The following is a 72089-nucleotide window of genomic DNA, read 5'->3' on the forward strand; positions in this document are numbered from 1 at the left end:
GAAGTCATTTTTTACAGCACTGGATAGTCCTATGACACTAACCGTAAACTGGCCATCCCATCGTGGAAGGAACTAACTTGTACTTCTTCTTCCAAAGCAAGATCTTTTTCAAGAGACAGTTCTGGGGGGTACATACATTATGTCATTTCCGTATGCACATGCTTAACCACCTCCAGCCTTTCCTTACATGCAACACAACGTGAAAGTGTTAAGTGATGACCAAAATAGATTTTTTGCAATCTGTGTTTGGCCCTCCCTGAATACCTGCTTCACATCATTCGACTCACCTGAAAGGAGCTAAACACAGAGGATGTGGGTACAAACCACATTTCTGGCAGCCCGATGTAGAGCCCATGCTATATTTAAAAAACTCTGCCATAACACATTATTCCCTTCTAAAACGAAGCCTTTGGGACATGATCAGAGAGGGTGGTCAGATCACCTACTACTCGTACAGGCCTACCATAGCCCCCTTCACAAAGAAACAGCTCATCACTATGTCCAGATCCAAGAAAACCACAATGGGTGCAAAAAGAATTGCCTGCCATCACTGGAGATTGGAAAAAGCTTTTGTACTGATTAGAACCCAACAGAAGCACAAGAGTTACAGACAAGAACCAACATCTCACCTACTCACCCGAGCCTACATTATGGGATACAAATTATTTCCAAGAAAGAATCTGTGAGCTTTGCTCATTACCACACCATGACAACCCCCTTTCATGCCCACCTCCTTGACTCCAATGATAGAGCAACGATGGGTGCTGTGAACATTTGCTCCAAGCACTCATTCATGTGCCAGGCCTTGTCTTCACAGAATCATGTGCATATGTGAAATGTTCACTGCGCTTTGAAGCATCATATCCCTCGTGTTTTGTAGCGCTTAACAAACCTTAAGAAAATAAACTAAAATGAAACAAACATAAGATCAGTCAGCACTCACCAATATCTGTCTTATTACAGGTATACAAAATATAATCAATCAAAAGTATTATTTAGCCACACCTCACAAACACATATTGGTGTAATTATGACTTTGTAAGGTAACAGCACAGGTCAACAAAGCAGAGCAAAATATTCATTTGTGTTCAAATTTGGGTGCAAAATTACACAATGAGCCCTCTCAACATTCTGCATGTTTACATTCTTTTAATGTATTTTTTACAACCTACAAAGTTGTTTTAAATAAAAAGCCGATATTAAAACAATTCATCCTCACATCATGTAATTGGTTTACAGACAACTCTGGGCCTAAAACCACTTACATCATACATAAAAATCTAAGATCATGAAACTATAAAAATGAAAAGGTACTACCACTTTTTCATTAAAGTTCCAAATAATTCACATTTGTTGATAGTAATAAAAAGACACTGGGTCAAAACAATCCAAATTAGCAACCACGGACAGTTACAGATTATTCAGAATATGCTCTATAACTCAAATGGAATACCCCATGTTAAGCTCTCTCTCTAGGGGCATCATACACTCCTCTCGGAGCTTTCATTCCCTTCCTGGAGGGCGGACACGACAGGGCATGAAAGCCATTCGCATCCCAGGGTTCATCCGTGATGCAAATGGCTTTCACAATTTTGCATCGGGAGATGCGCGCTGCTTGCACAGCCGATCTCCCGTTGTAAAATGAAAAAAAAAAAATGGCCGGCTGACAGACAGGAGGAGTTTGGGACAGGAGCACAACACTCCAGTCCAGCAGGTAAGTGGAGGGGGATGGGAGGGGAAGCAGAACATTTTGGGATGGGGGCAACAGGCAGGGGCTCCCTGTTGCCTCCCCCAATGAAAAGAAAAAAAGAAAAACACCAACCAGGAAAGGGCCTTGGGTGGCTGGCTCAGCGGGCAGTGATTGTGTAATCTCGCCAACTGTTCCAGCTGAGCGCCCTTCATTACTGCTGTTTCACCCATCTCTTTTTGAAGTCCCTCTCAATCGCTCTATAGCCATTTTATATTTTCAATATATGTTCTTTTGAGTTTCGTTTTTCTACTGTGCAGAGGGTATCCCTTAAAATGATGGTGTTAATAGAATCATGATTATTGCTACGGATAATACCCCCCTCCATTCAGTCTATAAGGATCATTATGCCATAAATTGCAGAGGACCTCCATGTTTGGCTACTTGAATGTTGCATCTAGCCTATACCTGCCTGCCACTTTGAATGTTGCATCTAGCCTATACCTGCCTGCCACTTTGAATGCCACGAATGTTGCTCTAGCCTATACCTCTCTCATATAACACCACTCCACTGTCTATCATGTTTTTGCGGACCCTTCTACACCATAACCATTGCATGACATCACTTGTAACCATCATTGCTCTGTTGTTCTCCTATGCTCTACCAGCACATCTTACATGCTCTCACTCACCCGCGTCGCCCTACTAACTGATGACACAGCCTACCAATAGTGTTACTACATATTTCTCCCACTATCAGGCACTGCTCCCACCTTGCTGCATTATGGGATGCCTTTTGCCAACTGTTATTGAGCACAATAACAACACTGCTGATGCCAATCAGTACCTTAATGATCCTGCGCTCTGGTTGGAACACTTTGCTAGGAAACCCACACCTAATCAACCTTGCTCCCTCGTTATCAGAAACAAGAGACTAGGGTCGAGATTCTGTCATCTAAACAATCGCACTAACCATCTTAATCGTACCATTCCTAAACCTCCTCCCCTCAATCTTAGCATGACCACTCCTAACACTAATCTCATAACTTCTGCCCCAGTAGCCAAAACTTCACAGGTCAAGGGCGCCCTCATTAACGCCAGATCTCTTACCGCGCACGCACTAGACATCGCTGACCTTATCATGACCCAAGAGCATGACTTTATTGCAATATCTGAGAGATGGCTACATGCAGCCTCTGGACCTGCACTGTCCTTGGCCATACCTCCAGATTACTGCATAACTCGATGTGATCGCAACACCACTCAAGCTAGAGGGGGCGCAGTTGCCTTCATTCATAAAAATTCACTTGGCTTAAGAGTGGTACCTAATACCAACTTTGTGTCTGCAGAATTACTCTCGGTCAAATTGCCGATAACGCCTAACCAAACTGCCACCCTTCACCTCATTTACAGACCTCCCGGCCCAGCACCCTACTTTGCAGATGAGATTTCCACCATACTTCTTGATAAATCTAAAACTAACTCACAAATCATTCTCCTAGGAGACCTCAATCTGGGACATGGTGACCCTAATGACCCCACCGCCATTGACCTTGCTAATACCTTAACCGACTTCGGTTTCACCCATTACATCCAAGAACCTACCCACACCAAAGGGAGGACACTTAATTGGCTAGCTGGCACTAACTGCAACATTAACGCACTCTCTTGCGTATTGTTTGACCACCATATTATCACCTTTAATATTGAAGCAGCCCCAAGCTCTTTTCCAACAATGGCGCCAGCCCTCCCTAAGAGAAATAAAAGAGACATAACTAGAGAGAAACTACTCCCTCTGTTACTCCCCTCCCTCAACAAAGTTATCCGCTCATGTTCGGATCCTACAATCCTAGTGGACACATACAACCATGCTATGCTCTCAGCCCTATCTTCAATCGCTCCTATCAAACTCAGGAAGCCCAAACCACATGCACATCTTAACTCTTGGTTTACTCCTCAGTTAAGAGTGCTTCGCAAAGCTAAACGCTGCGCGGAAAATCACTGGAAAAGTCATCCGTCGGATGCTCACATTGATGGTTTCATCCTAGCCTCCCTCAACTATAAAGATGCCATCTTCAAGCAAAAAAGGAGTCTTTCAACAATCGCATCATGCAAGCAGACTCAAATGCTAACGCACTATTCAAGATCCTAAAGGAACTTGAATCTCCCGCCACCCCTCTTGACACCTGTATTAAAGACAGTAAATGGTGTGCAAACATCCAGTGAGCACTACTGAACAAAACTTCATCCCTTCAATCCAAAATTAAAGACAAGCAAAATTGCTTGAAGTCCGACAATCGTCCCACCACCTTAGTAATGGCTGCCCCCTTGACCACACCTAACCTCAAGCCTTTTGCCTTCTCGCCTCTTGCCATCTCCGAGGTGGAAGACATCATCAATAAGATCAAACCATCTAACTGTCAAGGCGATCCCTGCCCTGCTCATATTATCAAGGATTCCGCTCACGACTTAGCCCCGTTCATCACAGCCTTTATTAACTCTTCCTTTAAAACAGGCATTGTTCCAGACAATCTTAAGGATGCATGGGTGATCCCACTGCTTAAAAAACTATCCTTAGACCCAAGCATACCTACTAGCTATAGACCTATCACAACAGTTCCTTTCATGCTTAAAATACTAGACTGTGCTGCATACCTGCAGATTCAAGACTGTTTGGAATCTAACAATCTCCTAGGTCTAAGACAATCTGGCTTCTGTCCTAGGCATGGGACGGAAACGGCTCTGACAGATCTGAAAACACAAATCAAAGTCCTAAAAGACAACAGGTAATTAGCCTTGCTATTACTCCTTGATCTCTCTGTGGCCTTTGACTTGGTCAATCACCAAATCTTGTGCCAGCACCTCCGATCTGCTGCCCACTTCTCTGATTCAGCCACTGCTTGGATCAACTCCTTTCTGAACAATAGATCCATGAGGGTCTTCTCCCCTCTGCAGTCGCTGACCCTGCTCCAATTCATTGTGGTGTCCCACAAGGCTCTTGCGTGTCACCTACACTCTACAATGTGTTTACTAAGCCGCTCTTTGATGTGCTTGATTATCTGGGTGTCTCTTACACAAATTATGCTGACGACACCCAGCTACGCATCCCCATCACAGGCGACTACACAGTTGACACTAAGGCTTTGAACGATGTGTATCTGGTCATCCAGGCCTGGATGGCCCAACACGAACTTTGCCTCAATGATGACAAGACGGAGCTTGTTATCTTGGGATCCACTCAACGTCTTAATAAATTAGAGCACTCCTATCAGTCTTTCATCATTGATGGCAATGTTATCAAGGTCTCTAAGGACACCAAAACGTTAGGTATTTATCTAGACGCCTCCCTGTTCCTGTCTCGACAAACCAACGCAGTTAGATCAGCTTCGGCCTATAGCTGCAAACTTATTGCAGCCTGCAGACCTTTTCTGACTACACCTAATAGTATCACCTTAGCTAGAACTCTCATCATGTCTAAAATTGACTATTGCAGTGCCCTCTATCTGGGGACCAGTCAGGCAAACTTGAATAAATTGTAAATCACACAGAATAATGCCATCAGAGCGGCATTAAACATTCCCAGAAACCAACACATCTCTGAGTTCAGAACCAGTCTTCATTGGCTCCCAGTCAAGCAGAGAATTTCTCTGAAAACTCTTGCCCTCACCCACAAATGCTTGACCAACAAGGCACCCCATTACCTTTCTCACCGTCTTTCCCTCCACACATCCACCCGACCACAAAGAATTGCTCAGACATACAGTCTATCGATACCTCGATTTAAACTTCAGAAAGCGGGAGGCGCAAACTTCCCTGTCTTGGCATCCAAGTTGTGGAACTCTCTCCCCACTACCATCAGATCTGAGTCCTCATTTAATTCCTTCAAACAGAAAATGAAATCTTGGCTCATTGCCCATATTTGACCTTGTCCTTGAATTCAGTAAGCGCCCCATAGTCACTTGTCTCCTGTATAGCTCTTTGGTCCCACTAACCTATTGTAATTTATGTAAAAGGTTTTGCTTAATTTATGTTGCCGCCATGATAACTTTCTCTTGCTCACTTTGACTCTGTAACACTTTGATCCTAACAGACACATCATTGTATGAACTTGTAACTGTGAGTGTGACCCAAGCTCATGTCTTCTGAAAACTATGTACCTGCTGTTAAGTCTTTGCACCCTGATGCCTGTGGGCCCGGCGCGCGCTACAAATAAATACAATACAAATACAAATACTATTCCTTGAGGTTGGAAGAAAACAAACACAATATCACCTCATAAGTGAAGTGTCAAAAGTGCTGACAGAATCACTGTGTAAAACCAGCTGGATGGTGTTTAATCTGTGTGAGTCTTGTCAATGTATTAGATTTGAAATGGTAGCACACTTGATAGTGATCCTGTACTGTAAGTAGTGACTTCAGGAAGTGCCTCAAAGTGTATAAACATATTCTGTGCACCAAAGTAAAATGTTCTAGGAGCGAAAAATGTGGTATCACAACCTAGTGATTAGGAAATGTAAAGAGTGAGCACTCACCCTGGTCTCCAAACCATTATATAGTTATGTTTTCAGCATGTTTGTTATTACTTCAATAGACTTTTTTTTCCAACTGTGGAAATCTTATCAAGAGCTGCTTAATAGCAAACTTTCCATCTGGTTATTTATAAAATCCATGCATCATGGATGCTACTTCTAATTTTGAGTTTACTCATTAGTAAACGTTCTAGTTATCCTCATAAAAATGCCACCTCTAACATAACGGTATCCTCTTTTTATGTTATTGTATGTCCCATAGCCTCATGTGGTGTTATTCTTTTAAACAAAATGAATGTTACGCGCCCGGTAAAGGTAGATTGTGACTGGTCAATCCGCCTTTCCTGGGTGCAAATTTACTATAAATGTCTTATAAAATCTACTTAATCTGTCAGAAATGTGCTGCTTGTATTAAAAAAGAAAACAAATTAAGTTCTAAGAAATGTAAGTGCTAAGAATATTGGCAAATGGGTAAGAGCTAAAAACTATTATCTTCCTAATCTTCAAATTGGGAAATTCAGTATCTATATTTTGGAGAGAGGGGCAGTATTTCCACAATCTAGACTATAAAATAGAAATTTTATTTTCGTTTTTTGTAGCATTTTTCATTCATATTAAGTCACACGGGGCAACAAACACAAGAGGGCTTTTATTGGAATATTGAAATTCACGTAAAATATTTGGATTGTATCAAAGTCGTTTCAATATAAAAGGTAGGTTTTCAGATGCAGTTTACAAATAACAGATTAAAAGGCTACTTTGACGTTTGTTTACAAATGAGATTGTGAAAGGGATTCTTCAATCCTAAAGGTTTAAGTGAAATAATATGGTGAAAAGAAAACAAGGAACACATTTGTTACTCTTCCAAGCATTAATGACTAAATGTTGTGAGTGGAATCAGAACAGACCACGTAGACTTTACTGATTAGTAGTCAATATACAACACTAGATTTAGTCAACAAGTAAAATTGAATGTTAGCATTTGCATTTAGGAAATGTGTTCTAAAATGTTGTATATATTTAATCTGTTTTTTCTTCTTGTTTTCTTTTTCTTTTATTAATGTTTATATAATTCTGTTAATTATTTCCCAACTTTGTAAATAACAGTTGTGTAGCTTGATTAAACACAGAAGTTGACAAAGTTGACTTACCTGTGCATTCCGACCCTGGAGGGACCGGTAAGTCCCCATGGAACCAAAACACGTGGTGGCTCAAATGCAAGTAGGTTTTAATGTCCTAAGAATTATTCCCCAAAAATAGTAACATTGTCATGAAGTATTTTCTTTTTTTTTCTTTTTTAATTAGTTTTACAGTTCAATTCAGAACTGTTACCTAAACTTACAGAGATTTCAATTACATCTTAAAAACAATCAACTCACAAGTCATACAGAAGATATAGAAATACAATAGAAAACATTGTTTTAAAAATTGCAATACATCAAGGTAAGATTCATAGAAACAGGAAGTAAAGGTATATCACATGCTAACCAAGGTTTAAAGTTTAAAAGAAGAACATAATTCACAGCTGCAATTGTTAATTAAACATATTGTCCACTTAGTAAAATATCAAACCATTTCTCACTGGGTAATAATAAATACTGAGATTCAAAAATATCGAAAAACGCCACCCTTTGGATTTTGAGTGCAGTGCAATCATCAAACAAAAGCCTCAATCTTTTCGGGTCAATTTGACAGAATATACAATTACGTTGAGACGAAGGATTTTGTGATCGACTCCCCAATAGGTCTCAGGCGGGAAGCACATTGAATCTGATTCCTAGGAAGGTATTCCTAACCTTCACACACAGGAATTTCACATTAAATGCTTTAGTTTCCTTTGGGAGATTCTTAAAAATGTTAAACTTTTTACAATCAACCTGAGTAAAAAGCCAATCAGATATGCATAATTTAGACTTCGCTTCATCAGGATTATTTATTTTATTTATTTATTGTTCACTTGTTAGGCACTTATACAGCAAGCAAATTCTGTTTCCAAGTGCCCACCGGGCAAAGGGAGGGAACATGGAAATGAAACACTTCAAAATACACAAAAATACTAAATAGAGTACAGGGAAAAAAGGACAAACCTACTATGCCTTCTGAGTATTCAAAACGTGCAAGTGCATCAAGGAAGGTGGCAGCGGGGGTATGTGCTGGGGTGTACATGCTCGTGGGTGAGCCACAGGTGAAGTGCAAGGTATGGTAAGTGTTACACTGCAGGGAACAGCGTTAGGCGAAAGTGCGAGCCTCTAGGGCGGTGGGTGTGCCGAGGCAAGTGCTGAAGGTAGACAGGAGCTGGGGTGAATGTCTGTGGGAGGTCAGAGGACCAGAGGATGCAAGATAGCCCAGGACACCAATCACAGCAACAGTGAGATTAGCAGAGGAAGGAAGAAGAGAAGGAGGAGATAAAGAGGAAAGCCTTGTGGAGCTTCCGGAATTTAGGAAATTCCTGCTCAAGACGCAGAGGGAGGGGGAGGAGGTTGTTCCATAGGAGGGAGCCAACTGAGGAAAGTGATTGACTTCCTGCCCACTGTTTAGCAAAAGGCTTTACACACAAAGAGTTGGTGCCAGAGGAACATAGAGGTCTAGATGTAGAGTATTTAGTAAGAGAGATTTGAAGATAGAGTTGTCCCTGGCACCAGACATCCTTGGGGTTGAGGCAGAGGGATTTGAATTTAATCTGTGCAGCAACCCGGAGCAAGTGAAGACTTTTTAGGGCAAGGGAGAGGTGGTTCCAGGGCTTAAGGCCAAGGATACGTCTCACTGTCCTGTTCTGGATTAGCTGGAGGGGTCGCAGAGATGAAGAAGGTAGATTCGGGAGGAGGGTATTGCAATAGTCAAGTCTAGAGAGAACCAGGGCTCGGGTAACATTGAGTTTCTGGGGGAAAGTGAGAAAAGGGAGAATTCCTTTGAGAAGGAAGTGCTGAAAATGGGACTTCTTGGCAATGTCCCAAGTGTGAGGGAAGAAGGAGAGAGAAAGAGAGGAGTTGACAATGACTCCAAGGTTTCTGGCTTCAGAAGAAGGAGCAGGTTGTGAGCCCATGGAGGAAGGCCAGAGTAAAGGGAGGAAGGAGGGGCCAGGGGTCCCAATAGGAAGGATACTGGCATTGAGGCAGAGATTGTTGGAATTGCACCAGAACTGGATGGCAGATAGGTAGTCCGGGATGATGGAAAGTGCAAGAGGGTCAGCAGGAAGTTTGAAAAAGTGTTGTGAATCTTCTGCATAACACTGGAAGTTGGCATAGAAGGAGGAGGTGAGGAGTGGCGGCTGAGCAAGGTAGATGTTAAAAAGCCAACGGGAGAGGATAGAACCCTGTGGAACACCACAGGTGGAGAAGAAACTAGGAGATGAGAAGGTGCCCAAGAGGACTTGGGATGAGCGGTCAGTTAGGAAGGAGGTCAGCCAGTTCAGTGCCCCTTCCGAGATACCAAGGGTATTGTGAAGCCTTTGTATGAGGATGGAATGGTTGACTCTGTCAAAGGCAGAGGAGAGACTGAGTAAGATGAGGACCGCTGGAGAGTTGGAGTCCAGAAATGTGAGTAGTTCTTTATGAGTGTTCAGAAGAATAGTTTCTGTGCCTCTGGTTGCTCGGAATCCATATTGATGGTCGTGGAGACCACTCACAAGTTCAATGTGCGAGCTGAGTTGGAGCAACCCCAGCTTCTCCAGCAGTTCCCCAGGAAGGATGTGATGGAAATAGGGAGGTAAATGGTTGTACGGGAAGGGCCTGCTGAAGGTTTTTTCAGGGGGGGCACACAATTGAATGCTTGAGGGAGGAGGGGAAGAGTCTGTGGGAAAAGAGTGATTGCAGGAATCAATGAGTGTGGGGGCAAGAGAGCCAATGTTGTCCTTGATGGTTCTGGATGAGCAAGAGGAGACCTATTTAGAAGAGACATTCATGGACTGGACAACTCTGGTAACTTCATCAGGTGTGACAGGGGAGAAGCCAGAGAGGGAGGAAGGAGGTGGGTGATATAACGCTCACCTGGTTCCCTCGGAGGCGCTGGTCTTGGGCTGGGCGCTGCAAACGTCTTCAACGTTAGGCGTAGGGTTCGTTTGGCTCCCGGATTTGGCCCCTTCCTCACCGAAAGCTTGACCTGCAGAGTGAGGTGTCTGCAAGTGGAAAATCAAGGTATTAGTGGCTGGAAGGATGGGAGAAGTTCCTAGCCCCTCTCTCCCTTTCTCCCCGTAGTACTCAGATGATTGTTGTGCTCACCTTAAGTAAGTGAATGCTGAGCTCTCCATCCTGCGTCTTGTGCAGGGGCGCTGGGTCCAGTTACTTCACTGGATGTGAGTTCCGCCTCTTGATTGCAGAGGATAGGTGAGAGCGATGCCGCCGTTTGCTGCACGAGCGTGACTTGTAAGTATTAAAGTTCTCTTTAGATTGCTCTCTTTAAATGTCTTTTTCCTTATGTATATGTTTTTTGCCTTTAGGATGCTGTCGATGCCAAAGATGATGCTCTCCCAGATTCGTGGCAGAGAGCGTAACAAGAAGATGGTGAATTCGAAGGCACGTAAGTAGGAAGACTGCTTTAGGGCCGTAGAATGCACCTTAGTGTCCCCTTTTGTTTTTACAGGTGCCGGAATGCAGCGCGAACAAAGTTGGAGCAAGCGCAACACAGGTAAGCAGTATTGTAACTGAGCGTTACTAACCAATGTTCTTTGTCTTTGCAGGCCCGATGCCGGATGCGGAATGCAGAAAAGAAAACGACGTGGATGCTGCCGATGGATCGGGTGAGTTGAAGCGCTAACTTTGCCTTTGTCTAACCTGTGCCTTTTGTTTTGCAGGAGCTGCTGAAGATTGAAGATTGGTTCCCAGCAGGTAATTTTCGTGACTACAGGATCCGGAGCTGAAGATTCGCTGGAGCTGACACGGTGAGCGTCCTGCTGCAGATGCAGAATAACGCGAAGCATGTGGTACCAATCGGGTGTGGTTTAAATAGCCCATAGGAGTACTTAGGTGTCTTCTTCCACAGCAGCCGCGCCCAGGTAAAAGAGTTCCTGCTTCCAGAAGAGTTCCAGCCTCAGTGATCCAGGGAGTGGTGCCTGCCCCACCCAGAAATAAAAGTAGTTCCTGTTAGAAGAGAGTAAAGCATCATCTGGCTGGTAAGTAAGCAGCATGGTCTGCTTCAGGTAGGTTCACCCAAGCACGTTTACACTTGATATGAGCCCGGCGCTTCCTGTGCCGGGACGGGTCCTTACTATGAGCCTGGCACCACCGGTGCCAGGACAAGGTCCAAAAGGTCCCTATTGGGACTTGCTGGTGCCGATAAGGCATGTTATGAGCCTGTTTCCAAGGATGTTGGGTAGGTCCTGACTCCTTGAAAGCAGTGGTCATGACAGCACCCCCCCTCAAGGCCCCTCCCAAATTTGTTCTCTCCGGGGGTTTTGGTTTATCAGGAAAAGTTCGATGAAACTTCTTAACCAGACGGGGTGCATGAACATGTTCCGACGGTTCCCAAGATCGTTCCTGGGGGCCATAACCTTTCCAGTCAATCAGATAGTATAATTTAGATTTGGAAATCTTGGAGTCTAATATGTCTTGTATTTCGAATTCTAGTTCTCCGTCCACAAGAATAGGGTCTGGAGATTTTGTCAAACGGGTTCCAGGTTGCATGGGTTTCAGTAGTGAAACGTGGAAAACTGGATGTATTTTCATATGAGCAGGTAGGCCCAATTTAACCGCCACTGGATTGATTATGGCAGTGATTGGGTAAGGCCCCAGATATCGTGGATTGAAAGTACGCGGTCCTTTTAGGGGTAAATGTTTGGTGGATAGCCAGACCTGATCTCCCACAAGATATTGAGGAGCTTCCTTTCGATGTAGATCCGCACACTTTTTATATTGCTCCTTGGCCTGCTTAAGGTGAGATGTGGCCTCTTTAAAGGCTTGAGTGATTGTCGAATGCAGATGATCTACAGCGGGTGTTCCAAGAGTCTGAGGTGGGTCAAGATTTGAGGTGCGAGGGTGGATTCCATATGAAAGAAAAAACAGAGTTTTTCCTGTTCCGGTTTGGACTGAATTATTATAAGCGTACTCCGCAATCCAGAGAATGTCTTTCCAAGTGCCCTCTGATTGTTGTAACATGCAGCGTAGATACTGTTCCAAGGTTTGATTGGTCCTCTCGGTCTGCCCGTCAGTCTGGGGATGGTGGCTGGTCGAAAGCCTTATGTCAATTTGGGCTAGACGACAACAACTCCGCCAGAAGTGGGAAATAAATTGACTCCCTCTATCTGAGATTAAAATTGAAGGAAAGCCGTGCAACCGAACGATGTTTTCGAGGAATTCTCGGGCCAAAATTGGAGCTGTAGGTAACCCTTTCAATGGGATGAAATGAGCCATTTTCGAGAATAGGTCCACAATCACTAAGATTGTATTAAATCCGGAGCATGGTGGTAAATCCGTGATGAAGTCCATGGAGAGAGTATGCCATGGATGTGGAGGAATGTCTATTGGATGTAGGAGGCCTGCTGGTTTCTCCTTCTGGCTTTTGCTTTGAGCGCATACGCCACAAGAATTAATGAAGTCCTTAATGTCCTTTCTCCAAGATGGCCACCAAAAATGTCTCTTTATCTTTTCCAACGTTTTGGTAATGCCGGGATGTCCTTCCATTAAGGAGTCATGGTAACAAGAGATCACCTGTCTTTGTAAATCGGTACATGGTAGATATAATCTTCCTCGAAAGTATAATAGGTTCTTATCCATTGTGAAATCATTTCCCTTGAGTTGCCAGTCTTGCACTTCTGCTGGAGTCAGAAGATCTTTAACTTTAGTTTCAATGTCTTCAATGGATTGTGCATCTATTAAACCCAGGATTCTCTGTTCCGGAATTATAGGTACGGGTTCAGGATAGGTCGTGAGTTCATCTACTCCAATTCGGGAGAGAGCGTCTGCTTTACCATTCTTGTTGCCTGGTCGGTAAGTTATCACAAAGTCGAATTCGGCGAAAAACAATGCCCAGCGAAGTTGTCTAGAGGATTGAGCTTTGGCTGATTTAAGGTACTGTAAATTACGATGATCCGTGATGACGGTGACTGTGTGTCGGGCTCCCAAGAGATAATGCCGCCAAGCTTTAAAGGGGGACTTAATCGCCAAAAGTTCCTTATCTGTAATGGTATAGTTGATTTCAGGAGCTGAAAATTTGCGGGACCAAAATGCCACTGGGTGTAACTGATTTGTTTCCGGGTCTCTTTGCGAAAGCACTGCTCCCATTGCGAGACTGGAAGCATCAGTCTCTACGATATAGGGAAGTTCCGGGCGAGGATGTTTTAGAACTGGAGCCAAGGTGAATTTTGTTGTAAGTTCCTGAAAAGCTTGTTCAGCCTCTGTAGACCACTCGAAACGTTTATTCTTTCTGAGGAGGGCTGTAATGGGTTGGACAACTCGAGAAAAATCTGGGATAAATCTTCGATAAAAGTTAGCGAAGCCCAACATGCTTTGAACTCCTTTCACTGACGTTGGTGAGGGCCACTTAATGATAGCGTCCACTTTTCTTGAGTCCATGTGGACTCCATTTGGTGACAAAATGAATCCCGAAAATTCGACCTCCGTGACGTGAAAAACGCATTTTTCCAATTTCGCAAAGAGTTTGTGTTTTCGGAGCCGCTCCAGTACTGCGGTGACATGTTTTCGATGTTCCGCCTCAGAGGACGAGTAGACCAGAATGTCATCAATATAGACAACTACACATACATCAATGAGCTCTCTGAGGACGTCATTCATAAAATACTGAAAGGCTGCCGGAGCGTTGCAAAGCCCAAAGGGCATTACTTGATACTCGAACAGTCCATATTTAGTACGAAAGGCCGTCTTCCATTCATCGCCCTCTTTTATTCGTACTAAATGGTAAGCTCCTCTGAGGTCCAGCTTTGTGTACATACAGGCACTTTTAACCTGGTCAAGAAGTTCAGGGATCAATGGTAACGGATATCTGTTCTTAATCGTAATCTGGTTCAGGGCACGGTAATCTATGCATGTTCTTAGGTCTCCCTCTTTTTTTGGCACGAAGAACAAAGCTGAAGAGGCTGGGGACTTCGAGGGACGGATAAATCCATTAGCCAGGTACTGATCCAAATACTGCCTTAGGTGAAGATTTTCAGGTTCTGTGAGGGCATAAATTCGACTGCATGGAGGAGTGGATCCTGGAACCAAGTCTATTTGGCAGTCGTATGATCTGTGAGGAGGCAGTGAATTAGCTTGATCTTTCCGAAAGACATCCTGAAATTCCCGGTATTCAGGAGGCAGGTGAGGACTCTCAGAAGCAGTTGCAGCTAGCTTCGTGGGGGGCTGCGGGAAGCAGGTAGGTGCGCATTCTGGAAACCGGATTGTCTTTGCTCGCCAATCAATTTGAGGATTGTGTTTTTCCAGCCAAGGGATTCCCAGGATAACTTGAAACTGTGGAGCCTTGATCACGTCAAACACGATTTTCTCTTGATGTCCGTCTTGGCTTACCAACGTCACTTCCATGGTGGTGTGAGTAACTGGTCCGGAAGCTATTTCCGTACCATCCACGGTGGTGATGACGTCTTTCACCGACTTAGGACAAAGAGACAGATTCATCCTGGCGGCCAATTCACAGTCCACGTAATTGCCGATTGCGCCACTATCAATGTATGCTTTAATGGCATGCATACGATTGGGTTGTTCCGGACTCACGAGGACCATGGGCATGGTAAAATGCGAGGTCAAAGAACTGGTTTTTACGCTCGGCAAGCGGACCTCTACACTTGTCGGGCGAGGTCGTTTTCCGACTCAGAACCTTTGGCACCCTTATCGGAAGCTCCTACTGTCTTCTTCTTTGGTTTCACTGGGCAATCTTGGAGGAAGTGCCCTGAATTCCCGCAATAGAGGCACAATTGTAGTTGTCTTCTCCTTTCTCTTTCCTTTTGGGTTAGAGGTCCTTTCACCACCCCAATCTGCATGGGTTCCACGGTATCATTTCCTTTAACGGAGCTCTGTGGTCTTGAAAAAACTCGATTTTCAAACCTGGAACGATCGGCTTTTCGATTTTGTATTCTATGATCTAATTGCACCACCAGATCAATGTATTCGGAACAGTCTTGTGGTGGATTCACCACCTGGGCCAGAACGTCTTTAAGTTCTCCACGAAGGCCTCTATAGAAAAGGGTGATTCTCTTATCCTCAGGCCATCCGGTTTCAACCACTAGTCTGTTAAATGATGCAAAGTAGGCCAGAAGATCTTGATTGCCCTGTCGTAGTGAAAGAAGTTCATTGTCCAGAGCCTGTCCCTGAGAATGCCTTGCGAACAATCTTTCCATACTAGCTTGGAAGTCCTGGAAATTATAAAGGATAGGGTTATCCTGAGTCACTAAAGGAATAGACCAATCTGCGGCGCTGCCACTAAGATATGAGAGCACAAAGGCTACCTTAGCCTGGTCTGTTGGAAAAGCGACAGGTCTACACAGAAAGTGCAAACGACACTGATTGATGAACACAGCAAACCTTTTCGGATCACCTGAAAAGCGTTCGGGCGGAGCCAAAGGTACATTTCCTGGTAGATTAATTTGCACCGGATTAGAGGAAGCCGTTGGGGCATGGCTTCCACCAGGGGTAGGCAGAGGAGTCTGTCCCGCTTGGGCTTGTAACAATTGTCTAGCCAAGTCGTCTGTTCGCTCCTTAGAAACCACTAGCTCTCTCCTTAGGGCATTTGTTTCCTGGCGTGCTGCGTGTACTTCTGCTCTCAACTCCCCGAGCAACTGGGCCAATTGGTCTGTGTCTGAAGTCTCCATTGCGCCTGGGCGGGAAATGTTTGGGAGGCTTCGCGTTCTGTAACGCTCACCTGGTTCCCTCGGAGGCGCTGGTCTTGGGCTGGGCGCTGCAAACGTCTTCAACGTTAGGCGTAGGGTTCGTTTGGCTCCCGGATTTGGCCCCTTCCTCACCGAAAGCTTGACCTGCAGAGTGAGGTGTCTGCAAGTGGAAAATCAAGGTATTAGTGGCTGGAAGGATGGGAGAAGTTCCTAGCCCCTCTCTCCCTTTCTCCCCGTAGTACTCAGATGATTGTTGTGCTCACCTTAAGTAAGTGAATGCTGAGCTCTCCATCCTGCGTCTTGTGCAGGGGCGCTGGGTCCAGTTACTTCACTGGATGTGAGTTCCGCCTCTTGATTGCAGAGGATAGGTGAGAGCGATGCCGCCGTTTGCTGCACGAGCGTGACTTGTAAGTATTAAAGTTCTCTTTAGATTGCTCTCTTTAAATGTCTTTTTCCTTATGTATATGTTTTTTGCCTTTAGGATGCTGTCGATGCCAAAGATGATGCTCTCCCAGATTCGTGGCAGAGAGCGTAACAAGAAGATGGTGAATTCGAAGGCACGTAAGTAGGAAGACTGCTTTAGGGCCGTAGAATGCACCTTAGTGTCCCCTTTTGTTTTTACAGGTGCCGGAATGCAGCGCGAACAAAGTTGGAGCAAGCGCAACACAGGTAAGCAGTATTGTAACTGAGCGTTACTAACCAATGTTCTTTGTCTTTGCAGGCCCGATGCCGGATGCGGAATGCAGAAAAGAAAACGACTTGGATGCTGCCGATGGATCGGGTGAGTTGAAGCGCTAACTTTGCCTTTGTCTAACCTGTGCCTTTTGTTTTGCAGGAGCTGCTGAAGATTGAAGATTGGTTCCCAGCAGGTAATTTTCGTGACTACAGGATCCGGAGCTGAAGATTCGCTGGAGCTGACACGGTGAGCGTCCTGCTGCAGATGCAGAATAACGCGAAGCATGTGGTACCAATCGGGTGTGGTTTAAATAGCCCATAGGAGTACTTAGGTGTCTTCTTCCACAGCAGCCGCGCCCAGGTAAAAGAGTTCCTGCTTCCAGAAGAGTTCCAGCCTCAGTGATCCAGGGAGTGGTGCCTGCCCCACCCAGAAAGAAAAGTAGTTCCTGTTAGAAGAGAGTAAAGCATCATCTCGCTGGTAAGTAAGCAGCATGGTCTGCTTCAGGTAGGTTCACCCAAGCACGTTTACACTTGATATGAGCCCGGCGCTTCCTGTGGTGGGACGGGTCCTTACTATGAGCCTGGCACCACCGGTGCCAGGACAAGGTCCAAAAGGTCCCTATTGGGACTTGCTGGTGCCGATAAGGCATGTTATGAGCCTGTTTCCAAGGATGTTGGGTAGGTCCTGACTCCTTGAAAGCAGTGGTCATGACAGGTGAGGGGCCAAGGGAGGCAAGGGGCTGTGGGATGGGTTGGGAGGGAGAGTAACAAGGGCGTTCAGGATGTCCTGAGTTTTGGTGGCAAAGTGTGTGGCCACTGCGTTGCAGATGTCTGGTAAGGAAGAGGGGAGGAGGAGACTGCAGAAGGGTTAGCTAGTTCCCTACAGATCTTGAAAAGTTCTGCCATGTTGTTGGATACACCATATACCCATGCCTGAATGTGGGCCCTTTTCTTGGAATGGATGGAGAGTCTGTATTGCCTTTGGAGCACTTGGCAGGCCAGTTGGTCAGAGGGTGAGCCTGAGTTTTGCCGCTTCTGTTCCACCACTCTGCACTTTTGTTTCAGGACCGCATGTTCGGAGTCATACCAGATGTTACACTTAGAGGCAGGTTTCAAGCGGATCCTCATGACTTGGGCAAGAATGTCAAGAATACTGGTGATGGATAAGTGGAAGTTGCTGAGAGCAGAGTCAGTAGTAGAATCTCACGTAGCAGGAAAGGAGGGATGAAGGTGGAAGCAAAGGCAACAGCTGACACTCGTTTCATCAGGCGGATGTTCATGAATGAGGTTAGCAGGGATTTTGGAGGTGCGGTCAGAGGGTCAACAGGACCGAGGTGGGAGGAGAGGGGAGAACGGTATGACCAAGAGAGAGGGGTAAACAATGGGGGGGAGAGAGAGGTCAGAGTGGATGAGGACCTCCAGAGTGTGACCAGCCTTGTGGTTTAGACAAGAAGGGAGAATGGAGCGGGATAGAGAGGTGCAGAGGTCAACGAAAAAAGTGGATGCTGTGACAGGGGAGTCCAATTGGATGTTGAAATCACCCAAGAGGAGAAGATAGCAGGTGGTTGAAAGGAAGGAAGAACAGAAATCAATCCATTCAGAGAGGAACTGGGTGGTAGCACCCGTAGGGCGGTAAATGGTGGCAATGGTCAGGGTGGAGGAGGGAGAGATGACCAACTTGCATACCAGGTTCTCAAAGTTAGAAGAGCTCGGTGGGTAAGATGGAAGAAGGAACCCAATAAGGGAAGATTAAGGCAACCCCACCACCGGCACAGTGAGGTTGAGGCTTGGCATTAATCTTGAAGCCATCAGGTAGGAGGCGGTCAACAGCAGTGACTGAGCTGGTATTGAACCATGTCTTGGTAAAAGCGAGACTGTCCAGGTCAGTGTCTTCGATATCAGCAGAGTGTTTGTTGGATGAGCGGGTGTTAAGAGTTTCCAGATGGAGGAGGTCTCTGCCTTTGAAGGTTTTATGAGGTGGAGTGCAGGGGCGTGGTACTCCAGACAGAAGAGGAGGGACAGAGAGAGTGGTGGGGGAAGAGTTAATGAGAGACGGCAGGATCCAGTTAAAGAGACAGAGGTTTGGTTGAGGACCCTGAACCAGGATAGTGCCTGTGTGGTAGACATTAACGAAGCATTGTGAAGATGAGAAAGTGACCAAGAGGAATTCCCACTTGGTGCCACCATTAATGGGAGAAGATGTGAAAGGGGAGAGAGTGAAGATGAGATGAGGAGTCCATAGATTTCGAGAGGTAACAGATAAGAGGATATCAGTGAAGACCTCTCTGGAAGATGCGCTAACATAGGTGTCTGTGATGGGAAGACCAGCTTTTGCACTCAGGATGTCTGTTTTGTGTTTTTTCCTTCCAGACTTTGTGTGGGAGAAGATAGGAGAGATGGTGAGTGCCATCAAGTGTATAGATGAAAGAAGGAAAGAGAAAAAGAAGGGGGGCTGCACTGCACAGTCCTAGACTGTACTCCAAGGTGGCCTATTAGTTTAAAAGGGCACACAATGCAGAGCAATAGATGCGGGTGCAAGATTCAATTTTAAAATGGATCACAAATGCAGTGCACAAAAGGATGCAAGATGTAAAGCACAGCCACCTAGATACAATTTTAAAATGGATCACATATGCAGTGCACAAGAGGATGCAAGATGTAAAGCACACCCACTTAGATACAATTTTTAAAATCAATCAACATGTACAATGTAGGAAGTGGTGCAATGAAAAATAAAACCATAGGCAAAATGATTTTTCATTTGTGGACACAAAATGCAATGAGAAAGTAGGATGGCTGAGATAGAAAGGCAAATGGTACAGTTATGGGATAAGGATATAGAATGAGGAGCCAGTGGAAAGTTCAACCATCACTCACGTAAGGAGCAGAGAGGAGTTTGAAGGTGTCTTGGTCAAAATTCATGAGGAAGCAGGTTGTTGACTGAAGGCTGCATTCTGGTTTGTAGGGGGGGCGGTGGGGGCCTTCTCATGCCCTTCCTGGCCCGGACAGGCTCAGATAGGGCCTTAAATGTGGGCTTTGGATGGGGGCCGGCTTCAAGGGATTGGCTTGTATATGATAAAAGGCAGCCAATCACAGCTGCGACAATAGTCCAATAATGCACCCAAATGTCGGCATCACTCATAAGCTGTAAACAATCCTTTTTCCCAGCTTCAATCATGGATTCAGTTGAATTTTCCATAGTGTTTTTAAGTCTATAAAGCCGAGAAGCAGGGGTAGCTAACCAGCATTTCCGAAAGAAAGCGAGCCATATCCATCCAATTAGAGGAGACAGTGAGAGAAGACCTAATACATAGCGAATGACAGACATTGGAGTGCTTTTGGGAAGACATAAAAAGCACTTCCAGAAAATGCCCTCTAGATATTGCCACTTGACAATCTTGTAATTGTTCAAAGCTTCCGATTCGTAGGAAATCATGGAGATGACTTGTTGTTTATAAAAAACATGAAGTAATTAAATGTCACATCTTTTTTATTATCTTGGGCCATTTGTTTGGTTTCAATGTGTAAAACATGTCTGCACTGCTACGTTATTGTACTAAATACTCATAGGTGGTATTGCTTCTCTTCCAAAAGAGAACAAGTGCATGAAAGACTGAGGAATCAGCTCTTTCACATAAAAGGTTTCGAGTTAAATCGCCCCATAAGATATGTTCATGTAGACAAAATGTTCAAAGCGGATTTGACAGCTTTCTGGAAAGAAAGTATACATTACTAGAACAGGTTCAATTTCTTCAAGGTTTCCATTGCAAAACGGACAATTTCCAAAAGTGTTATTTGTGCATTCCCTCTCAATTATCGTCAGGCACAATTGGTAGAACCTAAACTCCGAATTTGCTGCTTCAGCTAGGTAGACCTAGCAAGAGTGAAGGTTTAGTTGATTAACATATGGGACCTAGTTTTGGATGAAAGGTATGCAAATTCAGATGGAAGGCGATAATGCAGTAGTCTTTCTTTTACTGTTTTTCTTGGATAGACTCTTCTGAGAATACAATCATGGAGTTTTTAATTAATGTTAAATGAGTCCCTTTTTTGGAACTTTGTATTTTTTTCTATATTTAACTTATTAAAACCACTGTATCCCTCCTGTTATTTTAGAGTCAAACTTGAAAAGCATTTTCGCTATCAAAGGATATAACCTAAATGGTGTGTAACATTTGTTTCTGTTTCTTTAAATACAACTACTCTCCTCTTTTACTTTGAAGGGAGGATTCAAAAACAGATCTCACAATCAGGTCCTCTTTCAGGTGCAATAAAATAGCATACCTTCTCATCCAGAATCACTCCTCTAAAAACATAATTACAAAGTATGAATTTGAACTCGTAGGAAAAATCTGACTACTTAAGCCCATATTGCTTTCAAAGGGGTGCCTAGTCGAACCCCAATAATCGGTTTCAACAGTTTATTATCAACTGAAAGACAGTTGTGATTCACAACTGCCTCATGATGATAGAGGATGTGGAAAGGCGGTGCCCAGGAATCGCAACTTTATTTAGAATTGATTTAATCAGGTCATGTTTGTGGCGAGGGATTTGGTTGCTGTTATCAGTCCATGAGTAGCTGGCTAGTCTTGACAGCCGACTTCTAAAGGTATCGACTGGACAGATATAAGCATCTACCTGTTGAGTTTTGGTCTGGTCAGGTCTGTCTTGCATTGCTGTGGAGCCTACTTAGAGGATGTGCCAAATCTATTTGTCTACCAGTCCCCAAGTTCTTCAGATTTTGAATGAGCTGAGAATCCCCAAGGAACGTCAAACTGACATCTTACCCTCCAAAAAGCTGTGTAACGTGAGGTCACAGGGGAGTGTGGTGGACCCTGCATCGCTAAACTGCATCACTGCATGGAAGGACCACGATGTGTGATCCATGGTGGACTGTCAGTGGTTGTGCTAGTGTTGCTATCTGGCACGGTAGCTGTGGGCACTAATACACCCACTTAGAACAACCTCTGGTGCAGTGTTGGCCTCATAACACTCATTGCACACGTTCTTTAATCAATAGAGTGTACATATCTGTAAAGGAATTGCTGTAAAAAGCAAGAATGCCCTGGAGTTTCCCCATACATGTATTAAGAACAACCTCCTACCAATTTAAGATGCTTTTAATGGTAATGCATAACTGCAGACATTTGTAAATCTTTACTTGAGACAGGCATATGTACAGGCGCACCACTGGATCCCAGCATAAGAGTAAATTGAAGGTATTTTAACCAAACCAACCACTGTTGTACCACTCCACACACACGAGAGGCAAAACGAGACCCCACATGGAGGCACAAATGATCTCACAAATGATTGTGCTGGTTTCTTGCCAGGTGTGACATGGCAGTGGATGCACCTTCCTATAATGCCCATTCATGAATGTTCCCCTGCTAGCAGAATCCTCATGATTTTCCAGTATGCAGCTCTGCATGAGGTCCCGCAACAGCACCACAATGCTGCAGGAGAGATCTAGCAGATCCAAGTGAAAAAAGTGCACGCTGTTTTATGCGTGTGTTAACCATATCCGCCAAACTAACCATGTATACATGAAGATACAGCCCATTTCTTATCCATAAGGGCACAGTCTGCTGCAATAAGGTACATGTGTGCCCACACATTCCACACAAATTATACGCTCATTAAGGATTCAAATCCCAGATGTGTATTGGAAAAATCCAATAACATCCAAAAATGGGGTGGAGGAAGAATGTAAAATGCATCTCCCTTTCGAAGAAGGGGACTTCAACCAGTCTGACGTGAACCCCTACCACTGTGCACGCGCTGGTCAACATGGTATATGCTGCCCCTGATGAAGAGGGGACCTAACTCGAAACGCATTGGGCCAATCAAGAAACAAATAAAAAGAGAAAATTGTTTCTTCTAACACAAATGTATCATTGAATTTTTTATTGACATTACCTGTATATAGGCTTTTGAAGTGCAAATAACTGCTATAGATTTTTACTTAATTATCCTTATCTCCATTAGACTATCTTGGGCCTTTTGAAAGTGTGCAGGGGACGCAGTTATCCACATTGGATTTCCTTTGTTCTCACGCGCTGGTCAACAGACAGGACTGTGGGAGAGCACTGTTGCCTTAGAGATGCTATGCTGGATTTGGATTGATAGATGCTGATCCCAATAGGAAACTACAGTGTGCACAAAATCCCTCATTACAAATGGCCAATGGATGATGACAATTAATCAGGCAAAAATTGAAGGGCCGCTCGCCAAATAAAGGCTTTTGTGAAGACCCGTTTGTGTGTAACTGTGTAACATTTTGTCAGAACCCCAAAAAGTAAAAGCTAGTAAGAAAGTAAGAAATCAGTTATCAAAAAACCAGTTCTATTGTCAGCAAACTGAACAAAGTCACCAATGAGTGTGTGCTGGATCACCCCGAGGATCTACAGAAGAGACGTGGCCCTCTGCGTGGCGGTCCAAATTGGAATGGAACTTTGTGATTACCTATAATCCTATGAGAAACTTGGTGCAGCACTGGGCAAGACTCAATATAAAATCTAGGTGGCTGTACGAAATAACACAATAACAGTATACCAATTAAAAGAAAAGGTAAAGTGTGAGGGACTGATTTACAAAAATGTTCTTAAATGGGAAAGTCTCATTGAAAACATTTTTGTAAATCAGCCCCTGAGTGTCTAGGTACAGAATTGTCTGAAACACAGTGGGGAAATGTGCAAAAATGCAGCAGAAGTCCCTCTTCAGAAGTGATTGGTCTCTCTAAAGAATAAATACATCAGGCATTGACAAGGGTCCATGTTAGAAATTCAGAATATCTGCAGCGAGACTCTGTCATATTGTCCAATAATGTGTTCAGGTGGTTCCCTTGTGGGACACAGGTTATGGAGAGGCTCCTACCAGTTCTTGGCAAGAATATCAATCTGGATGTATTCGTGGTTATCCGGGGCAATATGAATGTTTAGACATGTGTCAGAGCATGGAGAATAATGGCGGTACGGCACATGCACCAAAACAAAATAGATCACTTAAGACATTGGAAGTCACACAGAAATACAAAGGCAGGCAATTGGTTGTTCAATTTGGTAAAGAGGGCAGGATTAGGGAAGAGATCAATTCAAAATGCAAAATAAATAAATAAATATGGATTCATCTGGAAAACCGTAATGGAATGTTTACTGAGAGTAACAACTGTGAAATTATATAGTGCTAGTGCATTTTGTAACTAGAGGGCCTCTGATACATCTTAATGCCTCCTCAAGACCCCATCTCTTTTGTCCTGATACTGTCATTGCTACCCTATTTCTTCTCTCAACATGTAAAGGAAAACAGTAGTAATGTGCCTGGGAGGGAAAAAAAGAGTAGATTTTGATCTGTCACAACATGTAACATTGCTGTTTTGTGTAATCTATCATGACAAGCTTTAATATGACAAGTTGGTTGTACTGCCTACTAAATCTCAATTTACAAAAAGAAAAGACATTTCTGTCTCGTGAAGAAGTGTCTTCATCCAAACGCTACTGAATGACTTTGCAGCTCCCAGAAGGAGAAGTGTATACTTGTCCACCGTGGCCTGGCCACAGGGACATCCCATCCTTTCTTAATATCAGCTACAGCAGCAGATATGGTGATTTGGGAAGTGACCCAAACAACTCTCTTATACCCAAGAATGCTCCCGAGCAAAAGGTCTTTCATGTCCATCTTTATTGTGGTGTCGCCAAACATCCTATAATCGCTGTCCTGAACCAGTGTGCGGCTTTAACACAGATCCTTGGACACCCCTCAGGAATAATCATTTGGCTGAGTAAGCATGCAGAGGTAACATATCATTTCATTGTAATGGGGAAATGTAACGCAAAGCCTAGGAAGTGGTTAATGCAGCACAGACGTTTATTCTGCAAACAATTAAGCACATCAGCTGTTCAGCGTTTATGAGCCTTTCCTAGCAAAGAATAGAGACGAGAAATGTGCAACTGTGGCGGCTCTGCAGAGAATAAACACATTGTTCAGCCTTCCCAGTGGCCGCAGCTGCCGCATTTCCATGGCTAATTTTATTTCAATGTGTTAGGAAAATAGTTTGTGTCAGACGTTTGCATCAGGAGGAAAGAATGTGACAGAGTGGGTGTACTCAGGCACCTGACTTAACCGGCTTAGGAGAGAAATTCTAAACCAGGAGGCCTACCAAACACAGGCTATGTAAAATCGTGCAGGCTCCTACGATCTGACTAGTTTTGGGACAGTAGACCTATATTTAGCTTCCTCTGGGCTCACATGAATAAAATCCAATTGCAGAATAAACATAATTAAATTGTATTTTACTGCAAACATTGTGCTTCAATTACGCACTGTGTGAATATAATGGATGTAGGGGTACACCAGATGTCCGAGTATAACAGATGCATGCCACAGTAAGCAGATTTCAAGAATATCATTGGTTTGTGTAGTTTTGAGAGTAGCGAAGTTTCATCTTCAGTGTGAAAGTGCAAAAGATACTAGACGTAGTAGTGCATGGAACACAAGACTTGGTAGAGAATGGAAGATATGACTTGGCAGCGCATAGAAGACAAGACTCGATAGAGCATTGAAGACGGGACTCGGTAGAGCACGGAAGACATGACTCTCGGAAGTTCATGGAAGACAAAACCTGTTAGAGTATGGAAGATAAGACTCAACAGGGCATGACAGACAAGCCTGAGTACAGCATGGAATATAAGGCTTGGTAAGGCAGGACTTGGTAGAGAATGTAAGATATGACTTGGTAGCGCATAGACGGCAAGACTCGATAGAGTATGGAAGACAGTACTCGGTAGTGCACAGAAGACAAGACTCGGAAGTTCATGGAAGACAAAACCTGCTAGACCATGGAAGAAAAGACTCACCAGGGCATGGCAGACATGCCTGGGTACAGCATGGAATCTAGGGCTTCGTAAGCAGGACTTGTTAGAGAATGGATGATATGACTTGGCAGCGCATAGAAGACAAGACTTGAAAGAGCATGAAAGACAAGATTTGGTAGAGCATGGAAGACAAGACTCGGAACTTCATGGAAGACAAAACCTGCTAGAGCATGGAAGATAAAACTCAACAGGGCATGGCAGACATGCCCGGGTAGAGCATGGAAGATAAGGCTTGGAAAGGCAGGATTCGGTAGAGAATGGAAGGTATGACTTGGCGCAGCGCATAGAAGACAAGACTCGATAAAGCATGGAAGACAAGACTTGGTAGAGCATGGAAGACAAAACTCGGACGTTCATGGAAGACAAAACTTGCTAGAGAATGGAAGATAAGACTCAACAGAGCATGGCAGACATGCCCGGGTAGAGAATGGAAGATAAGGCTTGGTAAGGAAGGACTCAGTAGAGAATGGAAGATATGACTTGGCAGCACATAGAAGACAAGACTCGATAGAGCATGGAAGACAAGACTCGATAGAGAATGGAATATATGACTTGGCAGTGCATAGAAGACAAGACTCGCTAGAGTATGGAAGATAGGACTCGGTAGAGCATGGAAGACAAGACTCGGAAGTCCATGGAAGACAAAACGTTCTAGAGAATGAAATATAAGACTCAACAGGGCATGGCAGACAGAGTTTGGTGGTATCAGAGGAAACATGCCATAATTAATCAATTCACCTTTATTATAAATATGTGCTTCATGTGGTAAAAACTACATGGGTGAAAAAACACTTGTTGAAAGCCCCACATGTGGAAAATGCCAGAGGTGGACAATTATGCATTTTGCTATTCATACTGGTATGATTATCATTGTTAATAAATTATATGTTTACATTCGCGCAAAGGATGGAGGCAATCACTCACAAAGGACGAAAAAGGGCCATGGTGTAGAAGCCCTATTTATTTATTTGTATTAATCATAGAATGATGCGAGTAATCCATATCAGAAAGGTTGGTCAGCTTCCCAGTAAACCACATGCCAAAAGCATAGTGTACAAGTGTGTCCTGCTACCTTAGTAGCCGTAGCTGCAGCCCCTGCTCTCTCATGGTACAGACCAGGTTTAGAGGTCGCAGGAGCCATGTTGGATAGTTGCCATGACAGCAAAGTCTCTGTAGGACAGAGGTTGCATTTAAGTCTACACCTCAGTACAAAATTTAAAATATTTGAAAACTACCTAGAGGGTGGCAGGGTAATCAGAAAATATAATCCATTTCCATTTTTGGTATGTTCAGGAGAGTGGTTATTTCCGTTGAGGTGAAGGAGTGTTCCAAGGCAGAGCCAAGCTCTGCTCCCTACCCACTCCACAGGCATATTTTGGGGGACTCTTGCTGAGGACCAAGGCCTACCACTCTTCTTGCAAACTTCCCAAGTCTAGAGAGCAGAGACTGAAAGGACTCATCATGTCCTAGAGCCCCATCCAGTGGGTCTAACATCATCCTGAGAGCCAGAAAATTCAGGATCCCAGTTTTCATTGCATTGAACCATTTGAACTGCATTTAAGCCATGTTTCCAACACTGAAACCAAAGGGATCATCGGTGCTGCTTTTGGCACTCTCTTAAACGTCAAACCACAATGCTTGCATCATCGAACTGGCTCGAAGCCGCATCACCCCAGCAAAGCCACCTGTCCCAGTACCAGTGCAGCATGTAGATGACTTTGAACTGCATATTGAACCAAGCATTCAACTGCCGGGACTTCACATTGAAGCGTAACTCAAGACACTGGACCATTGCATCACTTGTCTACCCAAACCACCAGTACTCATTATTTTGAACCATGCTCTTTTGTCACTCCTGGTGATCCATTTGACTTGCACCACTCAACACCACCTTGAACCGCACAGATCACTCACTCAAATCCAACTTAACACTGCCTCACTGCCTAAGATCAATGCACTCTATGCCAACAAAGCCAATAATACCCACAAGCACACCGTCCCAAGCCTGGTTACCACCATAAAATCACCTAACATTGGAATTAGGTTCTTTGAACTGACCATGTCCTTTGAACCACCTTTTGGGGCCGAGAGACTGATTATAATTTTTTTTTTAATGTATTTTATTGTTTAAAGTGCAGGCATAGCTGGAGAGCAGCATTGCGCTGTACACAGTGTGGGTCGCCAGCATTTTTGCTGGTATCTTTTAACAGTAAAGCAGTACTGCGAGTTGGGTTCCCCGCGTCGGTATGCATATCCATTGGAAATAGTCCTCGGTCAGGTGTTGTTAAAAAAGCCATGTTTTGAGAGATTTGTGAAATTGGAGAATTGTGGGGGCATTCCAAGCTGTGACACCGGGATAGAGTTCCAGAGGGTGGGTGCGTGACAAGAGAAGAATTGTTGTGGGCCCTCTTTGCGGATGAGTTTTGATTCAAGCCAGTTGACAGATTTTCAGCGAGGGAAGCGTGTGCCACCAGGTATATGGAGCTTAACCGCCAAGCATGCTGGTGTGCTTCTCGTGATTCCTTTGTAGATGATACATGCAGTGTTTAACAGTATCCTAGCCTGGAGAGGAAGCCTATGTAGTTTGCATAGGATGGCGGTGATTCGGTCAAATTCTGTGCACCCATAATAAACCATGATGCAGTGTGGTGGACTGCTTTTGGGGGGGGGGGTGACTGGAAGCTCCATCAGGGGGCATTTCCCCCATCAATGTGTGAGACCACAAGGACCTGCCATGCAGTCCAGAAGTCCTGCAGCGAAATTAAGGATTTGATTTTGAAAAGGGTGAAGATTCGGAGTCAGCCTGTTTGGGCCTTCTTGGCTGTGTTTCTGGAAGAACAGGCTACTGTCCATGGTGAAGTATAAGGATTTTGTGGAGTCAGAGAGTTGTGGATCAAATCCTTCTAGAAGCATACCATTGAGCCATTTTTGCACAAATTGTTGTTTAGCGGGTGGACCGATGAGAACACATTCAGTCTTGATGGGTTTAGCTTGTGGAAGATAGTCAACATCCAGGATTAGATGATTGCTAGGTAATCAGGGAGACGATTAGTGTCCTGTGTGCTATTTACTCTCATGTACAACTGAGTATCATCCATGTATTTGTGGATGACTATATTGGGATCTTTCAGGAGAGTGAGCCAGTTGGAATGCATTCACATGGACATCCTGGTATCTGCGCGATAGGTAGGAGGCAAACCAAATCAGACAGTGCCAGAGAATCCATTTCTGTCATCAAGGATGGAGAGGAGGATGTGGTGGTAGATATTGTTGAATGCAGCCGAGAGGTCAAGAGTCATGGGTCCCCCTTATTCATGAGTTGGAGAGCATCATTCACCACCTGGATGGTGGCTGTCTCAATGCTACACTTGGAGCAGAACCCTGACTGATAGCCATTTAGGAGGTGATGTTGTTTGATTCTGGTGAGTAGTTATGTAGCAATGACTTTTTCCAAGATTTTGACAATAAACGGGAGGTTTGCAATGGGCCAGTATTTGGCCAGGTCATCTGAATGTAAGGTTATTTTTTTTAGACAAGATTGTATGAGACCAGTCTTGACCCTTCTGTGAAAGAGGCATCCATGACGCTGAGTAGAGCGTTGAGAGGCGGGCAAGTCAATTGGATAATGATGGAGGCTGGGTTGATATTGTCGGATTAAGAATTAGGTTTGAGGGAGGCGATCATTTTTAGGAGATCTGTGGGGGAGAGGGAAGAGAATTCAGTCCAGAGAGGCAGTGTGCATGCAGGGGGTGCTAATGCTGTGGGAGGTTTATTCGATGGTCTCCTGGATTTTGTCAAATTCTTTGATAAAAAATGTATTGATTCTGCCACATTTTTCCTGAGTTGCTTGTAACTCGGGTTGGACAGGGTTTGGTGCAATGCTTTACTTCTTTAAAGAGGGCTTTGCTCCAATTAGAGGGTGCTGCAATGGTGGCGCAGTAGTAAGGAGCTGTTTCCTCTATAATCAGAATCCTACAGTTGGCATGGACAGATTTGAGGTTTGTGACGTTTTCAGGGTTATGGGTTTTATGCCACCATTTCTCTACTGTTCTGGGGGGTGTAGCAAGGAGCAGATGGTTTGGTTTTATCCTGGTTAGTTTCTACGAGGGCACATCACATATCTGGGCCACTTGTTTTTGTTCATTGACATATCTAGGCCAAGTGGTTTTGTTCGCAAAATTCAAAAGGTGCTATATATCTAGAAAACTTTGGGGGGACTTTTTTTGACCTCATTCTTCAACCTCTGCGACTAATAATACGATACCAGCTTTTCTGTTTCGCAATGATGTGTGTAGAAAACAAAGACACAGCAATAATATTCGCATAGAATTATTTCGTACGAGAAACAGATTAATTTCTGTTAAACAATACAAATGAGATCGTAGGGTAAAACCTTTCCCAAAAAATGGCCGACGCCTTTTTGTGACCAAAAATGAAAGAAGGACAAATGGGTTGCCGTGGTTACAATATATATGCACTTCACGGCAACCAGAGCGAGCTCTCAGAAGGGACACGACGCGTGATGCAGGAGACATGAATTTGTAGGTAAGCCCTAGCAGACAGTGCGAGACACCCATTTGCACTTCCAATTAGGTTTAGATCCGCACGAAGAATAGGCGGTTTCATTTCTACCACTGTTGCTAATTGCAATGTGGAAAGTTAAAATAAAAAGAACATTAAGATAATGCAATTTAACTCCTCTTAAAGGAAAATGTGTTAAAGCTAACCGCTACGCAATGATTACTTGGATTTTTCTTTACAACAAATGCATCTAAGTTGTCAGATATGTAACTAATTAGACTGGGAGTTTATACAGAGAAACTAACGCATCCTTAACTATTCTTTACCGTTACAAGCACCGGCTATGTTACGAGTCTGATGGGACTCTTTTTACTCAATCGGATACGTTAATAGAGACATTTTTGAACACCAAAAGATAGATAAGCGCTTTTCTTAAGACATCTTACAAATAAAATAGTTAAGCATTTATAGTTGTCCTAACTTCACCCTCACAAGCTTTTTTGTTCTTTTTGTTTTTTCTTGTTACCACAATGTCTTCTCAATCCTACCTTTCCTCTGCTCATATATTAACAACACAACTGGCCGCCATGATGGTATGTGTTGACATTTTACATTACGTTAATTCCTTGATACTTTATTCCTTTTCATTGTGTGTCTTTTGTTGCCCCAAATGTTGGAAAATTATTTATTTTATGTTCTAGATGGGGAAACAAAATGTAATACATATGTTGACCAATATGATTATGTTTTACTTTGACAATATGATGTGTATAATTTTGAATGAATACAGCAACGTGTACCTTATTGCCCAGATTTGAAAAAGGCACGTTAAGGGTGCCGAAACACGTGTTATCACTATGGGCCACTAATAAAATATGGGAAAAAAGCAAAATCTATGTGTGGCGCAGTAATAGATGTGTGCAGAATCCCCTTTTTTCTCTGTTATATATCTAGACATTAACCTTGTATGTTCTCAAAGTACTTTCCTTAGGGTTTGCTCTCAGCTCATGGTGCCCATACATGGGGCAATAAGCAGGCCTCAAACACACAATTAATTTCTATGCATGAAGATGAACTCAACTTGAATGTTATCAGTGCCTCTGATTTATATGCATCATGGTCTTCATATCTATTGTTTGTACTAGGTTAATGTAGTAACAACAACACTCCAATATAATGCAATAGTGCATTCTTTAATAGATTAAGCAGTTCATGATAGGTCTCCCCTGATCACTCCTGACATCTTGTACCAACATTATATACACAACCCCTTTTATGGACTTTTCATCAAAATTAATGTCATATGCGATGTCATCAGTGATGTCATCTATTACATTTGTCATGTCATCTTTGTTGTCATGGGTGTTAATCTTAGCAGTGCAAGGTGGTGGTACAAGTTATGGTTGCTTAGCTAACCGTAACCTGGCGAATTTCTGATGTTTTTCAGTTTTACTTGTAACCATAACGTCCCATTAACAAAGTTCTTTTATTGAATTTCATAGGTTTTTATTAGTGCAACTTAACCATAACGTCCCTTTAACAAAGTTGTTTCAGTGAATTTCACAGGTTTTTATTCATGCAACTTAACCATAACGTCCCTTTAACAAAGATTTGTCAGTGAATGTCATGGGATTTTACCAGTGTATGCCAATTTCCTACAACTTACTAATATCATACAAACCCCAATATAGCAACATTTGTGTCTTATTTACAAGGTTTCACCTTAAAGCATTGCAATTTACCACCTTCTAGCATCATTTTTAACACTTCTATACACTTTTTGCAAGTTTCCACTGTTTTTTTGTTCATAGACGTCCTCGAACAGACGTTCCGGACATTTCCACACTCTCAGGCACGACATAATGATGTGTTTACAAATGCGTCCGCACTTTGCAATCAGGTCCGTGCTTTATGGACAGTTTGGAAGTGCACTTTCTGCTGATCTAGGAACTTTCAAGCTCAAAATATTCCCCTTGCACAACTCCTACACCATTGTAAATTAACAATCTAGAACAGAGCACATACTTGGAAGAATATTAGCAAAAGTGCTATTTATCTTAGAAATGGCATCAGCTATTGCCATCCCTACTCCCCAAGAGCCACCACCACCACCAGCTGTAGAACCTAAACAACAAAAAAGGTGTAGTACTTCCAAAGACAATGAAGAGGACAAGAAGATGAGGTCGAGGAAGTGCCTACCTCCTGCACCAAGAGAGAATCATGGGTGTAGCAGTTCTTTACCACTGTTGGGAATGTACCAAAGGCTAAAGCTACCAAAGTGAAATGCATTGAGTGCAACGTTGAACTCAGTCACGGACTACCTAAACAGTACTCCTACAGTGCCGCCTCCATGTCCCGCCAAACCCAATCCAACCACTGCAATGCTCTCATAAAAGCTGTTGCTTTCTTAGCAAGTAGTAGGCTCCACCTCATCTTCCTCAACCAATACTATAAGCACACAGCCTACTTCTGTGGGACACAAAATCCCACCAGCTACCTTGCAAGCAATAAAAGAGGCTGTTGATCCATATCTCTCGAAGACAACAGTCCTCTATGTATACTGCAACACACCACTCTGCAGGGGGGGAGCAATTTCGAAGTGCTTGTGAAGCTGTAATCAAGGAGCATGAGAAATACTGCCCCCTACCTTAGATGTAACACACACGCAACATCTTCCCCTGTCCATTTTCCCCTCCATATTAGTGCTTGGTGCTTCTTCCCTCATTTCCCTGCCGCCTTACATTCTAACTTCTCCTGCAAAAAAAACAAAAAAATCCAAAAACAACAAAAAAAGTTTCCTTTAGGAATCACATTTCACAGTTAAAAAATATAACTAAAAAATAAATCTTATAGACTCCATCTACTTTATGTTTCTCAGTAAAGTACATATATTCAATAAGATTGTCCAACATTTCCATTAGCATTTTGTGTTATGCTAATGTGAATAATGTGGCGTTCATCCCCCATTCTAGGGTTGGAACGGGGGATAACGGCCTGCCAGCCCAAGTTATCGGCCCAATCGAATTGTAGGTGGATAACAAAGGATCTGGTCCGTCATCCCCATTCCAGCCCCTGCAATGGGGTATGAAGGCTATTACCATCCCCGGTTGCGAAAGGAAAATCCTTTTCCAAGATGACCACCCTGGAAAGGGAAGGCAGGGGGCAGTACAGAGCCACTCTTCCCTTTCCATGTGAAGTGAGGATTCATCCAGAAGGCCTCAGGCCCTGGCCAGTGAACACGGCCTTCGGCTGCTCCAACTGTATATTTTACAACACTAACAGTCCACAACCCATTATTTTAATTTTTTTATTTATGTGTTTATAATGCGCCGAAAGCCCACGGACATCAGGGAGCAATAACATAGAAACAATAGACAAGGATGAACATAAACAAGATACTGGATCAACTTCTCTCTAAATGGTGTCTTATTATTATTTTTTTACTTGAAGAGGTATGTCTTAATGTGCTTCCTGAAGATTCTGTAATTACGTTCTAGACCGAGAGCCAGGGGAAACTTGTTCCACTGCTGTGCCACCTGCACAGGGAATGATTTCCCAGCACCCGTCATTCGATTGACCAGCAGCACCTGCAACCTGCCCTGTGCTTCAGACCTCAGTGGCCTATTGGATGTGTATCTTGTGAACTTCATCCTGATATACGCCGGTGCCACACCATGCTGGCATCTATGCTCTAGTGTCATGGCTTTGAAGAGAATTCTGTCCTCAATCCTGAGCTAGTGAAGTGCTCTCCTTCCTTTGATCACATGGTCTCTTTTGTTGATCCCTTTTACAACGCGTAGCATGTTGTTCTCCATTGTCTGGCATTTCTCAATGCCTTTCTTGGTGGCACCCAGCATCAGTGAGTTACCATAATCCAGACGTGACAGGATAATGGCCCTGGCAATAGTGGCAGAGTTCTTCTCACTTATTAGGGGGCGGATGGCTCTCAAGAGACAAATGTAGTAAGCATTGTTTTTAAGAAGGCAGTTAGTGTGAGCCTTTACACCCAAAGAACCCTCTATCATCACCCCAAGGGTTTTAACATGGGCAGCTACCTTGATGCATGAGTCTTTAACAGGAAACGACTCATATTCTAGTCCTAAATTGGCTCTAGTTTGTCGGGAACCAAATATCATCAGCTTGTTTTTTTTTGCTGTTTAGGCACATCCCGTTGCCTTCCATTCACTTATCAATTATGCTATACAATTCTGCAATCTTGGACGTATCTGTTTGATAGTCACCCACTAACTCCAGCACCAACTGTGTATCGTAGGTGTAATTGGTGAAATATACGCAGACGGATTCTAGTAGTTCACATGAGCATCTCATAAAAAGATTAAAATGTGGAGGGGATAAACTAGCTCCCTGTGGGACCCCTGTACTTATATGGGCAGGCTTAGAGTACTTCTCTCCCCAGTGGACTCTTGCTATTCGTTCTGCCAAAAAGGATGCCATCCAGGCCAGTGCCACCTTGGAGCATCCTGACGTTTTCTCCAAGACCTGCTGTAGTAGTTGGTGATCTACCAGATTAAAAGCTGCGCTTAGATCCAATAGCATTAACATCCCAGTCTTGTCCTTGTCCAGAATAGATAGCATACATGATTGCAGGTCAAGCATCGTGGTTTCCATGCTGTGAGCAGCACGGAAACCCGACTGCTGCTCATGCAAGATGTTATTGGCTTCAACATGTGATTGAAGTTGTTCCGTTGCTATTTTATCCATGATTTTCAGGATAAAGTTGGCGTTAGTTATTGGACGCAGGTTACCAGGATCCTTGGGATGCAAGCCAGGTTTCTTGACCAGGGGTGCGATGGTAACACTCTTGATGCTTTTGGGAACAATGCCATCATGAAAGGAGGCATTGATTATTTTTGTTAGGTCTGGGGAGAACAGTTCCTTGTTTTCCAGAATTCTTTTATGGGGAAGTACATTTTCTGCGCCGGAGGAGGGTTTAATCTTTGTCAACACTTTAATCATCACTTCTTCTGAGATGGGTTGGAAGTTAAAGTTCACTGAGTCCTTCTGCTGCAGTTCCACAGCTATGGGCAAGTGGATCTCCTTGGAAACTTCTCTAGCCAAAATGATAGACTCTCTGGCTTTCTGAATTTTATCTGAGAATGCCTTTTGCACCAACTCACAGTCCTCCTCAAATGGAATAGCCTTCGGATGTGTCCACTCTACATGTACCCCCCAATATATTTATTTTGGATGCACTAGGTGGCCATGGCTTTTGGCCATGGACACTATACATGTCTTTCGGGCCCACTAGCCAGGGCCTTCACCCGTGCCCAACATATATTTTAAAACACTAACGGGACACTAGCTATGGCCTTAGGTGGCCAGGGTCTTCCACCATGGCCATTGTACATGTCTTTCAGGCTCCTGGACAGTGAGCACCTATATCTTAAAACACTGCCGGGCCACTAGGCATGGTCTTGGGCCTTGTCTACTTTCTATATTCCAACCATCAACATGTTGCCCGAATAGGTTTCATTGGGGGCCACTAGCCATGGTGTTTGGCCATGGCGAAAGGCTGTGTCAGCTTTCCATATTGCACCATTTGTTTCCTTAAAGTAATCCAGGAGCCATATCTTTCGGCCACACCCAATTTCCCCAAGTTCACTGTAGTTGTGAAATTCCTTTTTTTGTTAATAATCTCATTAGTTTAACTCTCTTTTTAAAAATAAAACAGTTTACATAACCACGGTTATATTAGCAAAGTACTACAAAAAACCCTGGTTATCCGTAAACACCGACAAATAACTGTGATTATCTGTAAAAAAGCAAACAAAATCCAAAACACTTTCCTGTCCTCCGAGGCGCTCACCAAGTGCCCCCTCCTCTTGCCATGCTCTCCCCATTCCACTCAAGTCCATGGACCTCATTACGAGGTGGGCAGTAAGGGATTACCGGCACCGATAAGGGCACCGGTGCCGGTAATCCCTTACCGCCCTACTACGAGGTCCCTTAGTGGGTCCCTTCCTTAACGCCTGGTTTTACCAGGCATTATGGAAGGGACCCGTTAAGGGACTTCAGAGCTAATAACAGTACCCCAAAATGCGGTACCGTTATTAGCAACTTCCCCCTTCCCATTGAGCCCTATGGGGGCTGAAATGGGAATTGGGAATGGCTTTTTCAATGGGGACTTACCAGTCCCGCAAAGGTCGGAATAGACCGGGATATCCCCATTGAACGGGACCGGACATGGTACCGGTATTGGAGGTAGTCATGGTGCTAACAGCTCCATGACTACCTCCAACCTCGTAATGAGGCCCCATGTCTCACTAGCTATGGACTTCTGCTATGGCCGCTATGTGTGTTGCACCAATATCTTTATTTTGGGCCCACTAGCCATGGCCACTGGCCATGTCAAACTATTAATTTGTTACCAAACACCCTTTGCCCCCTGCACAGTAGATGAAGGCACTGCAGATGTTCAACTTTGTTTTCCTAACTCGTTATTCCTGCAATCATTTCACAAACATCATATAAAATAACGGAAATTCCTGCGATAGATTAGCGTTTCACCGATTCCTGCAATAATGGGAAAAATGACTCAGTATTCCATGTCCTCACAGGCACTCAACATGTGTCCCCCTTCTTTTTTCCATGTCCCATCACTTCACTCAATTGCTTGTTCCCTCCCTAACCCTCTCCATTACCCTCTATCACTCATTGTTTCATGTGATGCGCATTTTTCTTTCTGAACCCCTCTTGCGGTGTTGCCACTGTAATCTCATGGGATTCCCACAGTCCTGATAAACCAAAAATGTTCTACCCGTAACTGGCTTTCCAACCCATCCCCAAATCCCCAACTTTCTTTCCCACTCCTGCCCTCTAGACTGATGTGATTGCTATTGCTATTGATATTTATATAGCACCTATGGCCAGGCCATCTAAGTGCTGTAGTTCAAAACAATCAGTGTTCCCATGAGAATTACTATTTTTTTTTGTCTCTTTCTGAAGTCGAGAATGTTATTAGAATCTGTAACGTCGTCGGAGAGTTCGGTCCGAACGCATTCTTTTCCTCCTCCAAATATCGTTTGTAAGTCTTTCATTTGCAGATTATTCCAGTAATTTTGTGGGGAAAAAACTTTGAGCAAAAAAAAAAAAAGAAAAGCCTTGCAGCCTCTCTGCTGCAAAGCACTAATGCCGATATATATAATGGTGTTAAGGAACGGGGTCACCCCTATGTCTGTTAAATATTTTAAAAACTACTGGATGGATTTACCCCAAACCAGTCAAGAGGATTAAATCAACGCTTTGTGCCCAAGTTGTTTCTTATTTGGTCCAAATCTGCCCAGCGGTTTTCGGCTACGGCTGTCCAAAAACTGCACTTTTTTTCTATGTGAAAATGAATGGGCTGAAAACTGAAACTATGGTGGTGTTTTTAATAACTTCACAAAATGTGCAGTTTGGTGTGCCCTTGACAAAATTCCTGTTTTGAGAATTTCATCCAAATCCATTCAGTCAAGTCAAAAGTTATTAGTAATAGAATTTTGGGGGAACATGGATGCTTTTTCATCTCTGAAAATCCTGTCAGCCTCTCTGCTACAGAGCACCATGGGAGATATCCATATAAATTTGGGAGAAGGGGCACCCCCTTCTGCGTAAAATATTTTAAAAGCTACTGGACGCAATTACCACAGACACCCTGCCCCCATGGAAATCGGTAACCGAGCTGGAAAAACCGTCAGGTTACCACCAGACTCGTATTACTATTCCGCCTCCGTGATTCCCGGAATTACCGGGGCATTACAACCCCGGTGACCCGGGGATTACGGAGGCGGAATTCTGTAAGTCCCCATAGGAGTGGGGAAGTGGAAACACCAGCACCATGTTGTAATGGTGCCGGTGTTTCCATGTCTGCCCACAGGCGAGTGGTGTTAAACCTCCCACCTGCAGAACTCGAGATCAGCCGGTCCGGAAAGAACGGTGGTGGTGGATTTACCACCACTGTTCTTTCCGGACCGGCTGACTCATAATGAGGCCCACTGTGTTCTTGGGTGGTGCCAACCCAGTGCAAGGAATGCTCGAACACTCATGTGCATATTTTTGATGCAGGGGAGGCCTAGCAGGAGTTTGAGTGGCAACAGTATTTCAATTGTGAGCACAATATAAATCTGAGAATAGAAAAGCTCTTTTTTTTGCCTTACTAGTAATGTAGAACTTAAAAATGGCAAGGTTCCATTAGGAACTAAACCTTTTCCTGAACGTTAGGTGGAAACAACACTGATATGATGTTTCTGGCTCAGTGCCCTTAGCTAGGATTTTGAAAACAAATCGTGCATCAATACAGAAGCTTGACTCGGCTTTTTTACACTCTTGTTGCTAATGTGACCCATAGGGGGTACAATTTAGGGAAGAATGCGTTTCATTGTAACAAAAAAAAATGTGTTTCTTAATTAAGGAACAGAACAGTTGTAACGGCAACAGGGAGCATTCTCAGTCGTCAGTGGAATTCTCAGTCGTCAGGGGAACACGATGTTAATAGTCCTGCCACAAAGCATACCACATTCTGGGGGCCATATTCCAAACCCCAGAACATAAAGGCAAAGCGTAAATCCAAGGCATGCGCTTTCTATGCCTTGTGTTTACGCTTTGGGGGATTTTCAAAAGTTTGAAAGGTGGAGTGTGGGCATGGTAAGAGTAACATTTCTGCCTGCCTTTCCACTGCTACTGCAAATCTGCCTGGTTTTATGCCAGCATGACATTTTCATGCTGGTGTAAAGACATGGGCCTCATTACGAGGCAGGTGCTGACGGAATGAAGGGGGCCGGTAGCGGACTGGCCCCCTTCATTCTGTCAGGGCCGATTACAAGCTTCCCATCGCGGGATCCGGATCGCACGCCTGGTAAAACCAGGCGTGCTTTCCGGGTCCTGCCAGGGGAAGAAGGAGGTAACAACGGGACACCTGTAATGTGCCCGTTGTTACCTCCCTTCCCATTCCCATTGAGCCCTGTGGGGGCTCAAATGGGAATGGGGAACGGTTTCTGCAAGGAGGAATTACCGGGTTCTCCAATGTTGGAATGACCCGGTTATTCCTCATTGCAGGAACCCCGGTAAACGAGCCCGGTTTGGTGGCAGCCATGGAGCTAAAGCTCCATGGCTAACGCCAAACTCGTAATGAGGGCCAATGGGTTCCTATGAAAGCCAGCTGGTTTTTGCACCTTGTGAAAGCAGGTAGATTTTATAGCAATCCATCACAAATGCTGTCTGCCAGATGGTAAACAAAGTTGTTGCAGTCATTTTGTCTGTTTTAACACTCGTCTGGAAATGTGGCAAATTGCATGGGAGGAACAAAAGTGCATGCAACTACTAACGTTGGTGGATTCACCAGGCAATTGGCACTTTTTGCAAAATTACCCCCTCTGTGGAGCTCATTTTGCTCCGTTGTGTAACGTGAATGAAAGGTTTAAAAGCTTCATTCACACCATACCACATTTTCATCCATGTGTATGGTGCCATACAAATGCCCCAACATTTGCGCCAGCATGTATTTTCGTGCCGGCGCAAATGCTGGGGATCCCTAAGGAGCCTGCCGGCTTAATGTACCAGCATAAAGCATGCAGACTCCACAGGGAGCCGTTGTACATACTGCCTGGCATGCTCACATGGAAGGCAGCATGTACAATTAAATGCTGTCTACCATGCGTGCATGGCAGGCAGCGTGTACAGTTACAATTAAACGCTGCCCACACCGCACACATGATAGGCAGTGTTTACTTCTAAGTGTAAACGCTGCCCTGCCAATTGAGCATTTGCATTTCAGAGTGCAAATGAGCAGGGTCAAAGGTGGTGCACATGCGGCAGTGACCTGGCTATGCCCGAGTGCAAATGTACCATGTCCCCACCGTCAAATTAAGTTATTGTATAAAATTAACTCATATGTGTACACCAAAGCTGATGTTCACAGCAAATATAGAAACTTAAGACGTCAACAAAGATTACATCTTTATAGCTAAGGCGACCGGTATTCCATTTTTACTGCTCTTTCTGCATACATAGAAATAGATATCAATTTGTTTTCTTTCTGTATGTATTAATGTAAATGGAATAAAAACAGAAAAACAGTTCTCCCTGCATGGACCCCCATGCTGTCAGTAATAATGTTGCAAACAGACAGCTTGTGAAGTGTAAAGAAATGAAGTGAAATCCCATTTGAAGCTGCTCAAATTTCTGACATGAAGTGCCCCAGATCAGTGTAGTCACAGGAGTCGATATGTTTTCAAAGTAAGAAGGCAATTGGATGTGACGTGCAAGGCCAGGCTCAATTTCTCAGCCGTGTGTGTGGTGTGCTTGCTGTTTCTAAAAATACGTTTTAAATTTGAATAGATGGCGAATAATGTCATTTGGAACAATAAACAATAGTGGCCTAATTCACAGAAGCATTTTATAATGATAAAACCCCATTGGAAAACTCTCTGTGAATTGGGCCCTAAATGTGGATAAATATAGAAAACACGAACGAACAATAAATCTGGATACATAGAGACCGAAACAGTGAAATAAGTAAATACCATGAAAACAGGAGCATTATTTATAAACCTACTCACTAAATATGCTGCACTATCTATTCGACCTATCATTAAGGTTGAAAAGGGGCAGAACCATTGAGTCTGAGCACAAGGATTTAAGAGTGGATTTTAGATCCCTAAATAGAAGCCTTTTAGGCCACGGAGGTGGTCACAGGAGAAGCCGCAGAAAAGAGGAGTGGAGGCTGGAAATCCGAACATCCCCATCTCTATAAAAAAAAAACAGGTCAAATGAATACTTACAAATGATGTTCATTTTTGGGCAAAGTAGCACATTTGCGAATACATTCTCATGGTGGTCTTCTGTAGAAAAAGGTGAAATTGCAAAGGCCCTAGGCACTACCATATGCCAGAATTGTGCACGCGTCTTAATTCCTTATTAGAGCCTGTTTTCCTCACTTAAAACAATTAGAAATTGTGGAATGCTGCCTCTAATCTTCAATAGAAGCCTCTGTTCTAGGCCTCTCTTTTGTTCTTTTCAATGTGTCTAGCTCTTTAGACAACTAGCAAGCTTATAATGGCGGCTCTCACTGCCAGTAAAGGCGTTGTTCCAAGCTTCCTTTTGTGATGTCTACAAACTGGGCACTAGGCAAGGAGACACGGGCAATCCTTCTCACAGAAAGCCCTCGTTGAGGTTTATTTTTTTCCCATGCCCCTCTTCTAATGACATGTGAGCCCTAGCCATCGGACTCCATTTTGTTAGGTGACCTTCCATCTTGTTGGACGCTCTCGCTTTCGGCTCAGAACCACTACAATGGGCAGCAGTCACCTACCACACACCAGAGCCCTCTGCTACAGGCTGTTACGCTCCAGTAGTAAGTCCCTTTCAAAGCAGGGAAACTGTGAAGTGTTATTGTTCTTATTGCAAAAGCATAATTTAGTTAGATAAGTAGATCTTTCAGATAAACAATCATACTGGCTTTGCTTGCCTCATGCTATTGTGCTCTTCCACTATTTTCAACTTCAGTAGGCTGCCAATCAAAGGCAATGGGAAAGGCCAGAAACATATTACTTCGATTTGGTTCATGAACACTTCAATGATTTTCATTAAGGCTCAAATACAGGCACCATCTGAAAAATAGCTTAGCTGTCCAGTCTTGCAAAAAATATTCTTGGGTGAGAAACTTCCAATGGGATGGGTCCTCCATGAACAGGGACTCGGATCTCCTACGAATCCAAGAAAACCTAAAAATCCTTATTAATGGGCGCTGTAGTGAAAATCAAATAATCCCTTCTCACACGCACGCACCCGACAAACATGGAACACCTTTTGCGAAAGTTGGCTCAAGACGAGATGGGAGGAAAAGCTGCAAGTGTGAAACTCGTTGTGGAGTGACACATTGGTAAACCTCTACTTGTGCGATGCTGTTTACCTCTAAAATGGGATCTGTGAGCACATGCAGCAGGTTATATGGAACCCCACCAATACTCAATGTGCTGGGCCTCAAGGAGCTGGAGGAATGGGCCGCAAACTATGCAAGTTGCAGCTTGTAGTGCTCAGTCAGACTCGCTAGTGCTACCAGCCCAGAGAATGAGCCAAGAGCACCCGCCGGGCTGGGCATTATTCCATTAGTACATTATAACAATTAGGCACACACATTAAGGACCCTGATACATGTGTTTCCAATCCTTAGCAGTACATGTAACCAGGAACATGCCCAAAGAAAATAACATGCCCTCATTACATGCTGCCAACCGTTATACGGCTCGGAAATCTAAAACTCATAATAAAATGCTGTAAAGCACCAGCATTCAAAGCCTGAAAACAATGTAAGTGAAATAAATGGTGCTGTGGCTTAAGGAGCTGAGTATCTGTAGCAAGCCTATGCATCATTCCAGAAGAAAAGACAATAATGATGTGCCAACCATGTTTGGCAATACTGGTGTATCAGAAGGAGGAGCGCTAATAATATGCCAGGTGTGAATGGCCATAATGACGTGCAAGAGTAGGGATGCCAGTCATTTATTTTATTTTAATTTTATGTTAGCGTTTATAGCAGCGGACAAAGGCACTAGTTACAGACATTATAGACATTTCAAAGCAATAGACATTTCAAAGCAGTAGAGTCCGGTTGGGTTAGGTTGGGTCATTCTGGCCATTCTAGTCTGGTTTGAGTCAATTGAAGAGGTGAGTTTTTAGCTTCTTCCTGAACGAGGGTACGAGGGTTCCGGACATAGGGAGAGGGGCAATGTGTTTCAGAGTTTGGCAGCCAATACTGAAAAGCTGGAGCCACCAGCTTTGTGACGGTTACATCTGGGTGTAATAAGGCAGTGGCTGTGTTTGGGGTGCAAAGGCCTGGAACCAACGCATCTGTTGATTCTTGGGACAAGGTAGGCAGGGGCTTTGTTTACAAGGCAGTGGTGAGTGATTGAAAGGAATTTGATGCAGTCGTAGATAGGTAGCCAATGTACTACTCATCTTGCGTCAAAGATGTGATCATGCCTATGCAGATCTAGTGCGTCGCATAGTGGGTTGCTCTGTATGCCTTGGACTTTATTAAGGTTATTCTCTGATGTGCTGCATAGTAGGGCATTGCAGTAGTCCAATTCGGAGCCGATGAGGGCATGGGTGATGGTGAGGCGATTGTTTTACGAAAGGAAAGGTTTGCTTGCATGGATAAGTTTGGTCGCGTAGGCAGTGTGGCGGCGATGTCATTAACTTACCGGGACATGTTTATGGTGGCATCTAAGTAAATGCCTAGGGTCTTCGCAGTCGAGAAGACCGGAATCTTGTGGATGTCTATGGTAAAGGTTTGGAAGGATGCATTGAGTTTGGCGAGGATCGCTGGGGTGCCGACGAGAAGCGGCTCTGTTTTTTCATTGTTCAGGCTAAGTCTGTTACAGACCATCCAAGACTGGATTGTGTTGTAGATAGTGTTTCAGTTAGTGGAATCTTGTGGGTAGTTTCCGGACGGGGGGATGTGGATTTTGGGTGTTATCTGCATAGTTAGTGTAGGATACGCCCAGGGTGTCCAGGCAGTCAAATAGGGGCTTGATGGATATGTTATAGAGGGTGGAAGAGACACATGACCCTTGTGGGACACCACACGTGATGGGGGTGGGGGGGCAGCAGTGTCACCTACAAATACTCTGGAGGTTCTATCTGCAAGAAAGGAGGATATCCACTTGACTGCTTTTGGTGATAAGAGGGCAAATTTGGTGAGGTGCTGGCAGAGCGTGGAATGGTCAATGAGATTGAAGGCCACAGATAGATTTAAGAGCAAAAGGAGCAAGAGTTTACCGTAGTCCTTCTAGTCATCCAATTGATTCTTTCGGTGGAGGAGGGCAGTTTCTGTACCGTGTTCAGGGTGGAAGCCCGATTGGCATGCACTGAGGATGTGGTGGGTTGCAAGACATTTTTGAATCTGGAGGTAAGCAGCCCTGTCTATGATATGCAGAAGAAAGGGGACTGTAGTAATTGGGCGGTAGTTGGTGGGAATGATGGGGTCAGGGTGGCTTTCTAGCATAGGGGGGTGATCCAGGATTCTTTGAGGGGTGTGGGGACAGAGTAGGATGTAAAGGAGGAATTAACAATGTCAGTGATGTGTTGATGTAGTGGCTCTGCACATTCTTTGATAATGGGGCTGGGCAGATGTCCCCTTTGCATCTTGAGGGCTTGAGACCTTTGATTAGGGTGGTGATGTCGGATTCAGAGACAGGCTGAAATCTTAAAGGCGGGACGTGGCTTTCTGCAGGGGGATGGCACTGTTGTGGTTTGGTGCTGGTGAAAGCTAGTTTGGTGTCGATTTTATCCTGTAGTTGAGTGATTTTGCCAAGGAAGGCCTCTTGGACGTTACTGCACCAAAGATTGTCTTTCAGGATAGTGGACAGAGGGGCAGTGGGAGTTTACAGTTCCCTGAGGATGATGAAGAGATTGCGAGAGCTGGACTTGGAGGTGGCGATAATGAAGCCCAAGAGCAAATGGCAATAACCCCATACTAGGAGGATGGCCAAATATCCTGTGCTAGTGCATGAAGTAATACTGCCAGTAATACAATGCCATTGAAGGGGGGAAAGCTAGTGTGTAGCATTGGTAGGAGAATAAATACCAAAGTTGGTTCATGAAGAAGAGTACTAGAACAATGTTTTATTCAGTGGAACGCAAATAATGGTGTGTCTGAAGAAGGAATGTTGAGAATTAGCATCAGTGATGTTACTTCCTCTGATGTCCTTGGGGGGGATGTGAGGGATTTCACAGGTCATGTGATTTCACTTGCTGTGATAATATTGGGAGAAAGGTTACATGACACCACTTCCTGCAAATGTAATTGAGGTAAAAGGTCACACAGTGTCACCTCCAGTGCCCCTGACATTTTGGATAGTTTACGTCACTGTCTGTGTCCCACCAATAAATGTGTGAGCCTTGCACTGATATTCGTGAGAATCTTGTAATGATAAGATTCAGCCTGGGGGACCAAAACATAAAAGCTACATCCTGGCTGGAAATAGACTTCACTATCTAACTGTATTCACGTGTAAACACATTCATGTCTTTCCCTAAACACAGCTTAAGAGTGTGCATGTACAGTTTTACACACCAAAGCCAGGGGCGTTGCTGGGTGGGGGGGTGCTAAGGGGGCTGTAGACCCTGATCTTTTGGATGTAGCCCCGGATAGAATCTCAGGTGCTACAGCCAAAAGACTAGCTAGCCCCCAGTCCCAACAGTTCCGACATCAGCTTAGCCCCGGGTCTTTTCCAGACCTAGCAACTCCCCTGACCAAAGCTATGCACACATCTGGCAGACTAGCCAATGAGATTACGGCTGTCATCATTGATGTTGGTGATGTCATCCCTAAGGGTTATGGACTGCCCTGATCTGAGGTTCCTAGCTCCACCCGACCTATCAAGTCATAGCCCGAATCCTGCTTAAGACCTCCTTGTCATGTGACCATTAGCCAAAGAATCTTTGACCCAGCCACCTAATGTGATGTTAAGCCCCCGTTACAAGGGCTGGAACGGGGGTAACAGGCCAGCAGCCAAGTTAACGGCCCAAGCGGAGCTCCAATGTGGGCTAATAGGCAGCTGGTATTGTTATTGTTAATGTTCACGACGACTGAATGTTGATTTTGTGGCGAAAAGCACCACTTAGAGGAAATACATTTTAAAATGAGTGAGTAGATGTGTAAAAGTGTTTTGGTTGCTTCACATAGCTGGCACAGCGTTGCTGCACACCGTTGCCTGTGTGGTTGTGCACTGTGTTAATGTTCGTAATGTGGTGTGCTTTTTTTTCTGTTGTGCTATCCTAAGCAAAAGAACATACCAGCCAGAAACAATAATATACCCACACAGCAGGATGGAGAGAGTGATTCACGCAGCCCTAGTGCTTTACGTAGAATGTATTGGTGTGCAAATATTAGCCAATCTGACTGTTCTTCTTGACAGTTTAGTCAAGATTCTGAAGCGCCCAAAATACAGTGCATCCTCCTTTTTATGGTCTGGTGTTTTCTTCATTTCTGATCCATTGTGAAATGGCTGATTGCGACAGACACCCATAAGAATTACCAACCACACTTTGATGGGTGTATCTTAACAAAAAGCAATACTTTCAGCAGCCGATAGTGTGAAACACCACTTGTTGTATAGGTCCCTTATAAACATACAATAAATACATTTAATAAAATAACCCTTCACACTGTCCTTCAGGGACAGGTTTTTGAATACATAGATCGATAGAACAGAATACACCCTTTTTTCTCTCCTGGACGGTGGACCTCAACCTGAGGCCCTTTCTTCTGCCTCCAGCTTTCCCTGTACACATGCTTTTTCAGTTTTACAAACTCTCCACGAAGACCTAGGTGAAGAATTTACAGGGTCCATGATGTTGCGGCAAACAGGTTGATTGGAGTCTTAGATGGACCTCACCATCTACTTAGGTATCCTTCTTTATAAAAATGCAATCATAAGGAAAGAGCAAAGGTAAAGAGAGTGACGCGGGGGAGTTACCGTGTTGCAGAAGGCCAAACATGGCCAGACTAGGTGGCCCTGTTCAATCTACTCTCTGTTCAATAAACAATAGCCAACATGATATGTATCTGAATTCAAATACACACACTCACATAAGCATGAAGGAAAAAAAACATACATCTAACATGTTCCTGGTTTGGTAATCCTGACACACCAATGTGTGTGTTAATGGTGTGTGAATGGTTGAGACATTCCAATAGCCAATGTATAGTGTCAATATATAGGATGTGTCATAACTATGAGTTTCATTTGGTTATAATCTGCATAAAGCACACTCTATCCCAAAGACAATGGTGTGTTGCATCTTTCTTGCATAGAATAAAAAGAATGTAACAAAGTACATACAAACAATAAACACATATTTAAAACAACAAATAGGAGATTTATGGTAAAGAAGCAGAAAATCAGAGTGTTTTGAGAGACTGATAAAAGGCTAACAAAGAGGGCTGAAGATGGATAGAAGTGAGAAGACTGTTCCGTGTCCGAGGTGAAGACGCATTAAAGACTTGTATGGAGTATTGGGAGAACTTGAAGGGAGGAATGGGCTATCTCAAAGGATCATGATTCAGGTGGATCTCGACCCTCCACAGGTACACAACTTAGCTGCAAGAAGTGCAGGTTGGGCCAAAAGATCTTCAATGTGAATTTGGAGTCAGTGAAGAGAAATCAAAATAGAGGTAATGTGTTGCTTTCTTCAGGAGCCAGATTTTAATCGGGCCGCGGAGTGTACTGCCACCATCGGAATAACCAATGATGAAGCTGATAAGGCCAAAAATAGGCATTGCCTCCATTAAAGTGTAAGAGAGCAAGTGCCCGGGTGGTGGTACACAAATGTGTTTATCCTTTTAAGAAGAGATTACCACTTAAACCAGAATTGGGATAATGGAGAAATGCGTAATTTATAATCTAAGTCTGTCTCCAGAGTAAAAGCAAGAGACTTCAGAGAGGATTCCAGGATAAGGGTGATTCCATAGAGGAAAGAGGTGTAAACCATTCCTGAAGAAGATGATAGTAATATAAGTTAATTTCAATAGAGAAAAGCTTTAAAGAGAAGAAAGAGAACATCCAGTCCTCAATAGCACTGAGATAGTTCCGTAGGCGAAGGACATCTGATAGTGAGGACACTCTAAGATAGATCAGGTTGTCACTGGAATATTGGTGCACCTTAAGGTCTCCCAGGATTTCCACATAGATGTTGAACAACATGAGAGGCAGAATGGGCTGGTGCGGGACACCACAATGCGCAGGCAGGGTACTGAACCTGGCTGAGCACATCTCTGTGAACTGAGACTGCTTTCGTGGGAAAAAAGCAAACCAGGTTAGGACAATTGTTCTAATGACATGAGGTAAAATTGGGAACGTATTAAAAGGAAAAGAGGTGGGGAAAAGAATACCCAGATGGTCGCGCCAGTTTTGGAAGAGGAGAATCACAGAAAAGTCAGGAGTTAGAAGAAATAAAGCCCAATGTATTACCTAAAACATGAATCTGGAGATGTATAGGTTGACAAAAATCCAAATGAGAGGAGTAGGAGACAACTAAGAAACATGAGCCTCACCGGGCCTAAAAAAACCAAGGAAGATGTTACTCGTTAAATCGATATTCTTTTTGATTTGTGTATCTGCAGGCATCATTTTAATGTTGCTCCTTTCCTCCACCAAAGAGGCAAAATAATGCTGCATGGTGGAGCACAGCCATGCCACACTCCTCTCTCTTTCTGCTAGCAACATTACAATGTTCCAGCAAAAAGGAAGAGCTGAACATACCTGCCCTTCCCCTGCCCTGCCTTCCACCCCAACCCTGCTGTTACAGAGTCTTCTTAGCCAGGATGGGCAGTAATAAAATATTAACTCTTATGATGTGGAAACAAAATCAAAATATCGAGGCTGAGTACCCCAAAAGGAAATACACCGAACACGGGTTACAAAGGAACATACAAAGTTCTTTATTTTATACTGAATCCAGTTACAAAAACAGAGCAAAATCAGATAGCTATCGGCCCTCAGTACAACACAACGAACTCCAGCGTGGTTCAGTGTGTTCAGTGAGAGACGTTGTACATTAGAATGCATTCGCTTTTTATACACGTGGTGGGCACGATGTCCAGCCCCACTTCAGGTTAATATTCCACTTAATACATCACCGATCTAGGGTTCGTGCCAAGTCTCGAACAACCGCATATAACTGGTTTGCGTTTACTATATGTATCAACAAGCCTATGCAATAACTGTGTATTCTAAGATTTTCCATGCAGCCCTTCACAAACATTAATACAATGTAGTTAAACAGATGTTCTACATTCAGTATTTGAATACATTGTTTCAACATATGCTCGTGGATTAGTTTCATTGCACGAGTAATCCTTCTACACACAGGTCAACGAAGGACAAGGTCTCAGTTCACGACCTCAATAAGTGGCCTGCAGGCAAGTTACATGTTAGCTATGTACAGAGGTCAAGACAGCCATGTTGTATTCTGGAATGACATCGTCCACCATTTTAACTCACAGGGTGACTTTTACAAAGCGAATCCTAAAATGGCAGATTGACCTAAAATGGCGGCTTACATTGATTTAAGGTCAGGACATTGCAACACGGATTCTTTTGCAAGCAACTTTCGAGCAGCTTGGCGTAGGCCAATATAAATATTTTTATTACAATAGGAGGCACGATATGATTTCTCTTTTGACAAACCCTCCTTTTGGCCTATGCCAAGTGCTAAAAACTACTTTGGATCGCCTTGCAAATAACTCCATGCATCATCGTCCATGCACCCTCAATCACTATCGGAAATATCTATTGCCATTAGGTCATTTGCTAAAATATCTTTCAACACATATTCTTTGGAAGTTTTATCCGGGGCATACACTTTATGTCCTATCGAACCTATCGCTTGTGCGCAACATCCCGCTAGCATCGAACACATACCAGGTAGACACTTAATACAGCAACAAAGAAACAACAGGATTCCCAAAATAATTAGCAAGACAGAAAGTACCTTCCAACCCCAAGATCGCAAGAAGTCCCAGAACCAGGCGCTTAGATCCCAGTTTCCCTCGGGAACATGCACTTCGGAACTAAGGATGTGCAGATTCTGTATTGCCTTGAAGATAGTTGGGAGGAATCTCGAACGAAAACATAGCAGGCGGACCCCACTAATTTACACACTCCACCACGCTCAGCCAGAATGACATCTAATGCCATTCGGTTTTGAAGTGCTACTAATCTTATCGCCTTTTGTTCTAACGTCATATTATAGAGTATGTCCGTGGTCCGGTTTATGGTTCTCTCCAGTACTCTTGCCAGTTTTCTGATATCTTCTGAATTCGCTATCTGCCCCCAAAATGGCACAACTGATTTAACTATATCTCCCAAGATTTGTGCTGGGGTGTCACCATTCTCGTCCCACCGTGGATGAGCCTTCAAAACTTCTCTTGTACTAGCTATAAATACCCCAGGTAACAGGATCCCTAAATAACAGGTTCCCTGCCAATCCCTGGGCAACCATGGGAATGCTACATTACCGCAGACAAAGTAGACATGTTCGCCTACATACAAAGGTCTGTTTTCCACAGTCAAATTTGCAACATTGGCACAACCTAGAAAATTTCCCATTGACTGAGTTCTATTCCTCTGTATGCAAAAAGAAACTGAATCGGGGCTATGTTTAACAGTGTAAGAAGGAGGCATGGCATCCTTATTGCCTATTGGAGCCACCGTAACCTTTTAACTGCCATGGGTTTTCCCCCCAGTGCCAAGGCCTTTTTGGTGATTTCAGTATTTCACCATGCAAAGCCTTCTAACATTTTCTCCTTCAAGCTATCTCGTCCTTGGCACTGGGGAGGTAATCCCAAGGACGAGATACCTCGTCCTTGGCACTTAAAGGGTTAAAGGAAATGAAAGATTGGAAAGGACGAGACAGTTTATCAGAAGGCCTAATAAAAGCAACATTCGGTTTACTCCTGTTTGCCAAATAGCGAGCATCCCAGGGGAGACAAAACACGTTTCTCAAAACTATTCAAATTGGTGCCATCAAAGTTCCCTGAGATGCTATCATTCCACCGGCCAAAGAACAGTGCTCTAAGAGAAGCATAGAAAGCAGTTGTCAAAGGTAAAGGATTAATATGCCAACCTAGCCCCTTATCCCCGTGTTGCGGTAAATGTGAGCAGACCCAACAGTTAGATTTATTAAAAATGGCATGCGTAGCATTCATGATAAGCAGTAGAGTGTTACTGTGGTACCTTTGTCTGTGCTGAGAAACCCTAGGGGATAAAGTATGCAAATGTACAAAGGGAGTAGGAACAATAGGTGCACTTTCAGTAGGCAACAAAAGTTCTAAAGAATGAGTTTCCTCGAGGTACTATAATCCTAAGGCAGCGACTATTAAAAACCCAAATATCATTATAAAAATACAGCAATACATTTTCGGAGCCCAGGCAGTTTGTCCATCGTCCCAGTTGGTCACCCCCTTATTTATAAGTCCCATACGAGCGGTAGCGGTAGTAGGCATTGTAGTCTTCAAATGGATGCCCCAAAGTTCGTTGCTGGCGACCTCCCGGTCGAGTGACTTCTTAGTCCTTCCACAACCCTAGCCAACAGAATCCCCTCTCTCAAATTTGGGCAAAAACAAGCCCTCGATGATCCTTTTCTTCTTCAAATGCACAGCCGAACCGTGCCATAAGTCTATCAGATGCACAGCAAAACCGTGCCGTAAGTCTATCAAATGCACAGCAAAACCGTGCCGTAAGTCTATTTTCGTGGACTTAGATTGTACCTTACTTTTCCCGGTACTGATTGAACCGGAAACAATATGTCGTCACTTCCTGCTGGAAGCAACATGTCGGAAGCAAGTGAAGGTGCTGAATTGGAAATAGCAGTTTCCGGATGCAACATTTTTGGAGAGTGTGGAGACAAAATGGCAGCTTCCCCAAGCCTCACGGGCTCAGAGAGATTCTCCGACACACTCTCAGTGCTACTTACTGCTTTGGGATCGTTGGTTGCAGTGTCAGCGAGGGGTTCTGTTTCTTCTGTAACGTGTGGCACAGGGTGAGGAAGTTTCTTGACGTGGGACACGTGGATCCAGTTCTTTCTCCCAGCGACCAGCACCGCTGTCTGGGTGACCAACAGGACTTGGAATGGCCCATGCCAGCGAGGCACGAGGCAAGAGGAGCGCTCGAAAGATTAGACGAGCACCCACCTTCCACGCCGTATGCTGTGGCCCGGTCCCTCGTATCGCACAGGTAAAGCTTCTCGTACCTGGTGATAAATCAAATACAGTTTTTAGTCAACTGGCTACAATAATCTGAAAGTAATACATTTTCAACATTACTTAATGAGTTACATTTAGGAAGGTTCAAAATATTGGCAGGTCTCCCCATTACCACCTCAAATGGAGAGAGCCCAGTCTTAGTATGAGGGGTTGTGCGCATGGATAACAACACGATCGGTAAGGCGTCCGGCCATTTTAGTTTGGTGCCGGCACACGTCTTAGCAAGCTTGTTCTTGATGATACCGTTGTGTCTTTCTACTAGTCCGGCGCTCTGAGCATGTCTGGCCGAATGGAACCGTTTGTCAATTCGTAATGCCGTACATATCTGCAGAATTACAGCAGCAACAAAATGTGGACCATTGTCCGACCAGATAACTCTTGGCAAACCGAACCGCGGGAAGTATACCTTTAACATGATTTTTGCAGTAGTCATAGCTGTAGCATCTTTAACAGGGAAAGCCTCAACCCATTTACTAAAAGCACAGATAACCACCAATACATAGTTCTTATTATCGCATTGTTCCATTTCAATAAAGTCAAAGTGGATCACTTCAAAGGGGACAATGGGTGGCCCAAAACTACCCCTTGGAGGTACTGTCCCCTTTCCCACATTGTATTCTAGGCAAATCATGCTTTCTTGGACGTAGCGCTGGGCAATTTTCGAAAATGTTGTCATTTACCCAAACTTTCTCTAACATTTTTGTCATCTTCTGGGCACATACATGCGTAGCACCATGGGCCATGATGACCATCATCATAACATACGCGTCAGGGAGTAGCCATTTCCCTTCTACTATGTCCACCCAACACCCGTCATCGTCAAGTTTCCCCAAGCCTTCAGCCCACCTTTTGGATTCTTCTAACGTGGCATCAGCTTGGATATCCCGTACAGACCCAACACCCTCATCCATTACATCAGCATTTACAGACTCCCTTGAAACATACATCTCTGTATGGGGGTCGGTAGCAGTTTGTCTGGCTATCTGATCAGCGAAAGCATTCCCTTTCCCTATATCATCTGTAATCTTTCGATGTGCTACACATTTCATAACTGCTAACTGAGTAGGGAGCGCAAGCGCTGAGAGTAGTTGTACTATTAGGGAGCCATGTTGAATTTTGGTGCCATGCGAAGTTAGGAACCCTCTCTCTGACCAAAGTCTCCCAAAGTTGTGAACCACCCCAAAGGCATACTGACTATCAGTATATATATTTACTGCAAGCCCTTCGGAAAGTTCACAAGCTCGGGTCAACGCTATAATCTCTGCGTCCTGCGCAGAATTATGCGTGATTTTCTTAGTTTCCACAACCGTGCTCAATGTAGTGATCGCATAAGCAGCTGCGGATGTACCATCCGGAAGATTGAAGCAGGAGCCATCACAAAACAGCTCTCCTTGTGGATTATCCAAGGGAGTATCTTTCAAATCAATTTTACCCTTTGTCTCTTCTTCGGTCTTATACAAAGAATCATGTGGCACTTCATCGCCGCAAGTAGTATCTTGCGGGAAAGGTAGGAGTTCAGTCGAATTAAGAACACAACACCTCTTAATTTGAATCTGAGGAGCAAACAAGATCAATTCATATCTTGTCAACCGTGCAGAAGTAAGGTGTTGCGTTTCAGTTCGGTTCAGTAGAACATCTACAGAGTGAGGCACCATCAGGGTTAGATCATGGCCTAGGACCATTCCCTTACTCTGTTTTACAGACACAGCAGCAGCAGCGACAGCTCGCAAACATCTTGGCAAAGCGCATGCTACAAGATCAAGGGCGAAAGAAAAGTAACCGCACAGCCTATTCTTCCCTCCATGTTCCTGTGTTAATACAGCCAAAGCACATCCATCACATTCATGCACAAACAACGCAAAGGCCTTTTCATAGTTTGGTGTGCCCAAAACTGGTGCAGAGCATAATGCAGTCTTAAGCAAGTCAAACGATTGCTGGTATACCGCGTTCCATGGCAATGGCAAAGAAATGCCCTTCTTTGTCAAAGCCAACATCGGTTTGATCACTAGTGAAATATTTGGGATCTACAACCTACAATAAGAAGCCATACCTATCAAGGCCCTAACTTCCTTCTGTGTATTTGGGACAGACATGCCAAAAATATGTTTTATTCTTTCAGGTGTCAATCTTCTTCCCTCCTTTGACAGGAGATAGCCTAAATAGGCGACCTCCTGATAACAATATTGAAATTGTTTAAGCAAAGCTTTGTGACCATGCTTAGCTAGATGTGCCCTCCTTACAGGCACTCTCAGAGTCAGCAGCTAGAAGCAAATCATCAACGTACTGAAGCAAAGTACAGGTAGAGGGCAATTCAAGGGTATCAAGTTGTTCTTTCAAAGCCCTACTATAAATGCCAGGACTCTATGTGAACGAGCGTCCCCCTAAGGTGAACGCGAACAAATATCTACTATCCTTGTGTATAGGAATACTAAAGAAAGCATTCTTCAGGTCCACAACACTAAAGTAAGTAGCTGTAGCTGGAATCATGGTTAGGATTGTTGTTACATCAGGTACAATTGGAAATTGTGGTGCCACGACTTTATTAATGGCACGTAAATCAATTATGAAACGGAATGGAATTGCATTATCGCCTTTCTTGTACACGAGTAAAATAGGACTGTTACACAAACTCCCTGAAATTTCTTCAATCACCCCGTGATTCACAAAATCGGAAACAATGCATTTCAAAGCTTGCTCGCCCTCAACTGAAATCTTATACTGAGGAAAGCGTGGCAGCTCAATTCCATGTTTCAAAACTATCTTGACAGGTTCAATCTGTAAAACACTGATATCATTGTCGTCGGCAGCCCACAAGCTCTCTGGTACATTAATGAATTCCCGAGGCAAAGGTCTAGTCAAGAATTGCGAGACAGAAAATTGCTGTCATGAAATCGTCAAACGTACTCCATCAGAAGAACAATAAATCATTTAATTCTTTTAACAGATTCAACCCCAGCAAGTTCTCTCCGCAATCCGAAGTCAACAGAAATGTACAATGGTCCGTAAAGGGACCCAAAGAAATAGGTATCGGCAAAGAAACCGGACAAACAACTGGTGTACCAGAAAACCCTACAGAAACAGTGGAATGTTTGGAACCGGTGAATGATCAATGGAACACTTCTGTGCTCCAGTGTCTATCAAAAACGGATATTTCCTATTTCCCACCACCATTTCAACGTAGGGACCTTTCTGATTGACGGGAATAGGTGTAGGTTCCAAACCCTGCTTCGGGCAAACCTAACGAAACAGAATATCATCAAAAGGAAGCTCTTCAGATAAATATGCAGCGGAAGGATGATCAAATATGTTCCTGGTGTCCACACTCGGAGTCTGATTGTCCTGCGAGAAAGGTTGCTGAGGGTCCTGTGTAAACTGACCTCTACCAGGGCCCCCTACACCCAGAGGACCTCTGGATCGCCTACCCATATTTCCAAATGCATTATTTGACCTTTTTTGAAGGACGGGGCATTGTGCTCACCAATGAGCCTCTCAACGACAATAAGCACACTGGTTAATGTTCACAGGACCCAAGGGCACATTCCCCTGCGGGACATACTGACCTCTAACCTGAGAACCACCCCCTAACAATTTGCTGCAATAGCACTTTAGTTTTCAAATCGCCTTTTCCTTTTTCAACCCTATCTTTTTCATTATTGACACAGTTCTCAAAGTACTGAGCCATGTGCCGTACTTCTGATTGTGATTTCGCCTGCCAAGCGCTCTCAGAAGACATCATTTGTGACTGGATGTCAGGCAGCAATCCACGCACAAATGTTTCCATGAACAACCTTTTCCCAGACTCTGTGCCTAGGTCTTGTCCACTGAATTCCGAGAATACCTGTTCGAACCGATTAAAGAACTCGGTAGCACCCTCAGACTTTCCTTGGACACAGGCTGTAAGTTTGTCCCATATAATTCTTTTTTCTGGAATTATAGTTTTTAATTTTGCAATAATTCTATCAGGCAAAGTTAGTATCACCTGAGGCAGTCTTTCACCAGCTGGCCTTTCTCCATCGAGTCTAGTTATATTCACCCATGTATCTCCCAACCCTGGTACATCATCAATAGTTCTAACTTGTTTCCATAAATCTACGGGTAGGAGTACAGGAAACAACAAATCAATGTCGCCTAGGGTGAACACTGAAGAATGCAAAACGGACTCTATCTCTTTATAGAACCCTGTCGGATTTTTCCTAATGTCGGGAATGGATTGTCTAATAGTGTTCACTTCCTGTCGTGAAAACAGGACGTGAACAAACTGCGATACATAATGTGTGGGGATGTCCACAGCAGGTGTACCTGCTGCAACATTAGCAGGAATCTCAACCTTTGGGACAAATGTCGGAGGTACCTCTCTCATAGGCAACTGAGAAGTAGGAGACTCCGAACGCTTACTAAGCAACAGAGCTAAATCGAGCGCTAAAGCAGTCGAAGAAGTGTCAAGTGAAATAGCTCTCTTGTAAATACTCAATAAATCTGTTGGACAACTAATTTTTCTTTTTACACAATCATCCTGTAGGTACTCTATCATTACCCGTATCACTTTCTTCTGCATTTCTGGCGTATACTGACTATACGTGTCATATACTTCAACAGGAGTTATCGACATATCTGAAATCCATCTAAGTGCATCTTTCGTACAAATTCGTGCTTTCTCAGATATCGATTTACGCAGGGCTGGACTGGGAACCAAAAGTGGCCCTGGATTTTTTTTTTCAAAGTGGCCCCATATTTCGTCGAAGGAGCGAGCATAGCGCGTGAGACCAACCCTTCTATGAGGGGATTGCGAGTATCCCCTAAGAAGATGTTGAATAAAATTAGTCCAAATTAGTGCATTTAAACCATGTTATAATCATATATGGATTTTAAAAATTCATGTTTTAAGTAAGTTCATGATCTCATAAAGTATATCTTCAATGATAGATGGACAAACCACGAGTGCAATATCAGTCTCAAACATAAGAAACCTATCAAATAATAAATGGATTGTAACAAATGTTTTTATTAAGTAACAGAACAAGATGTACATATAGGGGCACATTCATAAAAACTAATGCAAATAAAACAGCTGGGATAATGCACTTTTTTATCTGCATTAGTGTGAGAAATGGGCAGGTCACCATATTCTCAAATGCACCTCATTCTCAAAGGTATCTCATCACTTGTACCAAAATATGTACTGACAATCTGACCGAGTCTGCAAAGGGCCCAGACAGAGCTTTATAATGCACATACTGGGCTTCCCTAAAACATGCAGGGGCCTTCGAACACATAGGTAGTGGCCCCACATCTCAAAACAGTGCATCTAAGGCCACCTGGGGACCAATCACATACAAGGACTGCCCAACACATATAGGGTCCATCAGCACTACAGGAGACTCTGCATTACACAGGAGCCCCTCTGGGAACACACAGGGGCCACTCAGCACGCACTATGCGCCCCCCATACATGGCCTTATTCACATGCGGGGGCTGGCCCCTCGGCACATAAAATGTTGATCAGTCCATTTATGGGGTCCATCAGCGCATGCAGGACTCATCAACACTTTCAAAGAGTGCTTCGGTACATGAAAGGCCCCTGCATATACAAGCCCTCCTCAGCAACTACAGGCCCATCAGCACACAGTGGAGCACCACTCATACAGGCAGGTATAGGCCCTTGCCACACTGGTAGAAGCGCATAGATGGGGCGGCGTTACCCCATACTGCAAAACAATACCAGCACGCGAAAGGGGACAGGACAGCGTTGGGGGAGCAGTGGTAAGTGGCGACATGGGAGGGAATAGGCTGGTAGGCAGGGAATGGTCAGGGAAGTGGAGGGGTCAGGTAAGGAGAGGGTGGATGAGTCATGGGAGTTCCATGTAGTGCCCCCAGATAATGAAAGCTGGGGAGGCCGGTGAAATATTGGTGGGCGCTGGTGGTGTCCCCCAGAGAGTTAGCAAGTGGCATAGGTGGGTGGGAGAACAGGGAAAGGAGAGTGATCTTTTTTCCAACTCCAGTTGCACAAACATTTAAGCACAATGAATCTTTTTTCACCCATCACATAGAACCGAATGGGAAACCATGCATAGAGGGGCCCAAAGCACACATTGGGCCCCATGAAATACAGGAGCCACTCCGCATGCACAGAAGCTCCTCACAACATCCAAAGGTCTGCCAGCACATAAAGGGGCCCCTCAGCACAAAAAGGGTCTCAGCACACACACACATGGGCCTCTTGGCACACATCGGGCCCCTTAGCACAAGCAGTGCCCCATCTCAGATACTGTGCATATTCAGGCTACACAGCACAACGAAGGCCTCTTCTGCCCGTAAGAGCTGATCAGTCCTCATTGCACACGCATGACGCCTCCACACAGCAGAGTGTGCCTCATTCTACCCCGCCCCCATAGCACATACAGTGCCAAACTCCACAAAAAGGGCCCCTTAGCAGCTACCTCAGCAGACAGAGACCTTTCAGTAAAGAGGTGAGTGACCCTGTAATCCAAAGAACCATGAGGAAGGATTACACAAATAATAACAAATTGCTCTTTTATTCTCTCTCCCTATCACACTCTATCTCCCTCTCTCTAATATAGTCCCACCTCTCTACTTCACTGTCTGTCTACCATTCTCTCCCCCTCTCTCTCTCTACTGCACTCCCACTTTAACACACTCCCTCTGCCTCTAGCCCACTCTCTGTAACCGGTCTTCTTTAGGTGTACCTCGCTCTCTTCAGCACACACTCTACACCAATCGTTCTCACCTCACACTCTCTTCCTCTCCTGCACCCCACTTACCTCTCACTCACCCTTGTATACATTGTGCCACACACCCTGAATTTATTTTCATCCTCCCAACAATGCACATTCATACGCCATTTGCTGGCAGCCCCCTTGTTGTGACACCCACCTTGCTCCCTGTCTCTTACCACCTTGCACAGAGCCCATGATATCATCTGATGATAAAGCATTTATAACGTGGCTTTACACAAGTGTTTCAAGGCGGGACCAGGCAAAGGGGAGAAACAGAGGGAAAACAGAGACAGCAATCTTATTACCATCGTATGCACCCTATTTTTTTCTCTAACCCTGTTGACATTTGAACCTTGGGTCTTTTTCACCATTGCAGGTAAAGCTCTCTTTTGCACCTTAGCTCTAACTCGCATACACTCAACAATTCATAAGAAACAGTCAACATATTTCATCTAGTAAACTCAGTCACTCGGCGTGTTACACAAATCAAAGAAATAAAATAAGTCAATAAATTATGCTAGGTTATACCCACACTACAACATTCATAATAGCAACGCCAACTTATCATTTCCAATTGTAAACGCTGGATATTCCGAGCCCCACCCCAAACATACGATGTCCAAAAGCATTTGATAGAATGCTAGAATGATAGTGGATGGACATAAGCCAGAATATAACCATAACACACAACGACTGAGGAACATGCCGCACATCTCAAAAACAGCAGACGGAGCTAAGCAAAGCAAAACAGAATTGCAGCTGGTCTCCCAAGGCAATGCTCGTTGAAGATTCTGTGCGTCATTGGCAGCCACATCTTTTAAAAGAAAACAAGCGATAGCCCCTATCTCGCGCGCGCTGCCATTGCCCTACATTCCCCAGGGCAGGGCACCTGGACAGACAGTCCTGGAGAGCTCTGTCTTGGGGAATGATTTGAGGGACTGGCTGGCGCTGCAAATAATGCACGATTCAAGAAAAAAATGATTTTGTTCCGTTAAGTAACTTGACTTGCAGGCTTTAAGCTAAGTTACTTAACTGAACAAAATCATGCATTTCATCAACAGTAGCAGTGAGTGACCATCACAGACCAGGAGACCTGATTTGAAATTTCTCAGAACGTGAAAAGGTTGCAAGGTGTGCCGGAGTGTATGTGCTGCACCCCGTGGTGACCCTTGCAGTGTGCACGCAATGCCCCTGTTGTGCTCCCTGCAGTGTGCATGTGGAGGGCTGTGGTGCCATGGGTCCCATTCTGTGTGCAAGGTGCATATGTTATGTGCTGGGTCTTATATAGCGCTCTTTTTGTCATTTGCATGGCCACCTCTTGGCGCTTTATGATGTGCTCGGTGGTGCGATAAGGGAACCCCACGTGGCCTTTGGACGGGTGGAGTGAAGTGACTCTCGCCACAGCCACGCAGACTGGAGGACATGTCATGGGTACACAACCTTTGGAGTGTTGTGGTGACGTGCACGGATGATGCCACCTGAGACAGTCTGGGCTTAGACGAGCCACTTGCAGACACCGGCCGGAGTCTGACCTGATGCCGGGGTCGGGCTGGGGAATAACATTATCTCGAGCACCTTGAACAAGTGGCCCACAGTTGCAAGTGGCAATTCATTGCTTTTGTGATGGACTGTTTGAGTAGTACCCAAGGGCGAGGCTTTTGATAAAATGTGATGCAATTTAAACAAAATGTATTCAGCAACACTGGTCAAAACTACTAGCTGCAGAGCAAAGTAACTTGTCAAACCGGTCCACATTGGCCAAAAGAGTGGCTCACTTTGATTAAGAAAACGGGCCCAAACTAGCATTTTGTTGTGTTTTTGGTTCGGGCATTGCCTTATTGCCCTACCAGCAGAGACAGGCCGGGGTAGGTCCTGCTGACGCCCGGCTGGGCTCTCCCTCACACAGGTGCTGAACCCACACCAGCCGAGCATCAATGTGCCTACCCAGTCTGGCCTAGACGGTTCTACGGCCCAATAACAGGGCTCTGGGGAATGATTTCAGGCAGCCACTGCAAGTTAACTTTACTTACGTGGACAATCTCGAGTCGAGACTCGAGATACATATCATCAACGTGCAGTGTGTCTCGCTAGTCGCTTCTCACCTGACAATCGATCGATCTTGTGACTTGCAATGCCAGGCCTCATGCAGCCCGGACCAGCTGCCTGCCTGCTAATGTGTGCACTGTGCGCGCAGGCACAGCCTGGGCTGCAGGCAGGGCACGTGCGCTTCCAATCTGGTGCCCAGCCCAGGAGGCCCTGCGCAGGCGCGGGTCCAGCCCAGATGCTGGGGAAAAAAAATGACGGTGCCTCTGCCTCGGTCAGTGGTGGCAGCCAATTCAAGGCAAACCACCCAGACGGAGCCGAGGAAAATCACGCGATGTGTTTATGCTAATACATGTGTATCCTTCCGCTCAAAAAGAGGCCCTACAGGCCAGAGGCCTACCGGGGGATGTCCCGGTGTCCCGGTGGGGCAGTCCAGCCCTGGATTTACAACAAGGAAGGAACCGTTTCTGTACATACATATTTTCCTCCTCGTCATCCTCATTCTGTAACTTTTCTAACTCCTTTCTATACCCTAATAACCTCTCGACATGCTCATTTACCTTCTCCACAGTGTCTCTAGAAAGTGCTAGAGTATTTAGATCCCTTAACCCTTGCGGGAGATCCACATCATTTAATCTTCCCACATTATACATAACTGAATCCCTAAACCTTCAATAAAAACATTTTTCTCAGTAAAATTATCCATATTACAAAGTGTGGCAAAAACACTAGCTTGATCATCCTTCTCCATACAATGCTTAGCCCATGCAATTAACTCACGTTTCCTCTCTGGTGGTACAGTATTGCGAGTGACAACCTTTGACCCTGCACCTCGATCAATTACAAGCGGCTCAGCACCACTTGGAAGAGAGAGAACAGGCAAATTTGATGGAGGTACTGTAACTGGTGCGATAAAAAGAGGTGGGGGAGCTGGAGGAAGGGGAACATTAGGCGGAGCAAGAACAACAGGAACAACAACAGGTGGAGCAGGAATAACAGGAGGAAGAGGCAAAGCAGCAGGAAGAGGAACATACGGAGGTGGCGCAGAAGCACCAGGCCTTCGTTCATTTAATAATTTGTCTATAAACTCATCAGACACATGAAGATCTTTAGAAGGATAGATTTCTGAATACCGAGTGAGAACGCCCTATCCATATTTCTCGTCGATTCAGAATGTTTATCTTGGTCATACAATAGTGCTTTTTCGGCGTTTGTCTTGTGACGACGCGCATGCTTCTCTCTACTTTTAAGTTGTTGCAACACTTCTTTTTTCCAATTCTGCAAAACATCAAATGCTGCAGGTCTAGCCTTCTTCTTTAATAGAATTGACTTTAAATACTCAATACGAGGGATTTCAAAACAACCATTGATTGGCCACTGAAGTTCGGAGGCATGTCTGGTTTGTCTGTGCCAAATGTCATTAAATACTATACTTCCAATGCCATGCTTACAGTACATAGTACATGCCGGCGACCCCTCCTGTGGTGCGGGACGGCTAAATTCCAAAGATTGTCTATTGCTGCGGAATAATGCCCTAAAGCAGGTAGACAATTTCCCAGGCATATCTCAAATTCTTGGTGAAACCTGGTCAATAATTGTGTCTGCAGATGCAATGCGCCAAAATTCAAATTGTCAGGATTAAATTAAGAATCGGGTCACGACTCACCTGACCAAACCTAAGGAGGTCCGATCGGATTTCAAAGAACTTACCTAACTAATCTTACCTCGTGTATGGTGATTTGGGCAAATCTGCCTGCCTCGATAAGTGGACACTCGTCAAGATGCCGTCTCGGACCACATGCTTATCATCCAAGGATCGGGTCGTGCAGCACTGCTGAGGTGTCCCGTCTCATTCAGTGGGGCCCCTTATGTCACACCGTCCGATCCCGGTCCGATAGCGTGCGTCAACCTTCAACAATCCGGCATCAATCTTGAAGGTCCCTATTCGGGCGCCATCTGTGAAAACAAAATCAAAATATCGAGGCTGAGCACCCCAAAAGGAAATACACCGAACACGGGTTACAAAGGAACATACAAAGTACTTTATTTTATACTGAATCCAGTTACAAAAACAGAGCAAAATCAGATAGCTATAGGCCCTCAGTACAACACAACGAACTCCAGCGTGGTTCAGTGCGTTCAGTGAGAGACGTTGTACATTAGAATCATTCGCTTTTTATACACTTGGTGGGCACGATGTCCAGCCCCACTTCGGGTTAATATTCCACTTAATACATCATCGATTTAGGGTTTGTGCCAAGTCTCGAACAACCGCACATAACTGGTTTGCCTTTAATATATGTATCAACAAGCCTATGCAATAACTGTGTATTCTAAGATTTTCCCTGCAGGCCTTCTCAAACATTAATACAATGTAGTTAAACAGATGTTCTACGTTCAGTATTTGAATACATTGTTTCAACATATGCTCGTGGATTAGTTTCATTGCACAAGTAATCCTTCTACACAAAGGTCAACGAAGGACAAGGTCTCAGTTCACGACCTCAACAAGTGGCCTGCAGGCAAGTTACATATTAGCTATGTACAGAGGTCAAGACGGCCATGTTGTATTCTGGAATGACATCGTCCACCATTTTAACTCACAGGGTGACTTTTACAAAGCGAATCCTAAAATGGCGGATTGACCTAAAATGGCGGCTTACATTGATTTAAGGTCAGGGCCTTGCAACACTGATTCTTTTGCAAGCGACTTTCGAGCAGCTTGGCGTAGGCCAATATAAATATATTTATTACAATAGGAGGCACAATATGATTTCTCTTTTGACAATGCTCCTTTTGGTTGAACAGCCCTGCATTGAATGCCTGGGCATTTTAAACAAACTCCGGCATGCAGTGTAACTCAACGCTCCTGTTCTATACATGCCATAGGAGATCATCCCAAGCAAATGATGTGAATATCTGGGCATGTGATGGCAAAACCTGGCATATGAAATGAATATCTGGGCAAATGATACATAACTCACAAATGGTAAGGCGACATGAAGATTTAATCACAAAACTGGATATTATAATATATTCCTGGCATCATTCTAATTTTGGTTCTTCATTTACACATGCATCACCACAGAGTTAATATAATGCTATATATATATATATATATATATATATATATAGAATATATATGCTATATATTCAACTGCAAGGATGCAGAACTCTTTCTAAGCACCCCTGCACTTGCCCTGTAATGTATACCTTCCAAACATGCTGCTAAAGACTGAGCGCATGGGGGGAATGTAGGGATGGAAGAAAATAAGAACTCTGCACTAACATCCCATGGCTGATACTGGAATAGAGTACTTTGGGCATTTTCGGGCAAAGCCAGGCAAATAGTGTGCGTATCAGTGACATTTCTGGCGAGGCCCGGCATATTATGTATGCATCTGAGCATTTGCTGGCAGAACAGGGCAAAGGTGTTGGCATCTAGAGTCAGCACCTGATCAGCCCTTCGTATGAATGACCAGGCATTTAATGGCAACACCTGGCATATAAAATGAATACTTGAACAAATGATAGATATCTCAAAAACGGTACGCGCATATGACAATTTGAGGGCAAATCTTGGCATATGGCATGAGTAACTAGATAGAGTACAACAAAACCTGAAATGGTGATTACCTAGCACAACCTGGCAGATGGTCAGAGTGCATGGCAAAGCCCAGCATAATGTGTAAGAAGTTGGGAATATAATGGCAAATCTTTACATTTAGTGTGAGTCAATACTTGGCCAATGGTTGCGGAAGAGGTCAAGTGAGAGACTTAACAGTGAGCTTACGAAGGTCATATTACGTGACACTCACAGGAACATATCTTCAATGGGAGCACAGCTGTGGACACTTCATCAAATTAAGACTGGTTCAGGCGATCCCTCCCAAAACTATATCCCCTAGCTGCAAACCTCTATACTTCCTCGCTTCTGGTCCTTTCAAGTATGCTGTTAATAGTCTAGCCTTCTAATTGTATTCACATTAATGCAGCCTATTAATGTATCCTTTTTTGTACAGTGCTCTATTGCTTCACAACCGGCATGCATGCATACATACATAAACCAAATATTGGGGGGGAGTTCCTGCTCATATTATGCCAATGGCTGCTAAATGTTATGTTATGTTATGTTATGTCTCGTTATGTTTTGTTGTTGTATGCCATGCACCATTACCATGGTATCCAGGCGCTCACTTGGCTCTGTAAGAAAGAGGTTTGGTTAGGGTAGTGAGGGAAGAGGGATAGGATAGAGGTTGTGCTCTTCTGTTGGTGCTTGAAGAACCAGGCGAAATTAGTATCTGAGTTTGTCAGCTTGCTGAGTGTGTTTGGATTGTGCGCCCTGGGGTTATTGTATCCAGAGGGGCAACATCGAGAGTATGGGTTTTTTGTTTGTGGCAGTTTGTTCTTATGGTGGATGTGTGAGTTGTTTTTTGTGAGGAAGAGCAGGCCTGTTATTTCGTGTGAGATATATGTGGGAAATGCTGGAGAGGAGCGAGGAGCGAGGATGGTTAGTGATTAGTACAGTGTGATTGTTTTATTGTTTGCTACAGGTTCTATATTGTCACCTGATTGTCTCAGGTTTGCAGTGATATTGTGGGAGGTGCCTGTGTTTATGCTAATCACAGTGAGTTGAATAGCCAGGTTTTCAATCATTTTCTGAAAGTGAGGTGGTCTTCCGTCATTCTTATCTCGTTAGGGATTGAGTTCCATAGCTTGGCTATTAGACGGGAGAGTGCATTTCCTCTGAATTTCCTTTTTTCATAGTGTTTTGTTTCATTCTGGAGGTTTCTGCTTGAGTTTAGGTTTTTTCCTGGTTGGTAGCAGTTGATTTGGACTTGGAGGAATTCGGCTCCTTGTCCATGTAGTGATTTGTGGGCGATGCAGAGGGTTTTAAAATTAATGTGTTTCTTTACTGGGAGACAATGTAGGCTTCTCAGGGCTGGTGTGATGTGGTCTGTTCTGTTTAGTCTCCAGAATTTCTTTGCTGCAGTGTTTTGGACTTGTGTAGGCAGTGTTTCTGGTATTCCAAGGTAGAGGCTGTTTGCATAGTCGATTATTGATAATACTAAGGGGATCATTGTGAGGGTTCTGTGTGGGAAAGATAGGTAAGGGAGGATATCTCTAATTAGTCACAGGAGGTAGTATAATTTCTTTGCTATTGCGTTGACATATGGTTCTAGTGAGAGCCCCATTGTCCATGTGTATGTCCAGGTTTTTTTTCACAGCAGATGCTTCTGGTTGGGTTCCCAGGCCTGGTATCCAGTTCAGTTGTGTGTCTGTTGTGTTATCCTCTGGGGGGGAAATCATTATTTCTGTCTTGGTCAGGTTTCATTTGAGATTGCTGGTTGTCATCTAGCTGTATATGTCTGTGAGGCATTTGTTGAGTGTGTTGTATGGATATTGGGTTGAGGTTATCTTGAAGATGAGTTGGGTATCATCTACACAGTTGTATGTGGTCAGTCTGTGGGTTCGAATGAGTTTCATTAGGGTGGACATGCATATGTTGAAGAGGAGTGGGGAGAGGCTCGAACCATGTGGTATGCTGCAGGAGATGATTTTAGTGTTAGAAGTAAATGGTGGTAGGTATGTTCTTTCAGCTTGGTTGGTGAGGAAGCATTTTAGCCACCGTACAGTGGAGTCTTTTATGCCACATTTCTCCAGTCTCTGGATTAGTGTTGTGTGTCTGATTGTGTGGAAGGCGGCTCATATGTCCAGTAGTATGAGAGCTGATAAAGTGCTGTTGTCTGTGTTTATTTTTAGGTCATCCCATATGGATAGAAGTGCTGATTCCATTGCTCTCATTGGTCTGAAGCCGACTTGCGAATGGTCGAGTATTCCGTTCATATATACGTGGTTGAGTAGAATTTTGTGGATGTGGTTCTCAAATAGTTTTCACCAGGCATTGTACATTTGATATGGCTCTTTAGTTGGTGATGACTTCCTGTTTTGTGTTTTAGGAGGGGCTTGATGTATGCTGATTTTAAGGTTTTAGGTACTATTCCTGTTGTTAGGGATATATTTATCAGTAGCAGGAAGTAAGATGCTGGGGTCTTGTGGTTGGGGATTGTTTTGTGGATGTCTGGTGGGAATGGATCACTGGGGAATCCATAAGGTTGGTGTATTTTATTAGTCTAATGAAAGCTTCTTTATCTATTGGTTCGAATCGGTCGAGTGTTGCTGCGGCTTGTGGAGTGCTGGTTATTGGCAGTTCTGTATTGTGTTTATTATTGCATGGCTTGCGCCAATAGTCTGTTGAATTGTTTCTATTTTTGTTCTTAGGTGGTTGGTGATATTGTCACATAGTGATTGTGATGGTATGATGCCTTTGTTGCAAGTTAGGTTTTTGATTTATTTGATAATTTTGAATAGTTATTTTTGTGGATTTGTTGCCGATTGAATTCTTGTGGCGTAGTTTGTATTGTTTGCTTTAAGAACTGCTGATTTGTACATTCATCGTTAGTATTTCACTTTGTCCAATTGATTGTAATGGTTTCTCCATAGTTTTTCCTGTTTGTGATTTATTTTTCTGAGTTCCCTCAGTTCTTCTGTAACCATCTTGCTGCCATTTATTTGATTGGTACTGGTGGGTCCGCAGTCGAGAGTTCGTCCTGCAGAAAATTGCAACCAAATGGTCACCATTCTGGATGGATCCATTCACTACTTAGCTTGAAGTGGCATGTTTCCAGTAGGGGCACTGAGGGAGTTAACTGTGGTTTCATTTTCTCTTTTGAACCAGATGTTGAAATCCCCCAGGATGATTATGTTATCATGATAGGTGGAAAGGTTGGCAATGGAGTCTCTGAGGTTCATTGCAAACTTCGGGTTGTAGGATGGTGGTCTGAAGATCAGAAGGAACACAATGTTGGCTTGGTCATTGAACTTGATTTTTATTAATAGGGATTCGCAGCCTTCTATATCAGTTGAAGGGAGTGGTGTGGCACAGATGTGGTCTTTGTACATTATTGCGATACAACCTCCTCTTCGGTTTTCTCTGTTGGCATGTATTAGTTTGAAGTTATTTGGTATGGCTTCATGGGTGATTGTTTTGCAATTGTCTGATATCCATGTTTCTGTGAAGAAAAGTGTGTCAGTGCCTCCCTCTCTTAGGAGGTCATACATTTCTGTTTTGCTATGAATCTTACGTTGAGAAGGCTACAGTGAAGTTATTCCTTGTTTGATGTTGCCTATGCTTTATTGCATCTTTCTCGGGGTAGTGTTTGTTAGCTTTTCTTTGATGAGGCTGTTGTTCGCTGATATTTTGGTTAGTGTCTCTGCCTCTTCATTGAGGAGCTCAATTAAATTGATGGAAGGGTTTCTTTGTTCTGGTTCATGGCGGTGGGTTGTTTGTTTGTAAATGTGGGCTTTTTCGAGTCTTTGGTTATGTAAGGGGTTTGGATGTTGTGAGAAACTTGAAGGTACTCTCACATCTACTTTCAGGGATATTCTGTTCAAGTGATCATGGAAGGGCCAGCGCTTTTGGGTTCTAACCCTGGGCGTTGACTGGCGAGGTAGGATCACCTGGGTGGAGGATCCTTGGGGATTGGAGAGAGGGTACCTGAAGGCGAGGCATGGTATCCCCCCTTTCCTGACATTAATTCACCTGACCCAATCAGTCTTTGGAGGATATTTCTGTTCATATCCTATTGACCCCCTGAAGTTATCCAAAGTACTGAAAAGAATAGGATGCCCCAAAGAACAATAGAGTCTTCCTATAGGAAACACCACTATAGTACTGGGACAAAGAACAGGGGTTGTGAAGACTACAGGGCTGATGGTCAGGCATGTGCTGTTAATTGGATTGATTATGGTCAGGCAATTGAGCCTAAGACTGTACACCTGCAGCCTGTTAGATGTACACCGGTGTATAAAAGGTGGCGATCACAAACACCAAGAAGAGCGAGAAACAGGAGAGTGAGAAAGGAGAGCGTAAGAAGCCTGTGCAAGAAGAGAGCAGCGGAGAGCCACTCTAGCCCACAGGAAGCCAGAGGAGAATGGGATGCCGAGACACTGAAGGACGGCAGAGTGAGAGAAGCTGTCATTGTGTGGCGAGGGAGCCATGTCTCCAAGGAGCTGGAGAAGGAAAGCGAAGGGTACCGTGGAAGGTACCGGTCCATTTTCAGTGGCCAAGAACTGCACGTTCTCCTGAATGGCAGTAACCATCCATGGGTATCTCAGGGGAAGGAGGTGAGACCCTGTCCTCCAATCTCAGACAGCATCTTACCAAGGAAACTGAAGAAAAGTATGTTGCAGCCGGGAAGTTTCAAGAGAATGCAAGGAAACCTATAGCGCATATGAAAGTGAAGGAATTACATTGTAGCAGAGTGGTCGAGTTTGGTCGGCATGCTTTCGAAAGCCTCAGAGTGATCTAATCCTTGAATTGGATTTTGCTGAAAAATTGTTTCAGAGTGATCACGAGTAAGTGATACATGGTCAAGAGTCTCTGAGTAACGAAGGACATTGTGAAAATATCAGAAAATAAGAATACTGTGAATAAGAGAGTGAAAGCGATGAACAAGCAACCCGAGGGGATCCAATGAAGTGTGAGCAAAATGATGTTCAGGCAAAACAATGCTGTAACTGAAAGTCAAGTTTGTACATCATAGAAATGAGAACCAAAGAAGTATTAAGAAAGGCAAACCCTGAATCTAAGAAGTGGTGAAACACTGTAACACAGGTACACAAGCTGGCATACTCACGCCCCCTATTCTCCATGCAGGAGCAGTCCCAAGCAGCATCACCTATTACCACCAGTCACCACATTAGCGCAGAGGGTGAAGACGGACCCGAGCAACCTAATCCCCGGGAGGGCTGCAACCGTGCACCAAAGCCTCCGCAGAGACCAGATGAGTGTAACAGAACATGAAGCCTCTTCAAATCTCTGCCTGGGTGTTATGGAAACTTCTGAAACGGACCAGTTGGCCAGATTACTGGGAGAGTTACAGGCTGAATTTCATGCCTCAAGACAGGAAACCAATGCCCTAAGGAGGGATCTAATTGTGAACCAGGAGCGGACAGATGAACAAGCATGGCAAATGCTCCAGGCACAGGCAGGCCAGATCCCACTGCCTTCGGAATGCCCCTCCTGCCACAGCCCACGCCAGTAAAGGTGGTTCTTCCAGTGGGGATCCCCTGGCCCCATCAGAACACAGCTGTAAGTGATTTCAATACGGCACACATCCAAGTCAAGCTCAGCATGTAGTGCACAATTGAAACCCCTATTTATCTGTATCTATAAGTTCAATATTCTGAACGATATACTACTCATATCACACCCTTCTCCTGGAACCCCTCCCCCCCCGGTCACACTGAACCAGGAATCAGGCTAGTTTGCAAAGGTAAATATTTATTTATGTATTTAAAATGTAATCACAATATATTTTAATAGGTAACAACAATCATCAAGGGGTGACAGAACACTGAATAATATCTTTTAATGCACTAGGAATCAAGTAATGAACACAAAAACACATGCAGCACAGAAAATAATACTTTTGAATTGGTGTAGAACAGATAGCACTATGGTTAGAGGTTCCCCCTGCAACACCCCTCAACCCCCCAATAGGCAGTGCAAAGAGATGGGAGGAGAGAGCAGGTATTCAGGAATAGCACAAATCAAACAGAATATCAGTCCCACCTTCCCCCTTCAAACACAAGAGAAAAACAGAATTGACTTTTCACTGTCCAAATGGCTTTGCAATTATCTTTGGAATTGACTGGGCAAAACACCAAATGTGGTCAAAATTATTTAAATTATTATAAATTCCTGTGGAAGCCACTTTGAACAGTTGCACACAATCACAAACAATTATTTAGTCAAAAGAAAATATTTGAAATCTTAAAGTCCAAGTGGGAATTAAATTACAGCTATTTCACACATGTAAAGTTTCTTAGAATTTCAATTTGCGGCAAACTTTTCCTTATGCGATATTCGCGATAAATGGAGAATCACATTGTTTTGCAATGCGGTTTTGGGTTCTATGGATAGCTAAGGATGTTAGGTACAAGTAGGAGTTGAAATTTCATTTCTATCAAAAACTGAGGGAGTTATAGAGGTTTTAGTAAGAGTCGTTTTTCAAAATAGGCGCGAGAATGGAAAATGGAAATGCACTTTGAAATGACAAATGGGTTTGATTACACTATATTATGACTATGAAAAAGAGGATGCCACACATGAATCTCCCCAGTTACGTGGCCGGCATAACCCTTCACGTGGTGGATACTCAATTTCTTTTTGGAATTTACTTGACTTACTCAAAATCACTAATGACTTATGATTTTATAAAACACATTGGAGAAAATCAGAGCAAGAAAGGTACCGACAATACTATGGGCCTCATTACGAGTCCAGCGGTAACCGAGGTGGTAAAACCGCCTGGTTACTGCCGGACTCGTATTACCATTCCGCCTCCGTGATTCCCGGAATTACCGGGGCATTACAACCCCGGTTTTCCAGGAATCATGGAGGCGGAATGGTGTAAATCCCCATTCCCATTGTGTCCTATCGGACTCAATGGGAATGGGGATCATGGAAACACTGGCAGCATCTCGTAATGCTGCCGGTGTTTTCTCGTCCGCCTGCAGGCGGGCGGTGTTAAACCCGCCAGGTCAAACCTGGCGGGAACATCACCTCCCGCCTGCAGGAGTCGGGATCAGGCGGTCCGGAAACAACGGTGGCGGCGGGTTTAACGCCACCGTTATTTCCGGACTGCCTGACCTGTAATGAGGCCCTATGATTCTGAATTTACAGATAGGATGGGTTTGAGATTGGGATCATACAATGCAGATATATTAGGGTCACTTTACTTCCTATTAATACTTACAAAATAAGTTATTAAATTGGACCGTCAGTTCTGGTCATGGATTGGATCTGGTCTAGGAAGAACAGCACATCAGGCACGGGATCAGATCAGCTAGGCCGTTCACCGGATTTGCACGGAATCTGCCCTCCTTGTTTGTGGATATTTCAATCAGCTGGATAGCATGTTCCTCCGGCAAGCCTGGTGGTAGCAAGCCAGGGAATTTCAGGATACTAGTTCAAAAGGCCTTCTCACACCACAGCGCTTCACTGGGTTGCAAGAATAGGTCTGAGGATTAGGCCTGGCAGAAAGTCAATAGTTCTCTACTGCTTGCAAGAGTCTTGGCATCTGGATCTGGAAGGATGTGAAAGCTGGATGTAGAATGCTGGATCAGAGTGCTTCGTCAGAATCATGAAAGTGAGTGGATCAGTGAGTCCCTATGTGTTGTCAGCTGTCTCTATTTATCCTTTAAAATGACATCACAAAATGGGTGTATGGGCCGGCTTAACTAAGCCTGCCCTGTGAGTTGGGAATGGATCAAAACCTCATCACCGCCTTGCAACTGAGTGATTGGATCAAGGCCGGATGATGTTGCATTTTATGGCTTGTTTTACAGTTCTAAGAAACCTCCCTTTAGCTACCAGTACAAAAATCGGATTTCATCCTAAATACATAAGTTCTTCATTGGTCATC

Source organism: Ambystoma mexicanum, chromosome 6p, assembly GCF_040938575.1.
Source record: "Ambystoma mexicanum isolate Mex_15411 chromosome 6p, UKY_AmexF1_1, whole genome shotgun sequence".
NCBI lineage: Eukaryota > Metazoa > Chordata > Amphibia > Caudata > Ambystomatidae > Ambystoma > Ambystoma mexicanum.